This window comes from Lycium barbarum, chromosome 3 (genome assembly GCF_019175385.1).
Source record: "Lycium barbarum isolate Lr01 chromosome 3, ASM1917538v2, whole genome shotgun sequence".
NCBI classification, from domain to species: domain Eukaryota; kingdom Viridiplantae; phylum Streptophyta; class Magnoliopsida; order Solanales; family Solanaceae; genus Lycium; species Lycium barbarum.
The window spans coordinates 147,133,434-147,188,045 of NC_083339.1; the positions used below are offsets into that span (position 1 = coordinate 147,133,434).

General features: G+C 34.2%; 5 protein-coding genes across 8 annotated transcripts in view; 4 read left to right on the forward strand and 1 right to left on the reverse strand.

The window, feature by feature from the left end:
- Positions 1-1,269, forward strand: part of LOC132633467 (protein ROOT HAIR DEFECTIVE 3-like) — a 12,023-nt gene extending 10,754 nt beyond the window's left edge. Inside the window, exon 22 of the mRNA XM_060349902.1 lies at positions 599-1,269. Coding sequence (XP_060205885.1) covers positions 599-847 — 249 coding nt within the window. The 3' untranslated portion in view covers positions 848-1,269. The remainder of the gene's footprint in view (positions 1-598) is intronic.
- Positions 1,270-16,963: 15,694 nt separating this feature from the next.
- LOC132633468 (protein HOTHEAD-like) lies at positions 16,964-25,049 on the forward strand. Of its 2 annotated transcripts, none has more exons than XM_060349904.1 (6): positions 16,964-17,364; positions 18,289-18,661; positions 22,458-22,768; positions 23,017-23,402; positions 23,766-24,334; positions 24,683-25,049. In XM_060349904.1, exons 1-6 carry the CDS (start codon positions 17,271-17,273, stop codon positions 24,735-24,737), a joined length of 1,788 nt encoding a protein of 595 aa, XP_060205887.1. In that variant the 5' UTR covers positions 16,964-17,270; the 3' UTR covers positions 24,738-25,049. The 2 variants fall into 2 exon arrangements, with proteins under 2 accessions (XP_060205887.1, XP_060205886.1); XM_060349903.1 differs by having other exon boundaries at positions 16,965-17,364; positions 18,286-18,661.
- Positions 25,050-25,625: 576 nt separating this feature from the next.
- On the reverse strand, positions 25,626-31,706 carry LOC132633469 (receptor-like serine/threonine-protein kinase ALE2). Of its 3 annotated transcripts, none has more exons than XM_060349908.1 (11): positions 31,691-31,706; positions 30,247-30,363; positions 29,866-29,946; positions 29,580-29,792; positions 29,342-29,449; positions 29,154-29,252; positions 28,430-28,801; positions 28,037-28,333; positions 27,335-27,727; positions 26,991-27,234; positions 25,626-26,470 (listed from the first exon to the last, which is right to left on the reverse strand). In XM_060349908.1, exons 5-11 carry the CDS (start codon positions 29,352-29,354, stop codon positions 25,834-25,836), a joined length of 2,055 nt encoding a protein of 684 aa, XP_060205891.1. In that variant the 5' UTR covers positions 29,355-29,449; positions 29,580-29,792; positions 29,866-29,946; positions 30,247-30,363; positions 31,691-31,706; the 3' UTR covers positions 25,626-25,833. The 3 variants fall into 3 exon arrangements, with proteins under 3 accessions (XP_060205891.1, XP_060205890.1, XP_060205888.1); XM_060349907.1 differs by lacking the exon at positions 31,691-31,706 and adding an exon at positions 30,927-31,648 and having other exon boundaries at positions 29,357-29,449; XM_060349905.1 differs by lacking the exon at positions 31,691-31,706 and adding an exon at positions 30,927-31,648.
- A 6,102-nt stretch (positions 31,707-37,808) lies between these two features.
- Positions 37,809-39,560, forward strand: LOC132631535 (uncharacterized). Its single transcript, XM_060347105.1, has one exon. The coding sequence runs from the start codon at positions 37,809-37,811 to the stop codon at positions 39,558-39,560; it is 1,752 nt and encodes a 583-aa protein (XP_060203088.1).
- Positions 39,561-49,244: 9,684 nt separating this feature from the next.
- Positions 49,245-50,522, forward strand: LOC132633472 (NDR1/HIN1-like protein 13). The gene has a single exon (XM_060349911.1). It carries the CDS (start codon positions 49,498-49,500, stop codon positions 50,281-50,283), a length of 786 nt encoding a protein of 261 aa, XP_060205894.1. The 5' UTR covers positions 49,245-49,497; the 3' UTR covers positions 50,284-50,522.
- Positions 50,523-54,612: the final 4,090 nt, after the last annotated feature.

Sequence of the window (54,612 nt, forward strand, 5' to 3'; positions counted from 1 at the left end):
AGCAATTTGATCGAATATCTTTATAAAATAAAAGCAACTAAACCAAATAACTGTTGCAAACTCTTGCTCGTCACTTTTTAAAAGATCGTTTGAATATATTTTCTACACTATAAGGACAACACATTGATGATATTCAGTTGCAAGTGACGTTCTAAAATTCGGTTCGACATAGTTACAAAAAGAGAATTGATGAAGTTTTGATCTTTCGGTTGTAAGTTCATTATTTTCCTGGAGATGTTCTACCCTACCCTAGGAAACTAGGGGAAGAAAGAGAGAGTAGGAGAAGCCGGAAGGGAAATAATTCTCTTTCATAATTTTTTCTGATCATCACACAACAATCCCTTTCTTCTCTTCCTTTGTCTAGTTTCCAAGCGATGCAAGAAGCAGACATCTTTGTTCGTGGTCTTTCAGTAGATTTGACCTTTCCTTTCTATTTTTGCGATATTTTATAGGTAACTGTGTAGATATTGACTGGGAGTATGTGAATCAAATAACCAATAATCTTATATATCCTCTATAATTGCTTCATTCACATATGTGGAAACTTTTGAAATAATTGTCTTCTCGGGGATGTGATGTTCTATATATGTTGTGACAGCTACCTGGACTTCTCTCTTTATCCACAAAGTTCGTTCCTACAATCATGAATCTTCTTAAACGACTAGCAGAGGAAGGACAAGGTATGGCAAGTGGTCAACAACCTCAGGGTAACCCTGCCCTTGCGGCAAAGAGCTTCCGTGGTAGCACGAACGATAATGGTGATGTGTCAACGAGCACTACGTCTGAAGTAACTTCAGAAAATGGAACAGAATACTCTAGCTCCTCGTTACATGACAAAAGACAGTAAGCTATTGTTTATATAGAAACACACTCTTATTCTGCGACAGCAAAGCTTTTATGCTCATCCGGACGTGGTATGGTACACAATTCGGCTTGATGGACCTTTAGAGGCAAAGCATGTGAAAGAATCTCAGACACTGAAGCATTGATTTTTGTACACTGGGGCTTGGGTTGTCACGAAATTAAAGAAGTCTCCACTGCATAGGCTGTGTTTTAATTTTCTCTCGTTCTTTTCGCGTTGATTTTCATTTGTTGGTGAACTAAGAAGAGGGCCCTTCTTTTCTGCTTTCTTTGTTATCATTCTCCCGGTTTGCCATCAAATTTTTCTTGTGAGAAGCCTAATATAATGTCTGTATTTTATTGATGAGCTGATGAAAGATATCAAAAACTATTATATTTCTAATGAGATGGGATTTTTTTCAAAGATTATTCGAGAAATTTCTGATTTTTTTTTCCAGCTTTCCCTCTCTACATGTTAAGATTTTGATGTTAAATTTGAGCATCTAGGGAAGAGTGAAACTACTCCGTTACCTGATATAAAAATGATTTATAAGCAATAATATAAGTTAATTTTTTCCATTTGATGTAAAATCTTCCCCTTAAGTAAGACCACGACCACAATGACACCTCAGTCCTTGCAAGTTATGAGTGTGGTCGGCTATATGAATTCTCTGACCATGTTCCATATAAGCTTTATCTGTATTACGTGGCTTTTCATCATAGAATTGGTAAGTTATACGCTGGCGGTTAGCCTACTATCCGAGCTTGGGACTGGCCATGTATGAGCTTGGTTATGGTTGGCTATATGGATTCTCACTGGTCATGTTTTTTCCATTTAAGCTTTATTTATGGTGTATTTATCATGAATTGGTCACGGTGACTGCTAACCTAATATAATCTTCCTCTATCGGAGCTTGGGACCAGCAATATGAGTAAAGCTGACACCTGCAACATTTTTCACTTGAAAAAGACGGAACATTTTTAGTAGTTTCTATAATTAAGCATCAGAAACTAGTAAGCCATAGAAACAGGTGAAATAGTTCGAGAAAATGATCAAAATGGTCCTTAATGTATGAGGGTTGGATTGTTTTGGTCCTTGATATATTCACTTGATTGAAATAGTCCTTGATGTTTCGAGAAAATGATCAAAATGGTCCTTAATGTATGAGGGTTGGATTGTTTTGGTCCTTGATATATTCACTTGATTGAAATAGTCCTTGATGTATGCAAAATATGGATGGTTTTGGTCCTAAATCCTAAATATAATGCCGTAACATTATTCAAATGTTTGACCCAAAAAATCCATCAAATGTAAGTGAAATATTTTTAATTTTTTTAATTTTTACTTTTTTATTATTTTTATTTTTAAAATGTATTATTCTTTTTATATTATTTATTTTTCATTTTCTTTCTTTTCATTCCCAACCTTCACTTCTTATGATTCCATGTAATTGCTCGTATTTTTTTATTTTATTCATTTAGCATAACCGTGTTATTATTCTAATATTTGAAACTACGCCTCTTAATATTGAAAAGAATGAGTTATTAACAAACTTAACATATAACGGGTGACGTTATTAAAGTAGAATTTCATTGTGAATGTGGTTATAAACTTATATTTTTTCTTTCTTTTGAATTATTTACTTAAGTTTCAACGTAACATACTTATGTAATGTTATGAATAATACTCATATGTCAAATTCTAACATTACATAAGTAAGTTTCAACGTAACTTAAGTAAATAGTTCAAAAGAAAGGAAAAATATAAGTTTATAATAACACGGTTATGCTAAATGAATAAAATAAAAAAATACGAGCAATTACATGGAATCATAAGAAGTAAAGGTTGGGAATGAAAAGAAAGAAAATGAAAAACAAATAATATAAAAAGAATAATACATTTTAAAAATAAAAATAATAAAAAAGTAAAAATTAAAAAAATTTCACTTACATTTGATGGATTTTTTGTGTCAAACATTTGAATAATGTTACGGCATTATATTTAGAATTTAGGACCAAAACCATCCACATTTTGCATACATCAAGGACTATTTCAATCAAGTGAATATATCAAGGACCAAAACAATCCAACCCTCATACATTAAGGACCATTTTGATCATTTTCTCGAAACATCAAGGACTATTTCAATCAAGTGAATATATCAAGGACCAAAACAATCCAACCCTCATACATTAAGGACCATTTTGATCATTTTCTCGAAATAGTTCCTACAATGGTTACAAAAAAAGTACAAATAAAAAGTGAAAGATTGTTTATGGTAAGAAGAGAGTGTGGACCACCAATTACTGAAGTCCTACGTTGGGCTCGAACTTGACCCTTATACTAGTAGTTTACCAAATCGGAGACCCTCTGGCCTCTACGATGTAGCCAATCTCAAATTTCAATTATGTGAATGATGGTTTTAAAGCTGTAATATACATTAAATTATCTATTAATAGTTTGTCCTTTTTGGCAAATCTCTATTATTATTTGTTAATTGGGGAGTTTATATTCTGCAATTACTGAGCTATGTGAGAAGCTTATCATTGGATTTTTTTAAAAAGAAGAAAAAAAGCTTTACTTTCCCCAAACATTTGTGCTAACAATAAGAACCACTACTACTTATATAATTTTTATTCATTGTAAAGCTATATATACTGATTTAAACTAATATAGCAAGATTGAACGGACGGGAGCCTATATATTAGTAAAGGTCTAACAAAACTCTTTCAAAATGTAAAAAGCATGTATCTCTGGTCCAGCTGTGTGCATTTATAACATTTCTTACGATATGTAGAGTGCAGTTCCATTCAAAGGCCTATTTCATCCCTAACATCTAACAGTGTTACGTGATTCAATATTGCAACATAATTATATTAGCTGGTAAAGGCAAGAAATTCAGTTACCTACTCTGACCTCATGCTAGTACTCCGTATAATAGTAAAGGCAAACATGTACTAAACAAATATGAAGTTGAAGTTAAAAACTAATTAGGAGGCGCCTATACGTATATTAAACACTCAAAAGTATCGTACGGAGGTACCCCTCAGAAACAGAGCAAGTGTTTTAACTAGTTACACAATCAAGTAATTTTAAAAGCCAAATTACATGTAATTAGACAAAGACAACAAAAATCCATTGAGAGGGTCAAGTTTTATATAGTCCATGTATCAAACTAAAGTTATGATAATATTAATCAACGTGTTCATCTGGATCCTTAATTTGAAAATATAACGAGCTGCTAAGAACTTTAAAAGTCGAACCTACCGAGTTAAAATTCTGAATCCACATCCAATATGAAGTAGTTGAATTTTTGACATGTTGCACTTGACCTAAACTAATTTTGTTCACCAATCTATCAGCTTTAATTGAGATTTTTTTCATAAGAAATTTTGGTTTTCTAAACTAGACGAACATTATCACACATATATAGCTCATGAAAATGGAAGTTATGAATTTAATTTGTTAAGCCAAAAAAGACGTATCTGAAACTTTATCGATTTTATAAATGATCATTTCCATGTTTCTCCAGACTGATCTATGTAAAAAGCTGTTGGGTTTCATCGATTACTGAAAAATAAATAAATGCAAGTTTCCTTTTATTTTACAAATTTCCAGCTGGCTGGATGGATATATGGAGGAAATAATAATAATAAGAATAGTGTAGAAGGTAGCTAGATCATGAGGTAGCTAGCAAGAAATTCAAAAAGGTTAAAAAAATTCATGTGAAATTTAATGTAGCAGGTTTCAGTTATGGACTCCACCTCCACTACCTCTACCTCTATTCAATACATGATTCGCCTCCCGTTTCATGCTTTTTTTTTAATTTTATTGTATGGAATTCATCTTCTGTGCTACAAAGACTATAGTATTAAAATATTAAATATGTTTGGTATTCATAAATTAATATTATGGGCAAGTGTACATATTTCTGAATTATATTCCTTCTAACTAACTAACTTACAGGTATATATAATCATTAAGTGGCCGGTGGAAAACGGACATTATATATACCGTCCCGAAGAAAAAATAAATAATATGGAGGAAAAAATGTAAAAACAATTGGACTGACTGAAATTAAAGTTGTAGTGTACATGGAAAAACATATAATCTGCTATGCTAGCTTGTATATGCAGAGACATGTGCCAACATTATGTATGAACATTATATCCTTCTAGATGTCATCTTCTCAATCATGATTGACTGACAAAAACATCCTTCGAGAAGTTAGCTCTGTGTGAAATTTTAAAACATTCGAGGGTTCTTATTCGTCCTCCTAGATCTTTTGGCAAAAGTTCATTTTCAAAATGATTGCTACTTCCTCTCCGTTTCGTTTTATATATCGGTGTTTGAAGAGTTTAAAAATAAAAAACATATCAAAGTATTTTAAATAGAAGCGGAGTGAAGATCTGTAGTTGATGTGTGTTTCGAATTTCACCAAATTCATTCATTATTTTAGTTACTGGATACACAATTAAATATTTATTAACAAGTTTTTTTAAATACAAAATGCAAGATTTAAGCAAAAATTACCGTATTATCCACGCTCCAGTTGGTAGTCTGAGCGTGTAGAGAGTGTTAGAGTGGGTGGAAGACTTAGAGTCCCACATTAGTTTGGGAACGGATTGATGTTCTCCTTATATGAACTTGAGCAATTCTCCCTTCATGAGCCAGCTTTTGGGGTCGAGTTAGGTCAAGAGTCATATCAGATATTGGCTCCCATATTATGTTGTCACGCTCTCGTTGCCAGTCTAGGCCGGCGTGGGTGGGTTTGTTAGAGTGGGTTATAGTCTCTATTAGTTGACGGAATGAATTGTGATCTCTTCTTATATTATCTTTAGCAATCTTTCTGAAGAGTTAGCTTTTAGGGGTCCATAACATATCGAATGTCATATTAAAAGGAAAGGGAATATGTATACTTAAAACTCATATATATTTGTGTGTTGATATCTTCGTATTGTTTCGAGATGATAAGTATTAGGTACATTAGTTGAAGTTGGATCGGAGGAACAGTGAATATTTTTACTAGGAGTAGAAATCATTAATGTTTTTTACCCCTCTAGTTAACATGGTTAATTTTGTCAAAATATATATTTGTCTTATGTGGTGACATATATACATCTGTTAGGCCATCAAATGTGAAATGAATCGCTTCTCACCACGTTTCCAGATTCAGCTGAAATTCATGGTGGCCCAAAATGAAAAGACCAAAAAAGTTTTTTTTTTTTTTTAAAAAGCACACGTTCTCTTGTTTTATTTTTCCATTAATACTTGTCAGATTCCAAAATAAGATCATTTAACGTTCCCAGCAACAGGAGAGGTATATATAACGATTTCTACTTTTTTTTGTGTCATGATCAAATTAAACCATAAAATTCTTCATCATATATATTATCCATAAAATACCGAGTCATACCTTATAAATAAGCGATTACTCCGTTTCGTAAATCTGCGCCCTAGTTCGTTGTAAATTTGCACAGGTTTTGATTGTGAACGGAGTTAACTAATTAAAGCTATAGAGTAAGTGATTACTGCATGCAGGGTTGTGTACTGTATAATATTGTCTGATTGCTGAATTAATAGCAAAATCAGTATTTTCACTAAATTAATTCAAAATATAAAACATAAACACAAGAAAAAACTAAGAGACTATATATATATATATATAGATGAAATAATTTTAACATTATTTATACCATATAATTTTTCGGCCTAAGAGATTTGGAATATAACCCTTTTACGCACTGCAGCTCTGTTGTTTGAATAATAAAAAAATTATACGCAAAGCAATAGCAATTTGGTCAGACCTACTATTGCTACTTCTTCATTTAATTTCCTTTTTTACTAAATTTTATTGGCGGTGGATTACTGGATCTAGGTTGGGTGATGATGATAGAAGAAGGCAGTGAATGATGGTTTAATAATAATGGTGGCAAATGAGCAAGACATATGAGTCAAACTTGAACGGATCGAAATGGATATCAAATCAACTAGAGGTAGATCAAGCATTTGATAACATTATGAGTTTGAATTCGAAATCCTATCACAAACTCATTTAATTTACTGGATGTTCATACTTATTTAGTGACCTTTGTAATGCATATACATAAAAGTTACCTGATTGGATATGCCCATAAAATTCCCTTCTCTTCAGTTTCTTGCTTTTTGAAGAAAAATAATAGTCAATCCCACTTTACGCTCCAAACATTTAAGGGCTGGAAAACGATATTCCCTCCACATATTGAATGAGAATGATAATCCTCTTGTGTGGTATTTTCTGATGAGATTTTTTTAATAAAGATCTTTTTTCCTTTCCTTTCTAGAATTAAATTACAAAAATGTATAACCCTGGCCTTATTATTGCTCCATTCACCTATTCCATTGAAAATAATGTACTTATCTTTTAGGATATAACAACTATGTGGAATAATTTGTTAATAAATTTCAAGTTATGTGGCGTTTGTTGTATCAATAACTTTTCATACCATTTGTTAATAACAAATATTGTATCAATAATTTTTCTTCCCTAATTTTAATTGGTTGGACATAATTGGCATTTAAAGTTTTTGAAAAAAGATTGTAGAACTAAATTTTGAAAAATTGTTGGTTTTCTCTTCAAGAGCTAAGCTATTCAGGACATACTTAGAACATCTTTCAGACCATTCAATACTTCTATTTAGGACATATATAAATTTCATTCAACGTGTGCATTTTATGCCAAATTACAAATTTTGGTAAAATTCTACTCTCCATTCCAATTGATATGAAAACTTTGACTAGACACAGAGTTTTTAAAAAAGAACTTTTAAAATTTGTGGTCTAAAATAAATTATAAATATTTTTATGACTATAAATCATCTTATTAATAGTGAAATGAAAATTTTAAAAATTAGATTACTCCCTCCGGTTCAAAACAAGTGTTTACTTAGCCTTTAGTACACCCTTTAAGAAATGTTTACTTAGCCTTTAGTACACTCTTTAAGAAAATACTAACTCCTAGCAGTAGTTGTTGTTTCATAATAGATAAGTACAGTATTTTCAATGGAATATTTGAATGGAACAATAACAAGAGTTATATATTTTTGTAATTTAATTCTAGAAAGGAAAAAAAAAAGATCTTTATTAAAAAAAAATCTCACCGGAAAATACTACATAAGGGGGTTACCGTTCCCATTCAATATGTGGAGGGGGTATTGTTTCCTAACCCTTAAATGTTAGGGGGGTTAAGTGGGATTGACTCGAAAAATAATCCGAAAGCTAATGTATTTTCCTTTACATTACTCCGTTCCAATTTAAGTGTCATAGTTTAACTTAAGGGTGTTCAAACGAGACCGAAAAACTGATCCGAACCGGTAAACCGAGTCAAACCAAATTAATGAACCGAAAACCAGCTCGGTTTGGTTTGATTTGGTTTTAATTTTGAAAAACCGATTAACATTTGGTTTGGTTTGGTTTGGCGTTACACCAAAAAAAACCGAATCAAACCGATAAATACATACATATTTAAAATATTGTGTTATACATATATATATATATATATATATATATATGTATATAGCATGTTAACTAAAAAAAAATCTATCTTCTTTATAATTTTGGTTCATTTCAAATCCAATACTAATTCAAATAATTAGAAAGAAAAGTCTAGCCCTTTTTCTTGGGTGGTGTTCTAATTCTGTTTCCCCCACTTTCTTAGGGGAATGAAGCTAAGAGCTTCTAAATTTGTATAGTATTTGCTTGAATTTCCGAATATGTCTCTGCTGCTGGGAGAGTGAGTAAAAACAAAATGGTTCTATAAGTGTAGGAGTAGGTTAAATATTTGATCCAATTTGGAGTTACTAGTCCCTCAAGCTTGGGGTCATATCTAATTCACGACTATCCAGTAATTCAAGGTAAACAACAAAATCTTTGTGCGTAACTTGAAGTCTTTAAACAAAAGAAGAAGTCCTTAAAGAAAAATGATAGGGAATGAATGTTTTAGCATTGACGTGAATGTGATACTGTTTTCGCCATAGTTGTTGTATCTCATTTTTATTTTTTTGCACCTTACTTGTATCAATTTCTTTGCATTATAAAATACTTCCTTAAAAACCGCAAAATCTGAACCAACCCGATAAAACCAACAAAATCGAAACTGATTGAATTTATACTATCATGGTTTGGTTTGGTTTGAATATCAAAAAAACCCGATTTAATTGGTTTGGTTTGGTTTTAACCAAAAACCGAGTCAAATCGGACCTTGACTAATCAAAGAGTTTAAGAAATAAAGAGAGATTTTTGAATTTTATGGTCCTAAATTAAAGATTCGTAAAAAGTAATAAACTGTCCTTTGAATCTTGTGGTTATAAATCTGCATGTAGGATGTTTAAATTGTCAACTTACTAATTATAGAAAGAGACACTATTTTTGGGACAGACCAAAAAGAAAAGTAAGACACTTAAATTGAAACGGAGGGAGTATTAGTTTAATTAGTGACTCCAAATTTACATAATTCATAATCTCTAAATTTAATGTTATGTTTTTGGGTTGAATTGTGTTTTGATCCAATATTTTGATTGCTCATTTTAGATCAATTGAACAAACGAATCGATCATTACACAATCATTTAAACTTGTGCAAGCTGGTGTAGTAAAATCTATATCGATTCCTCTAGCAGTATACAAGCCTTCCTCAACAAAGTCAAGTGTACAAGTGACTTTATTGTATCAATAAAAAAAACTTGTGTGTCTTCGTAATAATATATAGACAACTTTTTATGTCTCAATGCTATTGTTAGAGATGGGCCTGCTGACCCAACTTAGATTACATTTTATATTTCGGGCCTTGTACATACCCGACCCAAGTCATTATTTAATGGGATGTATAAATAGGACCCTCTTGTAATAGAATACACTTTTGCCATTTTGTTTTTCTAAAATGAGAAAACCACAGTTATTTACTCTCTCTCTCTCTCTCTCTCTACTCATATGATAGTTCCTCATACATTTTGTTAATTTGTTCCGCATTTAATCAAGTTTTCATGGTATCAGAGCACAGATCCTTCTAGATCTGCTCTTTCTCGTTCGAGCGGTGGTACCCTTGAGCGATTTGGTTGATTTTTATTTCTTCGATTTGGCTGATCTTTGCTTCGCAATTCACAAATTTTCAAGTGATTTTGGTTCGTTCTTTTGATATACGAAGTTTTCGTGTTGGTTTTCCACTGTTTTGGATCGTTTTTTTTGTGTACGAAGTTGCTTGTGTTGATCCTTCGTCATTATTTGGTTCGATTTTGTTGTTTGAAGCAGTTCGTGTTGGTTTCTCACCATTGTTTGTGCTGATTTAGACAAGGCTCTTACTTCCTCAAGCTTTGAAGAAGACTGGTAACATTGTTCTCTGTTTCGCCCTTCGATTTTGATCTCATCTTTGATTTAGGGTTTGTTTCCGTTCAAATTAGGGTTTTATCGTTGTGAATTTATTGTTACAGTATATCATGTCTTCAAACACTCAAATAACTCACACTCATCCTCTCTATTTGCATCCCTTTGACTACCCTGGGATGGTACTAGTTGCCACACCTTTCAATGGTTCTGGGTACGGTAGTTGGAGACGAGGGATGCTCATATCTCTATCTGCTAAACGAAAATTAGGTTTTATAAATGGCAAGGTTACCAAACCTGATGAAACTGATGATACATACGAGAATTGGATTATGTGTAATCATATGGTGATTGCTTGGATTCTCAATAGTTTAGATAGGGAAATTGCTGATATTGTTATTCACACAGAAACTGTGACTGAAATTTGGAATGAAATTGAGAAACGTTATGGTAAGGCTAGTGCTACTAAAGTTTTCCAACTTAGAAAAGACATTTTTTCAATATCTTAGGGTTCTTCCAGTATAGCTTCCTACTTCAATAGGATTAAGAAATTATGGGATGAATTAGCCATTTCTATTCATTATCCTCCTTGTACATGTAACTGTAAGGATGAATGGGTGAAATTAGAAGGGGATCAGAGGGTTCATCAATTTTTAGCTGGCTTAAATGACTCATACGCTGGGATCAGAAGAAATATTCTGATGATTAAGCCTCTTCTAGACATGGACAGTGTCTACTCTATGTTAATTCATGAGAGAAAAGACATCATTTAACCCTTGAACTTGGCACGAAAACTCACTTTAGCAACTAAACTTAAGTTGTATTTATATACCCCCCTTAATAACTTTCATTTCAATTATTTTTCACCTCTAATGCTGATGTGGCAAAAAAGAAAAAAGAAAAAGAAAAAGAAATTTAGGCAAGTAAATGACATAAAAAGATGGCCTACTAATATATATATTATTATTATACAGTAAATCAATAAAATAAAATAAAAATGGGCCTTTTCTCTTTTTTCTAACCCCCCCTGGGTCCTCTTCCCCACCACCACCACCTCCACCACGGCTACCACCATGGAAGTATATTATTAACCAGTCATTTGCACTTTTGCCCCTATTTTGTGCTGGTCTTTAGTGAAGGGCAGTTCGTGCAATTTCTTCATTGTTTAAAAACAATGAAGAATTTTTTTTCTTCAACATAAACAATGAATTTTTTTTTCTTCAACAACTGGGCAGTCATGGGCAGTCGTGGGTTTGAGTGATAAGGATAAGGAGGAAAATGAAATGACAAATATGGGATTTTTCAGTTGGGTTGATTTAAGGAGGCGGTGGCTATGGTGGTGGTGGGGGGCGGGGCGGGGGGGGGGGGGATTCAGTTGGGCTGATTTAGGTGTGGTGGGGGAAGAGGAGCGGGAGGTGGTGGTGGAGGTGGCAGTCGTGGTTATGGAGGTGCGTGGAGGTGGCAGTCGTGTGGCGGGGGGGAAGGGGGGGGGGAGGGAGGAATAGTGGGGTGGGGGAAGAGGAGCGGGTGAAGAAGAAAGAGAAAAGGGAGAAGGGGAAGAAGAAAGAGAAAGAGAAAAATGATAAAAGAAAAATAATTTTCTTTTGGGCGGCGGCGGCAGTGGCGATGAGGAGAAAGAAGAAGAAAGAGAAAATGGTGAAGAAGAAGAAAGAGAAAGAGAAAGAGAAAAAATAATAAAAGAAAAACAAAAAATGAAGTGTTGGTAATTTTTGACATGGCAATGATGTGACAACGATGTGGCAATGACGTGGCGCGAGTGTAATGCACCTCACCTTGTGAGAGTGGTATTATTTTTTTAGGGTGGAAAATAATTGAAATGAAAGTTGTTAAGGGTGGTATATAAATACAACTAAAGTTTAGTTGCTAAAGTGAGTGTTCGTGCCAAGTTCAAGGGTTAAATGATGTCTTTTTGCTAATTCATGATGAACAGCAGTCTGAAATGCAAGCATCACTTCCTTCATTTGCTTCTAAGTTTGTGTCTTTTAGTGCTGCTGCAGGGGGTCAGAGGTACCCTCAAAAGGTGAATTTTTAGTCTAGGAAACCAAACTCCTCTCAGAAGAATAATTACCCTCAACATCAACCCAACTATCCTCCTTAGAGTCAAGGCCTTTTTTGTAAATATTGCAAGAGACATGGTCATGTAATGGAAAAGTGTCATAGGTTACATGGATATCCCCCAAATTTCCAGTTTACTAAAGGCAAAAAGACTGCTGCCTGTGTTCACGGATTGGAATCTTTCCCTCAATTTCAAGTGATCCTTCACCACCTTCTGTTCCTCAGTCTCAATCTTCAGACAAGACTCTACATGGCTTCAGTCAGCAACAACATGATCATGTTCTGACCTTGCTCAATTAGACTAAGATACAGGATTCTGGTGGTTTATGTGCTTCTGCTAACTTTGCAGGTGTGACTAGTCTTTCTGCCTATAATATTAGTTGTTTATTTGCTTGTCATCTTTCCCAGATGTATGACAATCCTTGGATTTTAGACTCAGGAGCTACTAATCACATGACTCCCCATAGACAACTTCTAGTAAATGTTAAACTTTTGACCACATCCTGTCTTATCTCTTTACCTAATGGATATAAGGTGAAAGTAACTTGCACTGGATCTTTACCTTTATACTCTGATTTGATTCTGCATCACGTTTTACTAGTTCCTAGTTTCCAATACAATCTCATTTCGCTTCACAAACTTCTTATTCAATTCAATTGCATTGCTTATTTCAGTGCAACTTCCTGTGTTTTACAGGGCCATTCTCTGAAGAGGCCATTGGAAGTTGGTAAGCTCTCCAATGGACCCTATGTACTTCAGTTGAATGGTTCCAATGCCTCCAACATGAATCCAGCTGTGTCTGATCACCCTTCTGCCTCTATTGTTCCCATTGCCAATGCTTCATCTACTGATTCTATTCCCACTGCTGAAATTCCTACATGTTCTTCCACAAATTTTAATAGTAGTATTTCTTTCCTTTCATCTGCTGCATCTACATGTTATGATTCCTGTGTTTCATTTCCTGCATCTGCTGTTCCTATTGTTTCTTCACATGATCAGTCCATTTCTAATAAAACTTCTACTTCTGTAACAAATGGTTCTCATTGTATGAATGTGGATATATCTTCTAAAAATACTATGTTGTCTTCTAATGCTGCAAATGTTAACAATACAAGTCCTGACTTATTCTGGCATTAGAGACTTGGCCATATGCCTTTTGCAAAAATGAAATCCATTCCTTCACTCAAGTCCCTTTTACCCACTAAACAGACATTTCATTGCTCCACTTGTCCTATGGCTAGGCAACAAAGGTTGCCTTTTCCTGAAAGCAGCATACACTCCACTAAACCATTTCAACTAATCCATCTTGAAGTTTGGGGTCCTTACCACACTCAAACATATAATGGTCAGAAATATTTTCTCCCCATTGTAGATTACTACACCAGATATACTTGGACTCATATATTGTCCACTAAATCAAATGTTTTCACTTTGATAAAAGCTTTTTTTTTCTTTGTCCAGAATCAGTTTCATAGTAATATCCAAACTATTAGGTCTGATAATGCTTTTGAACTAGGCTTCAGTAATGAAGCAATAAAATTATTCTCTTCCCATGGCATATTTCCTCAAACTTCTTGTCCACACACTCCTCAACAAAATGGGGTGGTGGAAAGGAAACACAAACACTTACTTGAAACTTCTAGAGCTCTTCTTTTTCAATCAAAGTTGCCAGTCAAGTATTGGGGTGATTGTGTCTTGACTGCTACTTTCTTAATCAATAGATTTCCTTCTCCCCTATTACATAATAAAACTCCTTTTGAACTTCTTCATGGTCGTGCCCCATCTTATTCCACTCTCAAATCCTTTGGTTGCTTATGTTATGCCACTGCCCCCATACCTCAAAGGGATAAATTTCAATCTAGATCACTTCCTTTAGTTTTTCTTGGTTATTGCACTGGCAAGAAAGGTTATAAGTTTTTATCCCTATCTTCATCTTCACACAAAGTTTTCTTCTCCAAGGATGTCTTGTTCCATGAGTTTGTTTTTCCATATGCTTCTCCTTCATCAGTTTCCTTCTTCCCTTCTGCTTCCCATCTTTTTTCTGCATCTGATTCTGTATCTGACCTTCCTTCCCCTGCACCTTCTCCAACTCCTAGAAAATCAACCAGATTTGTTGTTCCTCCAACCTACTTTCAAGATTACATTTGCTCCTTTGTCTCTCTTCCCAAGGACTGCTCATCTTCTGCTGAGATTGCCTTGCTTGAACCTCAATATTATCAGTAGGCAGCTACTAATCCTGCATGGCAGTAAGCTATATGCTGAAAGAATTTCATGCCTTAGAGGCCAATCAGACTTGGGATATTGTTCCATTACCTTCTGGGAAGAGATCCATTCCCTCAAAATGGGTTTACAAGATTAAACAAAGGGCAGATGGGTCTATTGAAAGATATAAAGCAAGGCTAGTAATTAGAGGTGACAGTCAACAAGAAGGAGTTGACTACAATGAGACTTTCTCCCCTGTTGTCAAGATGACAACTATTAAGTGCCTACTTGCAGTGGCTGTTAAGAAACATTGGAAGATTTTTCAACTTGATGTTAACAACGCCTTCCTCCATGGAGATCTTTTGGAGGAAGTGTTTATGAAAATTCCTCAAGGTTTGGAAGTTCCTTCTTCTGATTCCAGTTCTGGTCCCTTAGTTTGTAAGCTCAGAAAATCACTGTATGGCTTAAAACAAGCTTCAAGACAGTGGTATGCCAAGTTATTTGAAGCCTTGCATTCTAAAGGCTTTATTCCTAGTCTCAATAATTATTCCCTGTTTACCAAAACTTCTCAGTCTTCAATTACAATTATGGCAGTATATGTGGATGATATTCTACTTGTTGGTAGAGGTCCTGAGACAGGACATGGCACAGTTTTAGCTTACCGAGGACATGACCTTAGATAGGTAGTTATGGAGGACTTAGATTACGGTAGAAGGCTAGTAGGTAGTCCCTGTTTCGATCGATAATCTATTGTCCTTTGATTCTTTCTACTATATGTTATTTCTTGTGCTTCGATTATCTTATCTATCTGTGGTAGCTACTGCTTTATTTTTTCAGACGACTCTATCTTGACTAATTCGCTTTCTTTAGTTTCATTTGCATTTTGCTTTGAACTGCTTGTGCTTATCTAACCTTCTCGTTGTGTTTTCTCTTAAGTCGAGGGTCTTTCAGAAACAACCTCCCTATCTTCCGAGATAGGGGTAAGGTCTGCGTACACTTTACCCTTCCCAGACCTCACATTGTGAGATTTCACTGGGTATGTTGTTGATGATTCTACTTGTTGGTGATGATTCATTGGAGATTTCTTCCCTTAAGCAGTTCCTAGATAATAAATTCAAGATTAAGGACTTAGGTGAAGCTCACTCTTTCCTTGGTTTGGAAATCATTAAGCAACCTACAGGTCTACTGGTTACACAACACAAATTCACTACTGATCTTTTGGCTGATTTTCACTGTTCAAATGTAACCCCTGTGGTTAGTCCTTTGGAACTTTGTAAGAAACTTAATGCTGATTCTGGTGAACAATGTTCTGACCCTAGTCTTTATAGGAAATTTCTAGGAAAACTCAATTTTCTTCAACACACCCGAACTGATATATCTTTTGTTGTTCAGCATCTAAGCTAGTTCCTTCATTGTCCTAGATTGCCTCATTTGGATGTTGGTTTGCATGTTTTGAGATATTTGGCTGGTACACCTGATTTGGGTATTCTTCTTACTGATACTGATGATTTTTCTTTAACTGGTTTCTATGATTCTGATTGGGCTGGGTGTGTTCAGACTAGAAGATCAATCACTGTGTTTTACATGTTCTTTGGTGGTTCTCCGGTGTCCTGGAAGTCCAAGAAACAGCCCACCATTGCCCTGTCTTCAGCCGAGGCTGAATATAGGGCCCTTCGTAAGATTGTGGCTGAGATTTCCTGGTTGGTTCGTTTGTTTGCTAATTTTGGGGTTACAACATTGGCTCCTGTGCAGGTCTTGTGTGATAATCAAGCTGCCTTACATATTGCCCGCAATCCCGTCTTCCACGAGCGCACCAAACACATTGAGATCGACTGTCACTTTGTGCGTAAGATGTTAACTGCTGGTCTGATTGCTTTGCAATATGTTCCTACTCATCTTCAGCTAGCTGATGTTCTTACAAAACCTCTCACTGGGGTGCAACACAAGTTCTTACTCTCCAAGCTTGGATTGGCATCCAGCTTCAGGGGGGCTGTTAGAGATGGGCCTGTCGACCCAACTTAGATTACATTTTATATTTCGGGCCTTGTACATACCCGGCCCAAGTCATATTTAATGAGATGTATAAATAGGACCCTCTTGTAATAGAATACACTTTTGCCATTTTGTTTTTCTGAAATGAGAAAACCACAGTTATTTACTCTCTCTCTCTACTCATATGAACTAGGGTTCCTCATACATTTGTTAACTTGTTCCGCATTTAATCAAGTTTTCAGCTATAACAGCCAGTATATAGATATGAGTGAGCTGGCCATCCAAGTAAATGATCCGAGGGTAGACGGAGAAGATAAAAGTAGAAAACAATCGAACGGCCAATATGCATTGATGATACAGTCTAGCGGTTGGCATTGATTTCGCCATTAATGACCTCTTGGGTTAGAGTTTATGTGGCATTTAATACTTTCGTCCCAAAGAAAAAAAAACAAATACTACTGCTAACTATCTTTACTTCTCTTTTTTCTTAGATGAGCTCGTCATTATTATTGCTAGCTAACAAAAATAGTAGTAATATATTACGTTGTTTCATACAATAGCTATTAATGCTAGCTAGCTAGCTAGTAGCGGATATACAGAATACAGTTGTGAGTATATACGTATATACATTAGTACTAGTGCTATATGTTTATATATAGAGTGTACACAAAAACAAGGCCAACCAGAAGAAGCCACATAGAGAAAAGCTTGAGGTGGGAGAAACTGCAAGCTGCTTCTCCTGCTGAGTTTTGTTAAATAATTTTTTTTAACTTAATTTGCTCTGAAGTTTGTGTCTGAGGTCAATGGCTGTGGTTGGTCGTGTGCCTGTGATTTTGAAGCTTCTTCTCTCTTTAATTCTATGTCTCCACTTTAAGTCTTTTAGCACTCTCACTCAAGGTATGATGATCCATTTCCTTTGTTTTCTTTTTCTCTCTCTTTTTCTTGCCCTTTTTTTTTTCGGGGAAATCGAGGTGGTCGGTATGAAATACTATAGGAATTCTCGTAAAAGATCATTGATCTTCACTTTTCACTTGTTTAATTTCTCTACTCTTCTTTTGTGGTGGACTGGTGGGTAATTAATTACTATACAAACATCATTTCTGGTACTACTTCCATTTTTCTTTGTAATTAATTATGGAGTACTATATAAACATCATTTCTGGTACTACTTCCATTTTTCTTTGTTTTGTTTTGTTTTCTTCACCATGCTTAGCTCAGTAGCCCTATTCGCCCCCTTTCTTGCAATTCTTGTTTTTTTCTCTCAGTTCTGATAATGGATTTATTGATCATAGATACACACAAAAGAAAATGGAAAAAGATTAAGCAAGAAGATTGAAAGAAAACGAAGCTAAGTTGCAAGATTTGTTGTTAACCTCCATTTTTCGACTTCCCAACAATCTTATCAGTCCAAACTAAAGATTTCTGATTATTTTTGTTTATTTAATATATTTTCAGGTGCTTTGTTATTGCTTTCCCTAATTAATGTTAATCTTACTCACAACAGATTCAAGATTTAAATTTGATAAAGTTTAATTTTATATTTTTACCATTAAATGCATTGCAATCTTGCAATTGTGTGTTCATATTTTAAATTTCAGAATATATTAAAATATAATTAGTACATAATTTATACTAGTATATATTTACGCATTGCACTTTTGCATCCGTCAACCCCTGATTGCGTGTACGTACATTAAATTAAGAAAGAGAAAGGAAAAGATAGAATAAGAAAGAAGACTAGACTAGCAATTGCATTTTTAGCACAACATTTTTGTTTCTATTTTCTAACAATTGCAGACATTTTGTAAAAACCCACAGCAGCAGGCAAATGGGAACCGTGGCAAGATAGATATCCATTCATAAGAGAAGCAAGTACATTCTCATCATCATCATCAGATGCTAATTATAACAAACCTTACGACTATATAATAGTTGGAGGTGGCACAGCGGGATGTCCCTTGGCAACAACTTTGTCACAAAACTTTAGTGTCTTAGTGCTGGAAAGAGGGGGAGTTCCATTTGCAAATGCAAATGTGTCATTCATGAAAAATTTCCACATCTCTTTGGCTGACACTTCACCTGCTTCTGCTTCTCAATTCTTCGTCTCTACCGATGGTGTCTTTAATTCGAGGGCTAGAGTTTTAGGTGGTGGCACTTCTATTAACGCCGGTTTTTACACTCGTGCTGGCCCAAGGTATGTGTACTACACTTATATATTGTCTTATTATGAATATGTTCTAAAGCCTAATTTTGGGAATTGGTCGGTGAATAATGAACTCCAAACTAGAAAAGTGAAATCAGCATGTGGTTTTTAGTGGTAACAATAATGTTATTTTAGTAAATGCTTATCTTATTTTTGGTAAGCTCATCAAGACATCAACCCATCCATTGTGCACTCACGTTATGCTAACTGTATTGGTTCTTTGAACCAAACAGAAAAAAAAAAAAAAAAAAAAGGTAGTGGTTCTCACTTTCTCTAGAACTAGCCCTCTCACTTTATTTTATTTTTTAAGAAGAGAGAAAAGATGAAACGAAAAAAAACAATTGAAAAATGACCAAAATGTGTTACTATTATACTAAGCTTATTTAATGAATGAAAATGATCGAATTAATTGAGATAAAAATCAGTGATTTAAAGGGTTTTATAAAGTGAAACACAAATAGAAACTTCCTTAGTATGTCAATACGTCACAATCAAAAGTATGAGTACTACATTTAACGAGCCATTACCATCACCTAGATGCTTTATGATTCCATTAATGCGTACATTTATATAGCGATTAAGTACACGACCTTACCAAACATGATTTAGACTTCCAAAAAACCTCGAACTACAATTATGTTTTGTATCGACTTGATTAGTTGTCGAGTGAGACCATTACAAACTTTCTTTAGTTATATGGCATATTTCAAATTGTAACTGATTATATTATTTTGTACCATTTCCGCAAAATATAGTGGGGATTGTCCTTGTGTTAGCTAGCCCCGGTTAATAACCTTGAGAAACTGTTAAGTACATATTTAAGTTATATACACCATCATGTAAGTAAATTCTATACTATCATATTATCATATTCTATACCATCATATTATCTTTATCTGTTGTAGGCATGTAATATATAGTGTTTTTAAGATTAAATATAGAGACTTATCCATAAATCCGTTAGGTAACTTGATAGTATTAAAAAAAAAAAAAAATCGCAGACTCTTCTTGTTTGGCTTTTTGTGGATGTGAAGCTTTAAGACATTATCCTTTATCAACTATAACTATTTAAGATTACCTTTGAATATTTGAGGGTTGAGACATGTGATTTCTGCCTATCTTAGTTCTTGGCCATGAAATAAAGATTTGGTGGGGAAAGCATACATACAAATACTTAAAGACAAAGCAGAAATTGAGTGTATAATGATCAATACCTCGAAATTGAGCCCACTGCCTACTTAAAACAGCCGACTACCAAACTTATATAGTCATTTATTATCAAGGACAATATTTGAGCCTTTGAATATTTGAGAGTTGAGACGTGTGATTTCTGCCTATCTTAGTTCTTGGCCATGAAATAAAGATTTGGTGGGGAAAGCATACATACAAATATTTAAAGACAAAGCAGAAATTGAGTGTATAATGATAAATACCTCGAAATTGAGCCCACTGCCTACTTAAAACAGCCAACTACCAAACTTATATAGTCATTTATTATCAAGGACAATAAATTTAAGCTCCCTCTATATGATGTTTATTCCGTACGGTTTAAGCATGAACAGTTTGTGAATCCAAATATGAAACAGAGAAGTCAAGTAGGTGCACAAGCAATTAATGTCTTGTCCTAAATCCTAACGCTAGCGTGCAATGTACTCCCTCCGTCCCATATTAGTTGTCCACATTACTAAAAATATCCGTCCCCAAAGACTTGTCCATTTACAAAATCAAGATAGAATTAATTAAAATTTTCATATTTTGACCTTAACATTATTTTTTTAAAATAATTAATATTGATTAGAGTGCAATTTATTGAAGAGATACAAGTATACTTTTATTTTTTATTTCTCAAAGGGCGTGTAAAGGGGAAAGTAGACAAGTAATATGAGACGGAAGTAGTAAATGTTGAAAGTTACTCCCTCTGGTCCAAAATATTACTAGTGTTTTGACAAACTAAATCTGGTTCAAAACATGACATTTATAAAAAGCAATAAGTCATTTATTATGTTTTTCCTTCAAAATCTGCCCTTACTGATTGGAGTAGCAATTAAGGGTCTGTTTGGAAAGCCACCTGGTAATTGGAATTGGTGTAATTACTACCCTAGTAATTACACAGTATTGTAATTATAATGACCTGTTTGTTTGTCATAATGTAATTACAAGCGTGTTGTTTGGTTGCACAAGTGTAATTACACAGTTAGTTTAATTTTAAAATAAAACTTCACTAGAAAAAAATTAAAATTAATATTTAAAAAATATGTGCCTTTATACATGATATTAAATTAACTATTTAATAACACATTATTTCTTGAAAATATGTTAATTAATAATCATATATTTGTAACTAATATTGTAAAAAATAGTTGATATATAATTTCAAATTAATAATATTTTTATTTTAATTGATTATAAATACTTTTTTTGTGAGAACATCATGGGATTTGATGTTGTGAAAAAAAAGAATATTTATAAATATAATGCCACAATATTATTCAAATGTTTAACAAAAATTCTATCAATTATAAGTGAAAAATAAACAACAAGCAATGTGAAATAACAAGTCAATAGTATTAAAACAAATAAATTAAAGTAAAAAATATAACCTAAATTCAAAATCCAAAAGAATTTTTTTTAACATAATACTCTTATGTCAAATTCCAACATTACATAAGTAAGTTCCAACGTAACATAAGTAAATACTCCTATAATTCAAAAGAAAGGAAAATATAAGTTTATAATCACATTCACAACGAAATTATACTTTAATAACGTCACTCATTATATGTCAAGTTTGTTAATGACTCATTCTTTCTAATATTAAGAGATGTAGTTTCAAAAATTAGAATAATAATACTGTTATGCTAAATGAATAAAAAAAAAAAAAACGAGAAATTACATGGAACCACAAGAAGTAAAGGTTGGAAATGAGAAGAAAGAAAATGAAATATAAATAATATAAAAATAAAAATATATTTTAAAAAATAAAAATAATTAAAAAGTAAAAATAAAAAATAAATTAATTAATAGAAATAAAAAAATAAATTAGAAAAGCAAAGAAATTAAAATAAAATTAAAAAGAAATAAACTAAAAAGTAACTGTGTAATTACAGGGTGTAATTACACCCAATTCTCAGCCCCCCCTTGAGAATTGGAGAGTGTAATTACACCCTGTCAATTACACCCAATTCTCACCTAACTGTGTAATTACCTGGTCAAACAAACAGGTCAAACTGTGTAATTACACTCAATTACATCCAATTCCAATTACCTGGGTGGCTTTCCAAACAGGCCCTAAGTGTTTAAGGAGTGGTTAAACTAGTTTAGACAAATACTCTTTATGTTTAAGGTTATTACATGTCTTTCTTAAGGGGTTGTAAAAATTTTGAAAGACAGATAGTATGCACTCAGGGTAGTTAGTTGAATCGACACTTAGTGGCCTACTTTTGACGAGAATTTAATCCATTTAGACTTCAGAGTCCTTTTAAAGTCACACCTCTCTATAACAATCTTCGTCTATAACGAAATTTCACTATACAAACAGGTTTTTTTTTTAACTAATTTTTCATGTTATGCTATATTATACTTCTCTATAACCAACATTTTACTATAGCAGCCAAAATATCCAGACAAAGGATGTTATTATAGAGAGGTTTGACTATATTTTTATTTCTTTACTTGTGTTGATGGGGCGGCTAGACGACTAATTAATACAGAGTCACAGTTGTTGTGCTATTACAAATTGATTGCAGATAATACATGTGTTGATGCTGTGGTTTTCTTGAACTTGCAGTTACATCAACAAAGTAGGTTGGGATTCTAAATTGGTGAATGAATCATATCCTTGGATTGAGAAACAAATTGTTCATAAACCAAACTTGGCTCCATGGCAAGAAGCAGTAAGGGAGAGTCTTCTTGAAATTGGTATCTCACCTTTCAATGGATTCACTTATGATCACATCTATGGAACCAAGGTTGGTGGGACCATATTCGACCGATTCGGCCGTCGTCACACTGCAGCTGAACTACTTGCCTCTGCTAATCCTAAGAAGCTTGATGTTTTGGTGCATGCCACTGTTCAAAAGATTGACTTTGATACATCAGGTACTTAATGCAAAACAATCTAATACAATCAAACCTCTTTATAACAACATCGTTTGGTCCGATATTTTTTGGCTGCTATAGCAATGTTGTTATAGAGAACATATAATATAACATAACATGAAAGATCGGTTTCACAGAAAACATGGTTGTTATAGTGAAATATTGTTATAGAGAGGTCTCACTTATGCACAGTCCATAACACAGATTTGCTTAATAGTCCTATTAACCGGATTGAAATAATTATGTAGGAAGGAAGCCAAGGGCAGTGGGAGTCATTTTCAAAGATGAAAATGGGAACCAACACAAGGCATTTCTTTCAAAGAGGAAAGGAAGTGAGATCATAGTGTCATCTGGTGCAATTGGGAGCCCTCACATTTTGATGCTTAGTGGAATTGGACCAAAGGCCGAGTTGGAAAGGTTGAACATCCCCGTGGTGCTTGCCAATAAGTACGTCGGTCATGGCATGTCCGACAACCCCTTAAACACGATCTTCGTCCCCACAAATAGGCCCGTAGAACAGTCACTGATTCAGACTGTAGGAATTACTAAAGTGGGAGTCTATATTGAAGCTAGTAGTGGATTCGGACAGTCTGGAGATAGCATTCGTTGCAACCACGGAATCGTTTCGGCTGAGGTTTGTAGCAATGTATTAATTTTATCAATTACAGTCAATTTGGATTGTTGTTTTTCATTATTTCATAATGTATAGTTTATTGTTTGGTTTGACTATATTGTAGTACATAATTGATAAGTTTACTGAAATCCATTTAGAGCCTGTTTGGATTAGCTGAATAAAAGTAGCTTACAAGCACTTTTGAAGTGCTGGAGCTGAATTTAAAAATAAGTTGTTACATGTTTGGCTAGAAATGCTATAGCTGAAAATAAGCAGTTGATGTGTTTGGTGGAAAATGCTGATAAGGACAACCTTTGTTAAAATGACAAAAATACCCTTAATCATGGTTTTCCTAACTTTGTGTCCACATTTTGGAATAACCAGATTGGGCAACTGTCCACTGTTCCTCCAAAGCAGAGAACACTTGAAGCAATGGAAGCATACCGAAGAAGCAAGAAAGACATTCCACACGAGGCGTTTATGGGAGGTTTCATTTTAGAAAAGATAGCAATGCCTTTGTCAAGAGGGAACATCAGTCTGGTGACTACCAATCCGGACGACAACCCTTCCATCACCTTCAACTATTTCAGCCATCCACGTGATTTAAAACGATGTGTAGATGGAATACGCATTGTGGAGAAGATCGCGAAATCCAAACACTTCACCAACTACACACAGTGTGACAAAGAGACACTGGACAAGCTCCTTAACATGAGTGTCCAAGCTAATGTTAACCTTATACCAAAACACACTAATAACACAGAGTCTTTAGAACAGTTCTGCAAAGACACTGTGATCACGATATGGCATTACCATGGTGGGTGTCAGGTTGGCAAGGTGATCGCCCCCGATCACAGGGTTCTTGGTGTTCATAGGCTCCGTGTCATTGATGGTTCCACATTCAAAGATTCGCCAGGCACTAACCCTCAAGCCACGGTGATGATGATGGGAAGGTAAGACCATAATTAGAATACAAATTCCATGAGAAAAAATTACTACTTCTGTTTATTTTATATGACACTCTTTCCTTTTTAGTCTGTTCCAAAACAATGATACTTTTCTATATTTAGAAATTCTTTAACTTTAAAATTTTCAATTTTACCCTTAATAATGTTAATATAGACATGAAAATGTGATGGCATCAGTAACACCACAAGTTCTACTGGTACTTTTGGTACGTGCTACAATGTTTCTTTCTTAAACTCCTTTCGTAGTCAAATACCGTCATATAAAATGAAACAGAGGGAATACTACTTGACCGAATAGCTAACTGTTTCGTACTTTTTGTCCCATTGATGCAGGTACATGGGAGTGAAGATTCTAAGAGAGAGATTAGGAAGAGCAGCTGGTTTGTAAAGACTTAGACAACTTTGAAGTAGAAGAGAATTAGACCTATTCTTTTAGTTTGTTTTGTTGAGGTGTTGTTGAAACAAGTGGAAAGGATTTGCTTCTTTTTTTAACTAACTGTGGTTTTTTGCCATTCTAATTCTTAGCAAGCAGTAATGTGTAGTCTGTCAAGATTGGCTTGCCATTGAAAACAGGAGTTTCTGTATGCGTGTGTGTGGAGTTGGAAATTGGAACTTTTTGTGCTGTTGTGTTCACATTACAATATGTATGAAATGCATGCTTAATTAATATATAAACCTTGCATCTATATTCTTATCTCTAGCTATCACTCTTTTTGTACAAAGTCGGTGCAGAGAACTTGAACTCTTTTTGTATAACTCGTTTCATGCATTTGACTCGACTTGCAAGATTCATCCTTGCCTAACTATTTCATATCTAAAATGAACATGAAACAACTCAAACAATAGCAATTAGGTTCATAAGGAAAATAGCAATGTGAGCTCAATTTTTTCAAACTCCGATGAAACTAGATAACTTAATTGCATCAGGATTCAAGAAACTGGAAACAAACAAGTTTTAAGTGGTTAACATTACTCTAGCTAAATGAAATGAGTTATAAATTCTTGTATCATAATCTGTCAAGAAAGACGAAGGCTCTTACAATTTTGGTTTCTCCTTTGGGAAATGAAAGGAATCTAGATTTATATAGATACAAATGGTCCCTCTTTCTATAGTAAGTAATAGTTCACAAAAAGAACAAGGAAAAAAGGAAAACAGACAAAAAGAATGATTAGAATACTTTCTGAAAATAGACTCAATGATTAGAATACTTTCTGAAAATAGATTTCAAATATAAGCATGAACTTTTCATATTAAAAAAAAAAAAAAAAAAAGAAGGAAGTACAAAGTTTTAGTCTGACATTGAGTTTTGCACTTAAAGTGGAGAGGGAGTACATAAAATAGATATCTTAAATCATCTAGCACTGAAAATGCCACAAATTATCAGGTTCAAACTTCTTATGGTAATATCTACAAACAAAATAATAACAGCAATTTTATGTTCTGATATAATATAGTACTTTATGGCTGTTGCTAAAAATTCTCATCATGTCTTTGATGAAAAACTGTGTTCACTCATGCTGCCACTTGAAAGAACTCTCAACCTTTGCCAGAAATTCCTTTTTCTTCCCATTTTCAAAGGGGCAGAATTGAATTGCCTCCTAAAAGACTCAGATTCAAGATTTCCATATCTAGCTGATGCACTCTTTAATTCTGAAGCTGATAATTCCATTTCGACATTTAAAGGAGAATCAAAACCTGGAAATGATTTATGGACTACTGAAGCGTTTGTAACAGAAAATTCCCCGTGGCTGCAACTCCGTGACATAGGCTCTCGTGTTTCATCAAACTCATCACACACTAATTTCAAGGCTTGAACCACTTCTCCCATGAAAGGGCGGTGCGATACTTCTGGCTGTACACACATTGATGCTATTGCTGCAACTTTGCTGATACTATCCAATGGGATATCAGACTCTATAGCTGGATCTATTATTGTTTCTAAACCTTCCTTCATTGTCAGGAGCGGACGAGCCCAGGATACAAGATTTTCTTGACCTGGAGGCTGTGATAAATCCACAGGCTTTCGTCCGCTCAGGAGCTCAAGAAGAACTACACCATAGCTATAAACATCACTTTTCACCAGGAGATGGCCAGTCATTGCATATTCTGGAGCTAGGTAACTGCAGCAAAATATTAGCAAAAGTTAGGTACAAGCCAAAATCATATGTTAGGATTCTTTGCCGTGTTGCTTATTAGTAGAGGCGGATACAATAGAAGTCTAATAGGTTTAACTGACCTCAGTATTCTTTACACGGAGTATAAAAATATATGCAAAATACAATAATTTTTTTTGGCAAATACTCCCTCTGTCCCAATTTATGTGAAGGTATTTGACTTGGCACGGAGTATAATAATGAAGGAAGACTTCTGAACCTTGTGGTCCACAATAAGTCATAGATATTAGTGTGGTTATAAATCAACTCATTAAGGTAAAATGGGGAGTTTAAAGTTAAATGTTACTAAATATAGAAAGGTGTCATTCTTTCTTACACTAACTAGAAAAGAAAGAGTGTCACATAAATTGGGACAGAGGGAGTATTAAATGTTGAACCCCATAATTTTGAATCTGCTTCTGCTTATTAGCGATGCTAGCAAAAGTACGATACGTCAGAAAATTTCTTCGAATGAAAGAGAGCATACCCAAAAGTGCCCATCACATGCGTGGATATATGTTTGTTTCCCTCATCCAGTGCTGATCTAGCCAAGCCAAAATCTGAAACTTTTGGTGTAAAATCATGTTCTAGCAAGATGTTACTAGCCTTGAAGTCCCTGTGTATTACACGAGGGCTCGAGTCCTCGTGCAGATAGGCCAATCCTCGAGCTGCACCTAATGCAATCTTCATTCTTGCATACCAATCAAGAGGAGAAGCCTCTTTATCCATTCCTGAAAGAGAAAAAGAGAAACCAAAAGTACTTATTCAAGCGAACATTTAACGTAATGAAATATAAGTCTTGGTGAATTCATTTGACAGATATGTACCAACCATGTAAATGTGATTCTACACTCCCGTTAGGAACAAGTTCATAGACAAGGCAGCGACAATGTTCCTCTGTGCAAATACCTATCAGTTTGACCAAGTTTCTGTGATGCAGCCTACTAAGCATCTCAACTTCTGCCAAAAACTCACGGCTTCCCTGCCGATCATCTCTTTTTAAAACCTTAACTGCTACTTTCCTTCCATCATCAATGGTTCCACTATACACGAGTCCAAAACCTCCTTCACCGAGAACCCTTGAAGTGTTGAAGTTGTTAGTTGCTCTCTCTATATCGTTTGTACTGAAAATTTTCGCACTTCCTGTGTAAGCTAAAATACTAGAACTGAAGGACATTGATTTTGAGCTGGGCCTACTTCCCAAAAGCGTAGATCCAGCACCACCTGTTCAGTATGTATTCATCATTTCTAAGATGATTCTATGTAACGGCTTAAAGAAAAATAGGCCAAATCGCAGTTATCTGCATTTGCTATTTACAGTCAAGCTTCTCAATAACGTCATTTGTTCTGATATTTTTTTGGCTGCTATAGTGAAATGCTGTTATAGAAACATATAATAACACAAGACATGTAAGATCATTTCCACAGAAAACATGACTGTTCTAATGATATGTTGTTGGAGAGGATGACTGTTATAGAGAGATCTGACTGTCCTATATTTCGGACATTGCAATTTCTATCAGTAGAGTTTACCTGATGTTTTACCCTGAGAGGAAATTAAAACATGTGGAGGTTGCTCAGGTGATTGAGAACAACATCTGCGCTTAAACAAAAGAAGCCAGATAGATCCCACGCACACAACAAAGGCTGTGAATGATGAAAGGACAATCACAATGATCATATTTCTAGCTATCCCTTTCTTTCTCATTCTTGACACATCTACACCCAGAGGTTTGATTGTCCTTCCATCATTTCCATTGCCAGGATAGACTGGTAGATCATCAATAGTAGCACTGCTCGAATGATGTGAAGGCGGAGAAGGTGGTAACCCTGCAAAAGAATCAACTTCATAAGAACTCAAGCAAAGAATATCATGATGGAATCCACAAAGATCAGACTAAATTATTAATGGTACAAATTGACAACCTGGATAATGGACATAAACCATCTCATAGGCACCAAAATCTGTAGACTTTATGAACACCGCCCTCTTCCAGAACTTCTGATAAATTGTAAAAGCAGTGGTGTAATCAAATTTTCCATCAGTAGGAACCAAGTTGATGTGTACAATTGTTTTCTCAAGCTGTTGATTGGCTGCATTAGCTCCCATAATGCGCACTTGGCTCCTGTTTAATGAAACACCAGCAGCAATTTCCCTGGCTAACTCAGATACCAAAGGAAAGAAGGTATAGAGTGTGACGTTGAGGCGCACCGCTACTTGCATGGGCCATACACAGCCACATGGTGATCCAGGAGGCGTGTAGGTCAACGGCTCAGTGCATGTCAAAGAACTACAATCTAATAATCATACATTTTACCTAATCAAAAATGATAAATAAAGGAAATTGAAAGAACATTAATAAGAATTTTGTGGTCTTGGCTGAAGTTCCAATGCCAATGGAATTAGTTAGAAGAGTAATTGGTCTTGAATAGAGAGCTAAACGCACTTGTCTATGCAGAAAATGGATTATGTGCCTCACACAGCTGACACTAGCTGTATGAGGCTTAATTGTCTGACAAAAAATTGTACCCAAGGCTTGCGGACCCAAAGATGTAAGATTTGGGTCCACTTTTTTGTGAGGCAAAAAGAAGCCTCACACAACTAGTGTCAGTTGTGTGAGGCACATAATAAAGTTTCTCGTCTACGTACCTTGATTGGGAGGCGGTGGTGGCAGCGTCATAACAGGTAAAGGTGGTGCTCTCGGTTTCTTTCCTTTTATAGATGAACTCATCGGTGATATTGTGGGAACTGGCAACAATAAGAAGAATCAGATAATCAATTTTTTTTAAGCATTACCTGTTATTACAAATAAGAAAAGAGATGATGCATAGTATTACAATTTATATACATACTTCCCGAGTGACTAGGTTGGATTATCGGTGACGGTACAGGTGCCCAACTTATTGAAGAAGGCACAGGAGATGCGAATGGAGAGATTGAAGGCCCTATATGTTATAAGAAGAGAAAAATATAGTCACTTTTGTAGGCAAAACATTGGACCATCCAAATATATACTTTACTGGATCTATTTTCTATTTACAAGACCGAAGGCAATACTTTTTTAGAATAGCTTACCTGACCAGCTTGGACTGGGTGGATGAAGGCGATCATATGGTTTATGTGTAAAGTCACTGTGTTTGTTTTTCCTGTGATGGTGCCAAATAGAGGAGATTGAAGGTGCGGATGCAGAACTGTGTATTTGCTTTCGGCCAGAATTCCTAAAATGTGGTGAAGTTAAAGGTGCTTCCGCATGATTAGATGGTTCAAAGATCTTGTGCTGATAAGTAGCTGCAGAAGAAAATCTGGACTATCAGGTTTTTGCCAACTTCAAAATTTAAATAGTTCTAGCTACTTAAAATACCTTTACTTGGATGATGATATGGCTGTGGAGCACTGTGAAACGTGTCATGTCTCGTCCAAGAAGTTGGAGTGGGCGACAAATCTGCAATGTGTATGCAATGCAACAACATATCAAGAGATCTGCTAATCAGGAGATATCTATAACATTTTACATAATTCTGGGCAGGGTGGAAAATAAGCTATGACAATAGCTTTTATCATTTTCAGGTTGACACACATTTTTGAATACCGAATGTTGGGTTATAATATCATAGAGATAAGCTTTAGGAGGCCTTCAGTAAATTAAGATACACGAGTGCCAACGTATGAAGAGCATGAAAAAAAATGCATCAAATTGAAGAAATCTAAGAGATCAAACGCATACAAAGGGAAAGAATGTCACCTTCTTGTAGAAGGGATAGACGCGATCCTGTATTTCTCTGGAAACTAAGATCAATTCGCCCGTCTTTGAATTTGAAAAATGTAGAAGCTGTTGTTTTCAGTGAATGTAGGTCGAATCCTGCCATGGCAATACATCTACTCAATAACTCTGGAATACTCATACAAAAGTAGATCATAACTTCATATTCAATACATCCTAGAGTCATGCATTGCATTTTGTCATGCATTGCATTTTCTCCAACTTCTTTTTTTCTTTTCCTTTGATATCTTAAAAAGAAAGAAAAAACTACTCCCTTAACTACAAGTCCAGAAGCAGACAGGAGCACCTACAGGTTCATCTGAACTCAGTACACAAACAATATATGTGTGAAAAACTAAGTACTCAACGAATTTTAAACTTAACGAGTTTAGTGCTAAGGTTGAACTCATAAAGTTTAAATCTTTAATCAGCCTCTGACTACAACAAGCACAATTACTCATTCTAACCTTCTTTCATTGGAAGAGTAGACTCATAGTCAAAGCCCTTGCTCAAACAATCAAGAATTGCATTATTAACACAAAATCAACGAAATTCAACCAGAAACATAACTATATAAGCATAGTTGGAACATATGCATATATCAATCAAGTTCAAATTTAAGTTACAAACTTGGCGAAGGTAATGTGATCACAATATGGTACCTGCAGATAATTGAACTGAAAAAACACTTAGAATCATCAAGAATTTCAGCAACTTGAAATTCTGCAGCAACCCCATTTTCCTCCTCAACAAAAATGCAGAGAGGATCAAATTACAGAACCATTCATTTGTCTATCAAGAATGAATTTCAACCAAGAATTTGAATGGGAACTGTACTATTTAGTACAATGTGGTTAGAAAGAACATGATCATATGTTCAAAAGGACTACAAAAGTACAAGTGTCTTTAGCTTATGCAAATGAGACCGAAAAATGGTACCATCAACAACCCTGCATAAGTTAGGTGGGGAATAAGTAGTAATAAAACCACAAAATCTCTCAGATTTTTTTATATTCTTGGAATGAAAAAAAAGTCATAAAATGAGTAACTAAAGATTGTTAAAACTGATCAAAGCAAAAAAATAATAATAAAAAAAGAACTACACTAGGGGGTTGATCCAGAAAAGAACTAAAGCTAAAGCAAGAGAGACACTCTGAAAGGAAAAAGCTCCCTTCTTTTCCTGTGGGGATGAAAGAAGACAGAAGAAAATATTCTTCTTTGAAAATTATACTCATAGATCCATTTGACATGATTTGTTTAATTGAGAATTAGTAAACATTGAAAATCTTTCAGTCGAAATTGTTGACATATTGTTCAAGTGGAAAGCCACCTCCATTCTACTGACTTTAGTTTTTAATGCTCTGACAACAGTGTAAATAATACTAGTAGTATATACTAAGTTTTATGAGCTTTGATATACACTTACCCGGTAGTTTTGCTGGTAGACGTTAAGATATCCTATGAAATTAGTCCAGGGTTGTGTAAGCTGATACGGACCCACACTTAAATCAAGTTATGCACAAACTGATCAGATCATCACACTAAAAGTAATAATAATAGGCCACCCTCCATATCAAGTATAACATGAAAAATAAAATAATAATTTATTATAATAGTTAAATTATAGTGAATAATATTAAATTATTTATATTTTTAAACCTTCGCAGGTTCCATCATTAAGAGGTAATGGTCCACTTGCAGAGACATTTTCAACTCACTAACTTGGAAAGATTAGTCTTTGATTTGTAACGATTCTTATCTTACTTAATTACACTCTAGGGCAACTAACTGAGTTTGGTAAAAGGTTGTGTCTTTTCCACCTTTTACTTTTTATACTTTTTGAATTGAAAGCAGCGAATAACATAATGCCCCACGTTACATACGTGATTGGATTTTGATCAACTATTTATCATATATCAATCCACCATGATCTTTTAGATAATACAAAATTAATAATTACTCAATTGGCAATACTAGTAGCTGCTTCAATTCCACTCATTTTCCATTTACATGTAACTCATTTTCCATTTACATGTAACTCATTTTCAACTTTTTTTTCCCTAACATCATCAATACACCAATCTTAAAGTTGGAAGAGTTTTTAAATGAACTTTTGTTTCTTTTTCTAATCGTTGCTTTCAAAGTCAGGTTGTACATGTCTGGATTATTCAATTTGGTATCTGTTACCTTCAATCATAGACTGATCCGAGATTTAAACTTGAAAAATTCAATCTACTTTTGAAATTATACGTCAAACTTTTGATATTTATTACTCTCTCCGTTTCAAAAAGATTGTCTTCTTTTGACTTAACACAAAGTTTAAAAAATACAGGAAGACTTTTGAAATGTGTGGTCCAAAATAAGCCTTAGATATTTGTGTGGCTGTAAATCATCTCATAAAGTTAAATTGTTTCTAAATATAGAAAGAGGATAATCTTTTTAGGACAAACTAAAAAGAAAAGGAAGATAGTCTTTTTGAGACAGAGGGAGTAATATTTTAGTAATTCTTTTATATGTATATCTATACTCTATGATGGAAATGATCGGTTGTGCATCCGCATTGCTTCTGGTCAGTATAGATATCAAGTAATTCTATCCACTAAAGTTTAGATAGATGGAAAGAGATTATATAGTATGTACTTAGCATTTATCTTGTTGGAATTCGAGCTCTTCTTCTGTAGTAAGTATTTATCTCACTTTATTAACCGTTAAATCACACTTTTGAGTGCAAAGAAATGATTTCCACTACGGGTATATGAAATTATGAATATTGAAATCAGGATTGGACAGGTTATTATGGGTAGAACCTAAATGTCATGTCTATTGGCTGATGGGTACTGTTCAATATTTGGAAGATATTGTGACAAATGAATCAGAATGGGTGTTAATATTTGATAGGAGACACATTTTCGATGTGGGAATATGGGTAATGTTATGAGTAATATATGTCCCCACAATGAGCAAACTAAATAAAGTTAGGTTTAGTTGAGATCTTGGAATGGAGGTGCTGGACAGCATCTTCACCACATTACATATAGTAATATCATTTTTATGGTGAAAATGATGTACTTTGACGTCAAACACCTCTTCGACATTCTGTCGGTGCTCTTGGCCCCTTCCCAATAACTCTATTTACTACGTAGTATTATATTAGGGAAAAGGATAAAAACATCTCTTTACTTTGGGAAAAGGGTTAAAAATATCCTCCATTATAAATTTGAGTCAAAATATTCCTCTCATTATTAAAGTTTTCAAATATAACTCTGTATTAACGGAAATCCCAACAACCCGCTCCATTTAAACCTGACCCAACTAAATAAAAAATTCATATGGGTTACCCGCTCCTATGCCTAGTGGCTCCAGATGTAGGACTCGAGAATAAGTTGGTCGCATATGGATTTTTTATATAGTTGGGTCGGGTTTAAATGAAATGGGTTTAAAAATGAAATCGGATTATTTTGAGCGATTTGAGAATTTCCGTTAAAATTGGGATATAGTTGAAAACTTTAATGACGGGAAGGGTATTTTTTACCCAAATTTATTACGGAGGATATTTTTAGCCCTTTTATGAAAGTAGAGGGGCATTTTTTACCCTTTTCCCATTACATTAACTCTCTTGTATTGTCAACTAAAAAAATCTCTATTACATTAAAATCAGAAGCGGACACAGAATTTGAATTTAATGAGTTCAATAATTATATTTTCACTGGTGAATGAAATTACACTTTTATAATCATGGATTTAGAATTTAGTATTAGTTACTCCCTTTGTCCCAATTTATGTGACATATTTTTCTTCTTAGTCTGTCCCAAAAAGAATGTCATGTTTCTATATTTGGAAAAAACTTAACTTTATGAGATAATTTAAAGCCAACAAATATTTAAGATTTGTTTTAGATCACAAATTTCAAAAGTCTTTCTTTCTTTCTTAAACTTTGTGCCTAGTCAAATGGTGTTCATAAATCGGAACAAGTGATTAATAATTTATTAGATATATATAATACGAATAAAAAATATGGGAGTTAAGTTGAACCCGCTGGAACTGCATTGCATCCGCATCTCAAAAAAGGTGAGGGGAATAATGACAATCGAACTCATCCATAATTTTTAACTAAAATCTTCAAATATATCTAATTTCTTATCGAGTGGAGAAAGTAGAAGTATCCAATGGACAAGAGGGGTTGCTCGATGGTAAGCGCCCTCCATTTTCAACCCGAAGATTGCGAGTCACTAAGGGAGTAAAAGGGAAAGCTCCTGGGGGAGGGGTATTAAAAAAAAAGTATCCAATGGAAAGTGTTAAATAATTTAATGTTCTTCACAGTTGAGACTAGAAATTCGATCCTTTTTTAGCATTTATAACATTTATTGGAAGGGAGGTGAGAATTCAATAGTCTATTAAACCAGTAGTTCTTTTTTTTTTTTTTTTTTTTTTGGAGGTGCAGGGTCTTTGATTAGGAATTTACTATTTTCTTTCCACATTTCAATCATATACTTAATTTATGTAAAGCATAGCATTAATACCACCGGTCATGTATATATACCATTAGCCATGCATATAGCATTAATACCACCGGTCATGTATATATACCATTAGCCATGCGTTTAGACATGGTATATTCTAACAATTGTCATGGTTAAAAGTCTAAGTGGGAGATTGTTAGGATATATACTATTAACCATGTGTTTGGATATAGTATTTATTATAGAATAATTATTTATTCATTGTTTAATAAAGAGTTAAATAGATCATGTACTAGTATGTGTGTCCTTTACTTATATAGTAGATTATTTAGTGTATAGAGTTTAGCTTATACACGGAAGATTAAATCGTCGGTTCTTATAAGTATAAAATTTATATTCACAATCTAAGATGGAAATTGGACAAAGCCATCGGTGTGATTGTAGCACAAGATTAATATAATGTATCTTCATTATGGGAAAGGTATAGTTCCATCTTCTTGTTCTAGTACATTTTGTATGTATTGAACGGACTAAATAGAGATAAGCGTTTTTGTACTGAATATATAAAACAAATTCTCTAATTCATTAAATGTACTTATACTCTTAATCTTGATATAATTATTATGATCAATGTGACTTGTTCATTATTTTGATTTATTAAAAGGTACGACTCAATTGCGGGTCTATGTATTCCTGGTAAATTGGATAATGACAAATTACATTTGTGAAATAATAATTAGTTGATAGAATCCATATCTTGACTTTGAGATTGATGATACCCCTTTATGGATGCTTATAAGTCTCATGTGAAAACCCTGCAGGTGGATTTTGTATCCGTCACATGATATAAGTTACGCGGAAATATAAAGGATTCAATTAGTCAATGCATTAAATTATCATTAATTTAATTTAATTGATTGGTATCTGTAATCTTAACATGGGGAGTTAAATAAGATTTAATGAAAGATTTCGAAATTGAACTGAGGAGTGTAGTTACGATTTTTTAGTGGAATAATTCGTAATTTATTATGGTAGGATTAATTCAGATTTTTTGAATTAATTCCATAATTGGAAGCCTCATTAATTAAATTATGTGGTCCCTGTTGTGCCCGAATAATAGAGAATTAAATGAAATATTATTTCGTGGTGGAAAATAAAGACCCAACAGGTTTTGGAAAAGGGTGAAAACCCTAAACATGTAGTTATAAAATAGGGGTCTTATTCCATAAGGAGGCAAAAAAGGTTTTAGAAGTTTCTACACTTTTTCCATAGAAATTCGCCCACACGAATTTCAAAAATTATGGTTTTATTCGGGTTACACAGTAGAAGACTGTGGAACTAAAGGATGACGATCTCATGGATGGTGTGTGTTCGTGGTTGAAGATTCGATTCTTGGTCGCGGTCACGCTTCAAGAGATAAGTACCAATTTTACGTTTGATTAATATCTTGATTATATGTTGTCTATATTACATGCAAGTTCGATCCTGGCTATTTGCTTCCGCTGCATATGCTTGTATTCCATCAATTTTTATATTATGGTTTACCAAATATAATTTGTCAGCATTAATCAAACATGCAAGTTGCTCCATGCTCCCATTTACTTAGCAAGAAGGCAATTGGGTCTCCCTACCGGCTACCACCCAATGAGGCCGGTGAGTGGGTTGCTGATTAGGCAATTTGCAGGATTGTCCTTCGCGGGGGGTGGTCTTTAATTATTGCCCTTTGCAGAATTTGCATGAGTTGCAAATTCTGCCTTAATGCAGAATTCTGCCTTAAGGTCCAAATTCTGCCTTAAGGTAGAATTTGCAAAGGCAGAGGACAAAAGTTAAAGACCACCAATTTGAGGAAAACTTAAAGACCACCAATTTGAAGGACAAAAATTAAAGACCACTCCAAATGAAGGACAATAAGAAAAGTTTCTGATCGGTATGTTGAGTATTTAGGCTGTTGGGTTTCCTGATTCTGTACTGGTCTTTAATTTTTGTCCTTCAAAGTCGAGCTTATGCCTAGAGCGGCATAAGTTACGCATTATAATATCCACAAGTTATGTCAGCGTCCTTAAAGAATTTATGCCCCGCTAGACATAAGTTCGATTTTGAAGGACAAATATTAAAGACCAATCCATTTGAAGGAGAAAAATTAAAGACCAGTCCATATCTGTCCATTTGAAGGATATGTCTGTCACATATTCACATATCATCCATATCATGACAGACATATCATCCATATTATGAAATTCCATAAGGGACAGACATATCACTTATCTGTCCGACTGTCCCTTATGGAATTTCATTTGAATTGGATGCAAGAATGAATATGTTTCTAAAGATAATTTGAATTGGCTACAAAATTTTGGTCTAATGGTAAGATCATATTGCGTGATGTATAGCTTAGGCATATATTACAAATTTGAACTCTTTCGCACACTAAAGCGTAGATTTAAGTGAGAAGTGTGGGAATCGTTTAGTACACCATGACGACGTTAAATTATCGATTATAGAAGAAATGATAACCTAAAGTCCTAAAACATCAACCGCTACAAATCATTTTTTTGTGCGGGTTGCCCTTCATTTGGGGTGGTCTTTAAGTTTTGCCCTTCGCCTAATACCCTGAGGTTGTGAATCCAAACTCTACCTTGTGATTTTTTTTTTTGACACAGAACACGCGTGCAAGAGTGCTCACGGAAAACGATGCTCTCTTCCAAAACAATCAAATAAAAACACTAAACTTCATGGCCACTGCGGCCGGTGGCTGGTTTGCCCCCTACTTTACCAAAAACTACACCAGACAATACATCAGTCCTTAACTATGCACAGGTTTTACAACCTCCTGAAATAGTTGAAGATTTCAATCTTAAACCAATCACATATTTGCATGGGGAACCTACGATTGCGTGGACAAAGAAGGAGTTTGATGAATTCGCGCGACGTCAAAATTTAAAATATGTTGTAATAGCGAAATTCTCATATGGTCGTCCTGATTTACACGAATTGCAAAATATCCTTCCAATTCAACTGGGGATAAAAGGTCGATGCACTATTGGATTTTTAGAAGAAAGGCACATATTGGTTCGGTTATCTTTAATGGAGGACTATGCAGCACTTACATCAGGTTTTTTTGAATTACAACTCAGAGGAAGAGTATATCCATTACGTTTTCTTATATGGGATCCATGGTTTAATCCGGAGGAGGAAACAACAATTGCAGTAGCATGGATCTCTTTCCCTGGATTACCTACCAATCTCTTTGATAAGGAATCGATGTTCTCAATGGCTCAGGCAGTGGGCACACCATTGGTGGTTGATAAAGCTACCAAAAACCAAACTAGACCAAGTTGTGCTCGTGTGAAAGTGGAAGTTAATTTATTAAAGGATTTGCCAAAGAGAATACATATAAGTTGTGTAGATGAGGAGACTGGGGAGATAAAGTCGAAATGGCAAAGAATACAATACGATTATCTTCCCAAATATTGCACAAAGTGTAAATTACAAGGACATGATGTGAATGGTTGCTGGGTTGTTCATCCAGAATTTAGGCCCAAAAAAGAAGATCCAAAGGCAGATACTACAAATGTTTCTGAAAATCCAAAGCAGCAACAAAATAAGGATCAGCAAGTCATTCAAAAGCAAAACAATGAGCATAAGAAGGAGACTAATCATAAGCAAAATAAGGAGCACAAAAAGGAGCATGATAAAACTGTTAAGTTTATTCCAAATGGGAAAAATTCAAACAATCAAGGAGACAATGCTAAGATGGAATGGAATGTGGTACAAAACAAGAAGAAGAAAATCTTGAATAAGGAGGAGGTGCAAAGAATTAATAATCAACAAAACAATTCTGGTGAGAACATAAAAAAGCAGCAGATTAATACAGTCAACAACTTTGAGACACTTACCACAGAGGAAGAGGATCAATCCATTGAAATAGTTCCTGGACAAGAAGAAAAGAGGACGGAGACTGCAAAACAATGGGTGGAAGCCTCATTTGGTAAGACCCAAGAATCTGCAGTAGAAGTAACTCCTCAGTCAACAGAGGGGAGCAGTTCAAATAGTAAAAAGGGTAGCAAAGAGGACAATGAGGAAGGCAGTAGCACCAATGAATCAATCAGCAACAAAGAAATCAATGAGGAAATAAGCAGCAATAAGATACAACAGCTGGAGAATATGGGGCAGAAATTCCAAAATGATGATAAGAGGAAGAACAATGACAAGGATAATTCTCAAACACAACATATTCAGAATGAAATAATCAGTGCTCCACCTAAAGATGCAATGGAAACAATGATGGCAGAAAATAGCCACGAGAAGGAGAAAGTAATACATGATGTTGATCTGAATAAAGTTCCGGACAAACCCCCTGATGATATTTGTGATCTGGCAGCTGGTGAGATAGAGGGTGTTGATAATATAAATGAAAATAATCATACACCACCTGAAAAGAAAACAGAAAGGTTATCATCAAATGAAGAAATGGTGGAGAACTTACTGCAGACTGCCACTGAACACAACAACAAAGAGGAACAATTGGGCAAAGTGGAAGGTACAAAGGAGCTAAATCAACTGGTAATATCTAAAGGTACTGATCCTGTAGAACCTTCACCTGCAAAAGAGAAACACAACAACATTGATATTGGTGATGATGATGAGGTAGAAGATCATGTCACAATAATTGATATGCAGCAGGCCATGAAGAAAGGAGGCATATCACCAAGGCACCTACTAAAAAACAAAAAGAAGGCAAACAAGAAACAGACAAAGGAAAAAAGTGTACCCCCAACAAATATAGGGGGTGTACAAACAAGGAAAACTACTTCTAAATCTAAATGTTCTCAATGAATAGTGCACTCATATGGAACATTAGATCTGTTAACACCCAGCAAGCTTTTGAAAGAGTGGTGATGTTACACAGACAGAAGAAGTTCAATTTTATTGCATTGATGGAACCTTTTCAGCATATCAGACATATTGAGATGTACAAATTATGGGTGGGAATGGCAACTGCATGGCATAATATTAATGGAAAGATCTGGTTATTTGTAGAAGAGGGATACCAGGTGGAGCTTCAGCTAGATACTGGCCAGCTTTTGTCCATGAAGCTGACATGTTTAGATGGAGGACAGGAGATCATTATAACCATGATATATGCTAGCACAGATAGAGCAACAAGGATGACATTGTGGAATGATGTATACCATATATCTTGTAACATTAACTCGCCTTGGCTTGTTGGAGGGGATTTTAATGTGATAGTAGATGAATGTGAGAAATTTGGAGGGCTGGAAGTCCCATTTGTGGAAGTAGAAGACTTCAATCAATGTATTAATATATGTCAGCTTTCAGATTTGGGTTTCAAGGGCAGCATATATACTTGGTGGAATGGGAGATCAGATGAGCAATGTATTTTCAAGAGGCTGGACAGGTGTCTTGCTAATCAAGGGTTTCAGGAGTTATATCCTAATTGTGAAGTTGAACACCTTATCAAACAAGGATCTGACCATTCTCCTTTACTAATCACTTGTAAGGAGGATAGTAGAGCAATTAAGAAATCTTTCAGATTTTTAAATTTCTGGACTGAGCATCCTTCTTTCCTAGATGTTGTGAGAAATAATTGGATAGGGTATCATGGTTCTGATCCTTTCTATAATTTTCATAGCAAGCTAAAGAAATTGAGTAAAGTATTGTCTAAATGGAGTAGAGATACATTTGGGGACATTTTCAGGCAGATAGCTAGTTTGGAAGAAGTGGTTAAAGTTTATGAACAAGAGTTTGAAGAGAGTCCTACCAGTGCCAATAGGGAAAGGTTGCAGAAAGGACAAGCAGATCTCATTAGATTCTATGCTATAGAGGAGCAATTCTGGAAACAAAAATCTGGTATGCAATGGTTTATGGATGGAGACAGAAACACAAAATTTTTCCATGCACATGTGCAGGGAAAGAGGAAGAAATTGCAAATTACTAGAATTCAAAACCAGAATGGAGTGTGGTTGGATAGAGAAGAGGATATTTCCAGGGAAGCTATTAATTTATTTCAGAATCAGTTCACAGCTGAAACTGAAGCTACTGATTTTGCACTTCTGAACCATATTCCAAAAATAATAACAGAAGACCAAAACAGAGAAATTCATGAGTTTCCTGGGGAGAAAGAGATTAAAAATGCAGTATTTGGTTTAAAAGCTAACAGTGCAGGGGGTCCAGATGGGTATACCGGAAAATTCTTTCAGGCAGCATGGAATATCATTGTTAAGGATACCATTTGTATGGTGCATTCATTCTTCTGTGGGCATGAGCTTCCAAGGTATGTTACTAGCACTAACCTGGTGTTACTGCCTAAGAAAAAGGAGGTGGTCACATGTTCTGATCTAAGACCAATTAGCCTTAGCAATTTTATCAATAAAGTGTTCTCCAGAATTATTCATGAGAGATTGGTGAAATTACTTCCACAACTAATTTCACCTCAGCAGACAGGATTTGTGAAAGGTAGAAGCATTGTGGAAAATATCATTCTCGTACAAGAAATAGTTCATGAGATAAGAATAAGGGGTAAACCAGCCAATACAATTATTAAACTGGATATGGCAAAGGCATATGATAGAGTGTCCTGGCTTTTTCTAGCAAAAGTGCTTAGGAAAATGGGGTTTGGAGAAATGTTGATAGACATGGTATATAGGATTCTATCAAATAATTGGTACTCAATTTTGATCAATGGACAGGCCCAGGGTTTCTTTAAATCCTCAAGAGGAGTGAAGCAAGGAGATCCTCTATCTCCTACTTTATTCATCTTAGCAGCAGAATGTATGACAAGAGCTTTAAATAGTCTTCATAAGAAGGAAGGGTATGTAGGATATGGAATGCCAAAATGGAGTCCATATATTAATCATTTAGCATATGCAGATGATACTATTATTTTCACTTCTACACAACCCCAAACCTTGAAGCTTGTCATGGACACCTTGGCAGAGTATGAGAGGATTAGTGGCTAAAAAATTAACAAAGAAAAGAGTGCTGTGTATTTGCATCAGTCAGTCTCACAAACATTGTCCAACAGTGTTGTTGATTGTACCAGTATTCCCAGAAAAGAGTTCCCTTTTATTTATCTTGGAGTACCTATTTATCATGAGAGGAGGAGAATTGACCATTTTAAGGAGATAACTCAGAAGATCCAAAATAGGTTAAATTCTTGGACCGGGAAACTATTGTCAATTGGGGGAAGAACTACTCTTATTAATCACGTTCTTCAGAGTATGCCTATCCACTTACTATCAGCCTGTGACCCTCCTTCTGGGGTCTTTGCTCAAATACATAGGCTATTTGCTAAGTTCTTCTGGAGTAATTATGTGGGAAGTTCAAGCAAACACTAGGTTTCTTGGACAGAATTGTGCCATCCTAAGGAAGAGGGTGGAATGGGATTTAGGTGCTTACAGGATATGTCTAAAGCTTTGTTTGCCAAGCTTTGGTGAAACTTTAGAACAAAGCAATCTCTGTGGAGAACTTACATGAGTAACAAATACTTGAAGAAGAATAATGCAGTCTTAGCACCATGGAAAGGAGGAACATATGTGTGGAAACAAAATGCTACAGTGTAGGGATACTATTGATCAGGATATTTGGTGGCAATTGAAACAAGGAAACTCCTATTTCTGGTTAGATAATTGGACTGGAAAAGGAGCCTTAGTTCATAATATGCCTCCTAATTACCCTTGTGATTTTGCTGTAGTATTAGTTAAAGAAGTACATGAGGGAGGAAGATGGAAGGAGGAGAAGATAAGGGAATTGATACCTAATGAGTTTGCTAATCACATTTTACAGTATATTAAGCCACCTACTGGAGAGGAGCAAGTAGATAAAGCATACTGGAAAAGGGACACAAGAGGTACTTTCTCTGTAAGTTCTGCATATCAGGTGGTGAGACAAAAAAGATATCCTAATAAAATATATGATTACATGTGGATCAAGGGGTTACCTATAAAGATAAGTTTCTTTATATGGAAGCTCTGGAAATCCAAGGTGCCACTTGATGATACTTTGAAAAAGTGGGTTTCCAATTTGCGTCCAGATGCAGTTGTTGTGAGATAGCCTATGAGGAGACTATAGCACATGTATTCTTACATTCTAATTTGGCTCAAGCAATCTGGAAATACTTTTCTGGTCCTGCTGGTTTCAATATAACAGGTATGCAATTATCTCAGGTGATATCCACATGGTGGGAGGCAAGAGTGAATCAACATATCAGGAAAATATACCAAATTGTACCAGCAATTATAGTGTGGGAATTATGGAAGAGGATGAACAAAATACTACATGGAGGAAAAGTGTCTTTTTATAAGTTGAAATACCAGATTATGCATACTTTAACCTTGTTCATGAAAACTAGAAGGAAAAACTTTAGGTATTCTCCTTATAGTTGGTTTGATCTGATTAAGGCCTTGCATGCATATTCCCCACATATAAAGATGAATCAAATTCAATGGAAACCTCCAGACACAGGGTGGATAAAGTGCAACACTGATGGGGCATCTAGAGGAAATCCAGGCAAAAGTTCATGGAGTTATTGTATAAGAAATTCAGAGGGAAACCTGATCTATGCTCAAGCACAAGAGATGAAGGATGGCATTTATTCCAATACTCAAGCTGAAGCTATTTTACAAGCTCTTAAGTATATGGATAGGATGGATATTCCTCAAATGGTTGTGGAGACCGACTCTCTGTTGATGAAGAATATAACAGAGAAGAAATGGAATTGTCCTTGGAAAATCATTAGTATAATGGAGGAAATATGGAGAATCATGGGAAGAAGAACAATTGTGATCACTCATGTCTTCAGAGAGGGTAACAAACTTGCAGATTTTCTTGCTAACTTGGCTCTGGATAGAGGAGAGTATATTGCTAATAAATTCATGGAAATGGAAACTTGGGGAAGGAAACTGATTAACAGTGATAAGAGCAGTATTCCTTACCTAAGGATCAGATATTGCAAGAGATAATGTACAGACCGGAGAATACAAAGTATCAAGAGGAAGGATAAAGGGTGGAGAACAGGAAACAGGATCAAATTCCTCAAATGAATATCTATTGGACAGAAAATGATGGAAAACCTCACAACACATTTTCAAGGAGTAAAGAAAGGGCCAAACAAGAAATACCAGCCAAGATACACCAGCACAACAATCTCAACATTGCATATTCAGGAAACCCAGAAACACAAAATCAGCAAATTGCAAGTATCTCACAAAGGGTACTTTTGGAATAAAAATCAACAATTCACAATCAGCTCAAATGAAGAAGACAGATGGTCAATACCGAAAATACAAAGCAAAAAGCAGAGGGATAGAAGCGATTTTTGAAGCTATCTGGAAAAAGGAAAAATGCGCAATCAACAATAGCATAAGTGATGAACAAGAAACAAATTGCACCTGTGGACTGGTCAAATAGTAGATTTAGCTAGCTTTCTTTTGCTTTTCTCTTTCTTATTTGCGTTTCTCTCTCTTATTTGCATACACTTCTGAGTTTGTTTAGTTCCTTTTTATTATTAATAAAATAGTCACTAGGTGACAAAAAAATATATATATAAAAAAAAAAAACTTGTGATTTTTTTTTTAAAAAATTGAGCAGGAGTTCGAACCCTAAATCAAGGAATTTTTAGCGAGCAAAAGTTAAAGACTACCAATTTGAGGGACAAAAATTAAAGAGTACCCCAGCGAAGGCCAATCCTGCAAATTGCCCGCCACAAATCAAACTTGGAATAGGGCCTCGAATCCTGGGAAAAGCACTAGATGTTTGGGCCAAGTACTAGAACTCTTCATGTATGGGCCTCGAATATTGGTGTTGATTTAGAGAAATTGTCTGGTTTGTCCTTAAAATGGGCTGATCTTTAATTTTTGTGCTTTAAAATCGAATTTATGCCTAGCGGGCCATAAGTTCTTTAAGGGATCCGGCATAGCTTATAAAATATTATGAAGCGAAAATAGAAACTTATGCCGCACGAAAAAATTATTTGTTTTGAGGGACAAAAATCAAAGACCAACACAAAAATAGGCCAAAAGAGCAAATGACCCTATTTGTAGCACTGACGTTCACTGATTATACCTTGATCTTGTCTTTAACAATTTGTCAGTGTTCTTGAATTTTCAAAAATATATAGGCGGAAAAATGACTATTTGTGAATTTTACATGTGGATTTAAATTTTCTGTTGTGCTCTATTAAGAACATATTTCAACTCAAAATGTTGCCGAAATTTTGGCTCTTCTCAAGCTATGCATATACCTCCAGAAACTGTGAAGGTATTCATGTTTGCTTGGTTCTGGTGATCCTTTTCTAACATTTGCTTTTGTTCGCTGCTTTGAATCGACCTCTAATTTGGGAATATAGAGAAGAGTTCTTCCTACATCATGCAAAAGGTTCTTGGAACTAGAACATTTAATGGAAAGAAATGCTTAGAAATGCTGTTGATGATTAGTAGCAACAACAATATACCCAGTGTAACCCCAACGTGCGGTCTGGGAAGAGTAAGATGCATACAAACTTTACTCTTACTTTTGTGGGTAGAGAGATTGTCTCTAATAGACCCTCGGCTCAGATGATTAATAATAATAATATATATATATATATATATTAACAAACCTACTTGGACGAAATGGAATTGTCCAATTAGCAAATTGTGAATTGTAAGGAATGGGCCAGACTCAACCTCAAAAGCTAGCTCTTGAGGGGATGATTGCGCAAGTCCATATAAGCAAACCACCATATTAAATTGCTCACACTTCAGATGGCTAGTCCTGAGCGTGAGGTGGAGTGTCGAAGACACATCGAATGAAAAAGGGACGGGTGACCTTTTTATATGGTCTTGGGCAATCCTCCGTTGTTCAACTAACTCTTAGGGTTGAGTTAAACCCTAATGCTTAAACCCTAATGCCATATCTTATCTAAATACCATTATGATTAGACAAGAAAAAATCGATAATAGAGCGCGGATAAGTTTTTGGGAAAAGGACACAAATGTCCATCTGGCCCAAACTATTGACAACCGGATGACCCAAGAAGCTTAAAAGACAGTTTTAGCCTTTTCTCAACTAATTTCAGCATATATATAGAGATTGTATCATTGTTGTATAAAAATATCTATCATATGTATTGTATAGAATATGTATCCCTACAATAAGTGTGTAAAAATGTATCATTGTTGTATAATTTCTGTTTAATAAATGTATAATAAACGTGTACTTACTAATTATACGCATATTATACATGTTTTGGATATTTCTTGAAGGCTCAGTCAACGTATAATTACTAATTATACACATATTATACATGTTTTGGATATTTTTTGAAGGCTCAATATGAATTTTTTTTGTCGACCTTTAGTGACGACTTTTTGATCTTTTGTGGCCACTTTAGTAGCACAAAAAGTCTGATCTTTTTTTTTTTTTTTGTAGTAAACCTTTAGTGGCGACTTTTTGATCTTAAAGTAGCCACAAAAAAATCCGATCTTTTTGTAATGAATCTTTAGTAGCGACTTGTTGATCCTTTGTAGAGAATGGGCTGCTGGGGTAGCGCCTGAAAATAGTTTGGACCGAACGACTAGGTAGTGTCCTTTTCCCTAAGTTTTCATCCAAGTCCGACCAGCCTAATTGGGCCAAACGGAGGAAGTAAAGAGCTTAGGTTAATGATGATTTTAGAGTTGAAAGCAGCCCACAATATGTGCAACAACCATAGCAGGAATAGAAGCAGGTGAATAGGGACCGACAGATCTCACTATCAAACCTGCCTTTTAACATTCAACTATTCCACGCAACCGCAATGGTGGAGAAGCTCATCAAAGCATAAACATATTCCAAATACTCCATGTGGCCCTCAAAAATCAAAATGCTTGGGCCACGTTGTTGTTGAGGTGGACACATCTATTTTTAGGTGCAATAACACATATCTTAGCCCCACTCGTTTACCACGCGCCTCCACTATTAATTCACCTTCCTCCTCTTATTTTTATGGGCCAACTACGTATATATACATCTTAAGGAGAAATATTTATAAAACGTGACGATAGTTTTATATTTATAAAACATAACATTACAAACCCTATACAAAACATGTTTTTTAAAAAATATATATATTTTTAAAAAATATTTTTTTAAAAAACAATTATTTTTTTATTTTAAAAAAAAATATTTTAAAAAAAATTAAATTTTTTTTAAATATTTTTTTCGCTCAAAAATTTATGTATGAAAGTTGTATGAAATGTGTATATCTCGCTCAAGGCTTAAAAAGTTCACTCAAAATTTAGTGTATGAAAATGGTATAAAAAATGTATTAAATGTGTATATCTCGTTCAAGGCTTAAAAAATCCGCTCAAAATTATGTGTATGAAAACAGTATGAAATTTATATCTCGCTCAAATCTTAAAATTTCGCTCATATTTTTGTATATAAAGTTCATGTTAGATTTATGTAAAATTAATACAACTACACCAACATTGTATACAACTTTGATACAACATTCAAGACTTAAAATAATCGCTATGAAATGTGTATATATATCTTGCTCAAGGCTTAAAACGTTCGCTCAAATTTTATGTATGAAAAACGTATGAAATGTGTATATCTCGATCAATGCTTAAACACTACGCTCAAAATTTTATGCATGAGAATGGTATGAAATGTGTATATCTCGTTCAAAACTTAGAATTTCATTCATATTTTTCGTATATAAAGTTCATATTAGGTTTCTAGAAAATTAATACAACTACAACAACATTGTAACAACTTTTATACAATATTCAAGGCTTAAAGTTTTCGCTCACAATTTTGTGTATGAAAATTATATTAAAATTTTCGCTCACATATACACATTTCATACACAAAAAAAATTGAGGTAATTTTTTAAGCCTTTGAGCCAAAAAAAATTATTTTAAAAAAAAAAAAAAAAATCTGGAAAAAAATATATGAAAATCCGTCATGTTTCGTAATATATCATTATGTTTTGTAAATAAGGAAAACTATCGTTACGTTTCGTAAATATTTCTCCTTAACATGTATATATATATGTAGTTTTCCCTATTTTTATTTTATTGCCAACATTCCGAAAATTACTCTTTCCGTTTCAAATTATCTGTCGTGTTTTTTAAATGTAGTTGTTTCAAATTATTTGTCATTTTAGAAGTTCAAGACAAAAGTCACGGTTCCTTTCCCATTTTGCCTTAGTAATAATTGTTCTTGAAAACTACAAACAACTTAATTATGGAGAAATGTCACACAAATAAAGTAAGTATTAAATGAAGAGAAATTATATCTTAAGAGATAAATATGGATATAATAGTCAAAACCCCTCTCAATTAATAATTTGTTAAGGAACGTGTAAGAGAGAAATACGACAAATAATTTGAAACGGAGAGAGCATATGTATTCCTTTATAACAGTCTTGCTTTTAATTCTCCTTACACTTCACAAAACGTATCTTCTTTTTTTCCATTTTATTCCGCGTAGTAATAACATGAAAATAAAGTAAAACGAATAAGAACAAGTTTGCTTTTATTGTTACAATTAGCTTTGCCTCTCTCCTTCCTTATGATTCGTTAACAAATATAAAAGAAAATGAAGGTAAGAGTCCTTATAATAATCAAATTGTCAGAGGCTTGTATGTAAGACTTTGAAAAATTCTTAATTTTCCTCCTCCTTTTTTTCAGAAAATGCACTAATAAAAAGGAAAATGGGTTATGACGGTCAGAGGAATTTAAAAGTAAAAAGTGAAAATTCTTAAAAATTACCATAATATGTGGAAGGAATCCAATTTCATAGAGTCATTCATTCAGAGATGAAATATTAGGAAGATTTGACCACTTAGTTTAACGCCTAATTGTATTAAATAGCTGCAATTATTAAATTTCCATTCATAACTTATTTTGAAGTAAGGCAAGTTTTCTTATAATAATCCAATTGTCAGACATCAATTATAAGTTTATTATCAGACATCAATAGACAGTAAAAATATTACTACTAAAGTTTATTTGACCTAATATTAGTCAAGACATTCAAAAATACAAGAAAAAGCATTAGCAAGAGTTAGTTGTAACGTGAAACTGTAATCAGTATCTGCAAGCCTGCAATTTTAATATCATAGAATTAGTTAAATTTCCATTGAGAAATCATTTTGAACTAAGGCAAGTTTTTATAATAATCAAATTGTCAGAAACTTTCACGACTTTGATAATTTAATTTTTTCCTTCTCTTAAATAAAAGAGTAAAGATGGAATATTGGCGAGATTTAAGCTCTTAACCTGCTAGCTGTAGTCAAATTACGACCAATAGTTACAACTCTAACCTCAGCGAATCTTTAAATTTCCATTCATAAAATACTTTCCATATTTTTTCCCCTAACAGGAATCTTCAAAGTAACTGTTCCGCGTACACAAATAAAGGCGATAATCATTAATCACCAAATTAAGCCCAATTAATAGTGATTAAACACTCGCTAATGAAAGCGTGTGGTGTATGATTGGTTGGTGAGTAACACCTATAATAATTTCAGCAATCCATTAGTTATAAGGTACTTGTCTTCTTGTCTCTTCAAAAATCTCCATTGCTTTAGTTCCCATTTTACCTTCACAAAAAAATTCAACTCTGTTCACCATATATAACTAACACCCTTCCCTTCTATATAAACACAAGAGAAAAAACAAAAACCCTAATCCCTATTTCCTATCCGTTCTGTGTTCGTTTAGATCTGATTCTAAAATTCTGTTTCAGAAAAGATCCGATATAGTTTTATACGGATACTTAATACATGGCAGATAGAGTATACCCAGCTGCTAAACCCGCCGCCACCAACGGCACCGCCGCTCCCACGGCCGCCGTCAACGGCGGTGCTAATCCAGCTTTTCCGGCGAACAAAGCTCAACTTTACAACGCAACTCGACCTACTTATCGTCCTATGCCGCCGCCTCGCCGGAAACATCGCCGGAGCTGCTGTTGTTGCTGTTGTCTCTTAACTACTTTTTTCATAGTCATAATTATACTTCTTGCAGCAATTGCTGGTGCAATTTTCTGGGTACTTTATCGTCCAAAAACACCGTCGTTTAATGTTCAATCACTTCAAGTCACTCAATTCAACCTTACTTCCACAAAATTCGTATCTAAATTCAATCTCACTGTTACAGCTCATAACCCTAACAAAAAAATCTCTTTCTTCTACGATCCGATTAATATTAATTTCAGTTCTGATGACGTGGATATTGGTGATGGATCATTACCAGCTTTTACACATGATACAAAAAGTGACAAGACTTTGAAAGCTGACGTGTCAAGTTCAGGGAAAAAGCTAGAAGATTCTGAGATTTCGAGTTTGAGATCTAAATTGAAGAATAAGAATACTTTACCATTGGAGATTAAGCTTGATACTAAAGTTAAGGTTAAAGTTGGAAGTTTGAAAACTAAGAAAGTTGGGATTAGAGTTAAATGTGATGGGATTAAGATTTCTGTTCCTACTGGAAAATCACCGACTAAAGCTACTACTAAAGATGTTAAATGCCACGTGGATATTCGGATCAAGATCTGGAAATGGACTTTTTGAGGGCTATTTTAATTTTAGGGTGTGATTTTCCTTTCCACCTTTTGTTTTGATTGTTTAAATCTTTTTTTTTTTTTTTTGGTAAATGGATGTTTTTTAGGATATAGTTCAGTTTGATTGTTATATATACATAATATATGCAAAATCGAATTTGTTCAGTTAGGATTTGGAGTTGCATATATTCATTCTTATACAGAGTATTTGTTTGTGGTTATTTGATCATATGCATTTCAATGATTCTTCGTAATTTGAATTTTACTAAAATTTTCATTACCAGAAAGTGATACTTTGAGCAGTGTTCATTAACCATAGAGTACTAGTACTCATTAATGAAAATTTGCCGGTGATGAAAGCTGTCAGTGATTAAATTAATGTGTTAATTAAACAGAGTGTGCATTGACTTACTTAACACATGATAGGAGTGGGTAGGGCAAGTGCCTGCACACCAGAAAACAGCTGTGTTAATTGATAGTCAAAATCTGTAAACAAGGGCAGATCATAGTACAATATGTGGGTTCACAGAAATTCAAGTTAAGAAATCTATTAAATATTTATAAATATTATACAATAAACTCAATTGCTATTACGTAGTACATATTATTCGAAAAACTCATAAATTTTAAATTTTACGTCCGTCCGCCGGAGGGGTTGAGGGGTCATGGAGTGCTTCGTTCAATAATGAAGATTAGTTTAATGTTTAATGTAGTGAATAGGGTGAAGAAAGGTGTCGTCGGTGAAACATGTGTGTACTTGAACTTGGACTGGTAGGGCCAAACCCTTATTTTCCAAGATTTGTCGTTTGCGTTTCTCTAAAAGAAGATGATTAGTTGTCTTTCTTTCAGATACATTTGTTTATTGTTTGAGGGGCTGTCTGGTTTGCAGAAAATGAGGGGCATGATAAACTGATAAAAAGTACACAACTTTTGGACAAGAATCGATGTTGTATGGACGCAGCCGATGGAAGTAATAGTGAAACCGGCTCTCGTTAGAATAAAAATTATATGCTCCTGAATTAAACTTGAGAAAGAAAACCTCATTTTTTTGAATTAATTCGTTCCTTGGAATCCTCTTGTGATTTGACCAATGACTTTTTTGGCCTAAAATATATATTTATTGTTAAATTTCGCTTTTAGGTGCTTGGTGTTAGACCTCTAGACAAGTCCCTCAAAACATGTAATTTGAACTCCTAACAGTTGGGGATGTCAATTGTCATAGGATAGAGTCATTCTAAGGCTGAGACGTGTAGTTGCAATATAACACATTTGATGTGGCAGAATTTTAGTTCTAGCAAAGAAAATCACAGCATGACACTTGGGAAGACATCTCTTTCATGGTATTGATGAATGAATTAATGAGCAAATAGACATCAAAGGCAAGTGTAAGTTTGTGTAAAGGGCGACTATATCATAAAAATACAAAATGGAATAAGCAAATTACAATTGAGTAATTGGTGAATAGTGATTGAGCATGTGGACAATGCCATATTATACTACTACTAGTCCAACAAATAGTAACATGCCCACATGTTTAGTCAATACTTGGCTATGCTTCTTCAATCATTGTAACTCAACCAATGCTCCATCCTCCGGCTCATATTAGTGTGACCGCTGCCTCCTACTATGTTCTATTTCGTGTTGTAATATTTTTAGCTATCATATTATCTTTTTAATATCATATAACTTTTTCTAACATATATGATCTAATAACTAGAGAAATGAAGTAAGTATTTATTATAATAAGTCACTATTAATGTGTCAAAAATATTATATCCGCAACCCCTTATATTAAACGGTAAATTTTATATAAATATTCGAATTACGGCAGGCTTCGATTAGGCATTTGAACACATAAGTATTCTTACTAGATACTTCCGGCTCAAGTAAAAATACATTTTGTCATGTATTCAGACGCTCAATTGAAACATGACGTAATTTGAGTCCGTAAATAAAGTTTGCTTGCAAATTTAAGAGACTGATTTATTTCCGACCTATTTTACTTAAATCCTTCCAGAATATGTACATACAGTTATGAGAGTCCGTGTGCTCCTTTCTATCTAAGTTCAATGATTGGCGCCGGTGCCAGACAAGCATTTCCCTAATTCTAGTCCAGTCCACTACAGCTCATTCATTAATTTATTTTGTAAAATTAATTTACATTTACATTTACTTTTGTACTCTTTAGAAGAGCCAGTTTATGGCACTTTCGTCATCCCTTTTTTTTTTAAATACTCTTTAGAAGAGCCATTTTATGGGACTTTCGTCATCCGTTTTTTTATATTAAATTGTAGGCCCCACTCATATATATTAAACAACTAGCCCGTGCTGCGCACGGGCCCAACACTTCGGATTATAGTATATCTATGTATATGTAGTTGTGTTTAGATAATGATAATATATATATATATTATGTTCAAAATACGATTAATATAACATTGTAGTTTGTGCTCCGTATCTAGAACTTTATTTTATTCGTGTTTGCTACGAAAATTTATTAATACTCTTTAAAAGAGAAGACTTGTTTAAAAAGAAACTATTTTCCTCTCTTTGAGATAAAACAATAGCAATATTTAAGTATCAGTTGATACTTTCAATTTTAATTCGATTAATTTAACGGTGTAAAATACTTATTATTTTTTATCAAATTTTGATTTAGATAATTCTAATTCAAATTATTAAATTAATTTTACATGTTTAAAACGAAACAAAGTAGAAATTGATTTTTTCCTTATTCTAAAGAGTCCATCATTATTGATTTAATTGTTTGATTTTCTAAGCATTTATTTTTTAACATTGTTTGTTTTATTAATATGGGATTCACATTTTTTTTTTAATATTGTTTGATTTTGTTAATATGGGGTCCACTTTTTTTTTTCCTGTGAGTTTGGATGTGGTCAGTTCCACTTTTTTTTCTTCCTTTTTTTTTTAAAGGGACAACGGACGATGAAGCATGGGTCTAAACCCATGCTTTATATAGTTTCTTCTTTTTTTATTTTTATTTTTTATATTGCTTGGTGTCGTTTAGTATGGGGCCCACCCTTTTGGACATTATTAGTTTGCATTATTTTTATGTATATATATATATATATATATATATATATATATATATATATACTATATTCAAAACACGATTGATATAACATTGTAATTTGTGCTCCGTATCTAAAACTTTATTATATTAGTGTTTGCTAAGAATACAAAGTCTGCACTTTTTTTTTTTGACATTGTTTATTTTTTTAATATGGGATTCACTTTTTTTTTTATATATATATTGCTTGATTTTGTCAATATGGGATACTATGTTCAAAACACGATTAATATAACATTGTAGTTTGTGCTCCATATTTAAAACTTTATTATATTAGTGTTTGCTATAAATACGCATGGTGTTTAATATGGGGCCTACAATTATTCTCACATTTATTAGAGTAAGGAAAAAATGAAAAAGTAATTAAATTCTATCTTATTTTAATATATAAGTATTTTAAGTATGTTACTGTACAATAATTTCATTTGCTCCCACTAATGGATTGATACGCACGCGATAATAAATCTATCATTATTGACTTAATGAGATACTTTGGAAATTACATGAATATTGTTTGATTTTTTAATATGGGGTGCACTTTTTTTTTGACATTATTAATTTGCATTATTTTTATGCACACACACACACACACACACACACACATATATATATATATACTATGTTCAAAACACGATTAATATAACATTGTAGTTCGTACTCCGTATATAAAACTTTATTATATTAGTGTTTACTACGAATACAAAGTCTTTTTTGACATTATTTTTTTTTAATATGGTGTTCAATTTTTTTTTTGATATTGTTTGATTTTGTTAATATGGGGTCCACTTTTTTTACCGTGAATTTGGAGATGGTGGGTTCCACTTTTTTTTTTATGGGCCTGTTTAATATGAGGCCCAATTTTTTTTTTTTTTTTATATATATACTATGTTCAAAACATGATTGATATAACATTATAATTTGTGTTCCGTATCTAAAACTTTATTATATTAGTGTTTGCTAAGAATACAAAGTCTGCACTTTTTTTTTTATACTGGATGTTGTTTAATATGGGGCCCACAATTTTTTTTTACAATTTTTTTTAATACTGGATGTTGTTGAATATGGGGCCCATAATTTTTTATTTTTTTTACAATTTTTTTTTAGGGCCTGTTTAATATGGGGCCCAATTTTTTTTTTATGTTGGGGGGGGGGGTCCACAGACGGACGACGAAAGAAGCACCAATCGGTGCTTCTAATATAGTAGAAATGTTGTTTAATATGGGGCCCACAATTTTTTTTTACAATTTT

Coding starts and splice junctions, on each gene's coding strand:
- LOC132633468 (XM_060349903.1), top strand. CDS start 17,271: ATGGCTGTGGTTGGTCGTGTGCCTGTGATTTTGAAGCTTCTTCTCTCT. Junction 18,662..22,457: donor TACACTCGTGCTGGCCCAAG/GTATGTGTACTA, acceptor TTGAACTTGCAG/TTACATCAACAAAGTAGGTT. Junction 22,769..23,016: donor GATTGACTTTGATACATCAG/GTACTTAATGCA, acceptor ATAATTATGTAG/GAAGGAAGCCAAGGGCAGTG.
- LOC132633469 (XM_060349905.1), bottom strand. CDS start 31,002: ATGGGGTTGCTGCAGAATTTCAAGTTGCTGAAATTCTTGATGATTCTA. Junction 29,450..29,579: donor ACCCAGTCCAAGCTGGTCAG/GTAAGCTATTCT, acceptor TATAACATATAG/GGCCTTCAATCTCTCCATTC. Junction 28,334..28,429: donor GGTTTATGTCCATTATCCAG/GTTGTCAATTTG, acceptor ATTCTTTTGCAG/GGTTACCACCTTCTCCGCCT.
- LOC132631535 (XM_060347105.1), top strand. CDS start 37,809: ATGGAGGACTATGCAGCACTTACATCAGGTTTTTTTGAATTACAACTC.
- LOC132633472 (XM_060349911.1), top strand. CDS start 49,498: ATGGCAGATAGAGTATACCCAGCTGCTAAACCCGCCGCCACCAACGGC.